The sequence below is a fragment of the Cheilinus undulatus genome, linkage group 7, assembly GCF_018320785.1.
Source record: "Cheilinus undulatus linkage group 7, ASM1832078v1, whole genome shotgun sequence".
Classification (NCBI taxonomy): Eukaryota; Metazoa; Chordata; class Actinopteri; order Labriformes; family Labridae; genus Cheilinus; species Cheilinus undulatus.
This window is the reverse complement of record NC_054871.1, coordinates 21,433,592-21,494,539: the sequence shown is the minus strand read 5'-3', so window position 1 is coordinate 21,494,539 and position 60,948 is coordinate 21,433,592. Positions and strand designations below refer to the sequence as shown.

At 39.3% G+C, this 60,948-nt stretch overlaps 3 protein-coding genes and 3 non-coding genes across 6 annotated transcripts; 1 reads left to right on the top strand and 5 right to left on the bottom strand.

Moving 5' to 3' along the window:
- Window positions 1-682: 682 nt before the first annotated feature.
- Window positions 683-6,661, top strand: b3gnt7 (UDP-GlcNAc:betaGal beta-1,3-N-acetylglucosaminyltransferase 7). Its single transcript, XM_041792205.1, has 2 exons — window positions 683-932; window positions 2,273-6,661. Coding segments are annotated over exons 1-2 (1,257 nt in total). The 5' UTR covers window positions 683-930; the 3' UTR covers window positions 3,528-6,661.
- A 7,076-nt stretch (window positions 6,662-13,737) lies between these two features.
- On the bottom strand, window positions 13,738-24,453 carry ncl (nucleolin). The gene is made up of 16 exons (XM_041791953.1): window positions 24,301-24,453; window positions 23,158-23,256; window positions 22,942-23,065; window positions 21,747-21,890; window positions 21,173-21,400; window positions 20,809-20,946; window positions 18,920-19,003; window positions 18,615-18,738; window positions 17,881-18,017; window positions 17,376-17,502; window positions 16,523-16,659; window positions 16,171-16,300; window positions 15,721-15,863; window positions 15,340-15,466; window positions 14,688-14,971; window positions 13,738-14,502 (listed from the first exon to the last, which is right to left on the bottom strand). The coding sequence occupies exons 1-16, from the start codon at window positions 24,316-24,318 to the stop codon at window positions 14,435-14,437; spliced, it is 2,112 nt and encodes a 703-aa protein (XP_041647887.1). The 5' UTR covers window positions 24,319-24,453; the 3' UTR covers window positions 13,738-14,434.
- On the bottom strand, window positions 17,612-17,752 carry LOC121512884. The gene has a single exon (XR_005992157.1). It is a non-coding gene; the product is annotated as a small nucleolar RNA SNORA57 (small nucleolar RNA).
- Window positions 21,020-21,090, bottom strand: LOC121512880. The gene has a single exon (XR_005992153.1). It is a non-coding gene; the product is annotated as a small nucleolar RNA SNORD82 (small nucleolar RNA).
- Window positions 21,507-21,646, bottom strand: LOC121512883. The gene has a single exon (XR_005992156.1). It is a non-coding gene; the product is annotated as a small nucleolar RNA SNORA57 (small nucleolar RNA).
- A 9,047-nt stretch (window positions 24,454-33,500) lies between the features above and the next one.
- On the bottom strand, window positions 33,501-37,551 carry nppc (natriuretic peptide C). The gene is made up of 3 exons (XM_041791817.1): window positions 37,335-37,551; window positions 36,088-36,381; window positions 33,501-34,753 (listed from the first exon to the last, which is right to left on the bottom strand). Exons 1-2 carry the CDS (start codon window positions 37,425-37,427, stop codon window positions 36,109-36,111), a joined length of 366 nt encoding a protein of 121 aa, XP_041647751.1. The 5' UTR covers window positions 37,428-37,551; the 3' UTR covers window positions 33,501-34,753; window positions 36,088-36,108.
- Between the last annotated feature and the right edge of the window lie 23,397 nt (window positions 37,552-60,948).

Genomic DNA, 60,948 nt, shown 5'->3' with positions numbered 1-60,948 from the left:
TGATGAACTTGTACATGAAAGCAAGACTTGTGCTCTCAGGATAATGTGGTAAGGCCCAGCCAGTAAGGTCTTTCATAATAAATCTCTAATCAAAGATAGAAAGATTACATGAAAGCAATCCAATTTATGACTTCTACGCTTTGAAGCAGTTCTTCACCTTCTATCTGATCCTGGAAACTTTTTTGTAGTCTGCGGCCTTGAGATATCACTTACAGTGATTCAGTCTTATCCAGCAATAAGAAAACACTTATTAACTTTTAAGTGATAAAACCTTCAACAGAGCCAAACAGCCGAGGGAAGATGTTTGACACTCAGGCTCAATAAATAGCTAGAGCCTAAAATGCCAGACCTGACCTATTGTTTCTAAAGCCTGTTTTTTTTTTTTTTTTTTTTTTTTGTAATAGCTTTCACTTTATCCCAGGATATCCTTCTTCTGTATAATAAAAAAAAAATGATTGTCTTGTTAGGCTATTTTATTTTATGACGTAGAGGAAACAAAATAAATCAAGCGTCGCCTTATCATAGTAAACCAGTGGATTAAGTCCAGTCCTGGGCGGACGCCTACACCCACCCTGTACCCATTCATCCTCGTCTCGTGCGTGTACGTGCTCTCTACGTAACTGCAGCCGCGCCTTTAAAAGCGGAGCTCAGCGTGAGCGAGAAAGGGAGAGCAGACCTTAAGGACAGCATATCACACACATCTGTAGTAACAAGCAAAAAAAAAAAAAAAAAAAAAAAAAAAGATCCACTTCTCCTTTTCTCAGAGCAAAGACGGAACTATTTCAATGGAAAGCATTATTTCACACGTTTGTCCAAAAACGAAGGAAACATAACGCAAGGCTTTCAACTTTTTTCTGGGCTCAAAATCCTTTTTTTTAAATTGGTTTAAACGTCTCCAGGCAACACAAGGAGTCTCACGCGCGAGAGAAAATGTAAGTGTCATTCTTTTAAAACAAGTATTTCAGCATTTTTGCTCGATTTATAATTGGTTAATGTTGCGACAGGATTATCTGGTTTGGGTAACCGTCTTTTGTTTCGATAGCCTGACCTTAAATCTCATTATTCACTCGTTTCAGCAACATTTCAAATAAAAACGAGTTTAATGCCTATCAAGAGTTTAATGGCGTAATGACGATAAAGAGTAGAGCACATGAGAGAACCCGCATTTTCATCATGGAGGTGATGCTGTAAAGATACTGAGTAGAGATAAAATAAGCTGCTAAATGATGATACACGCTTATAGTGTTAAATTTAAATGACGCAGTCCTTTTTTTGCTTTGGTTTTAGCCGCCTAGCTTGTTTGTTTTTTTTTTAAGTTATTTTTATTATCAACAGGGTAGGCAACAACGGTGCAAGACTAGATGCCGTCAAAAGGGTTGTTTCGGATTAGTTTGGTAGCGGAATTAACGCTTCTTGTGTTTTTTGGGGGAATTATTCACCTTCAAAGGTAGGGGGCCCACATGGGGAGTGTCTCAGGGGTCGTGAATGTAACGAGCCCTGGCACGACATGCTAGAAATATGAAGATTTGAAGTTCCAGAAGTTACTTCACTCTCCAAGCACATTCCACCTGTCACTCCTTCAATAAAATGTGTCAAGCCCTCCTTTATCATACTGTTATTATAGGGTTAAAAACGAAGGAAACAATAAAAGGGAAAATAATAAGAAAGCTACAGCAACTCATGCGAGGATATTTGCCTTTAAGATTGCCATCTGTTTTTATGTGATGACATGTAAAAATCGTGTTGCAGAAGAAGCAGGCAGGGACACAGGAGAATGACAACCTCCCTTAGGCAAATCTTTGCTGGCTATACATAAAACAGCAAATGTAAGATGTAGGCATGTTGAAGCCTGTTAGGATTGTCATCCTTTGATTTTCTTGCCAAATGTGGCTTAACGTATAGGGGATAATTTATGTTTGTGTGATTTACCCAATTTTTACACCATTATGAAAATTGTGCAGTTACAAGCCTAACAAGGCTGCTGCATTTCCTTCACTGACAGACTTACACAAAGGGGCTTCATTTGGTGCCCTAATCTTTCTTTTAACTTTTATACTCCTCTACACAATAGTTCCAGTCCATGTTTCATCCTGAGCAGGTGATTTTTACACTTATTGACTCACAGTGTCAACAATGACTATGCAGTATACCTTTATGGCAGTGATCTCATTCTAAGCACTCCAAAATGATATTTATTTTTTAGTGCTTTCTGGCAGTCTGAGTTGGATGTCTTTTTGCTCTAGAGCTCACTGTGTTCTTTGTCTTCACCCAGGATGAACAACAGAGATCGCTGGAGGGTGTACAAGAGGGTGAGCGTCATGTTTTTCCTGGCTGTGGTGGCACTTACTGTTGTCCAGAGAGGAACCATCAACATGGGGGCTCCTTTTGAACTTGAAAGGCAGGCTCGCATGGATGTGTCCAATGAAGCAGAATCTGGAGCTGCCCTTGAAGAGAAGACCGACTCCTACCTAGGGTTTAAAAGTTTCTGGAAGGCCAGCAAAAACAAGCTGGCATCCAAGTCTAGTGCCACTACAAAGGAGCCCCCAACTACTGACTTGAACAGCCTCAAAACGTGGGATGTAACCAGCACCAACTGTAGCGCCAACCCCAACATTTCAAGTCAGGACTGGTTCAAGAGCCTGGAGCCAAATTTCAAGCAGTTCCTGCTGTATCGACACTGCCGTTACTTCCCTATGCTTCTCAACCACCCAGAGAAGTGCAAAGGAGACATTTATTTGCTCATGGTGATAAAGTCTGTGGCAACGCAACATGATCGCAGAGAGGTGATCCGAAAAACCTGGGGCAAAGAGCAGGTCATCGACGGCAAGAGGATAAAGACCCTCTTCCTTATTGGCAAACCCTCCAATGAAGCAGAGAGAGTGAACCATCAGAAGTTAGTTGAGTTTGAGGACTACATCTACGGGGACATCCTCCAGTGGGACTTCCTGGATAGCTTCTTCAACCTCACGCTCAAGGAGACTCACTTCCTCAAGTGGTTCAACATCTACTGCCCTGGCGTGCGCTACATTTTCAAGGGTGATGATGATGTCTTTGTCAGCGTGGAGAACATCTTTGAGTTTCTAGAGAGCAGCAGCCACTCCAAGGACCTCTTTGTTGGAGATGTGATCTTCAAGGCCGTGCCAATACGTAGGAAGGAAAACAAATACTACATCCCCCAGGCTCTGTATAGTAAGCCAAACTACCCTCCGTATGCAGGAGGAGGGGGTTTCCTAATGGATGGAACCTTGGCAAGGAGGCTTCACTGGGTGGCTGATACCCTGGAGCTATACCCCATTGATGATGTCTTCCTGGGTATGTGTTTAGAGGTGCTTCAAGTCACTCCTATAAAACACAATGCCTTTAAGACGTTTGGCTTGGTCAAAAATAAGCAAAGTAAGTTGAATCAAGAACCTTGTTTCTTCAAGAGCATGATTGTGGTACACAAACTGCTCCCGTCGGACCTTATGCACATGTGGAATCTGGTCAACAGTGACCTGGTTTGCTCACAGAAAGTGGAGATCCTATAGCTTCGATGGGAACACAAGGTAAGGACAGCAAAAAGATGAGCTGCGCCTTGGTGAACTTCTCAGTCGAATCAATATGGATATGGAAATGGACCATGGACAATGAGTTTGCTGTTTGAGTGCAGTAATGAGTTTTCCTAAAAGCTAAGTAACTTATAGAGTTTTTAATGGTTGTTTTAGAAACGGGTATTTATACTGGTATTTGAAGGACTTGCTCTTTCAACTGGTAGATTGAAGAGCCAAAAACCAAAGTTTGGCTGCTGCATCAGTGGGTGCGATATGGGGAACAGGGGGCCGAACAAACTAGTCAGATTGATAGCCGAGGTCTTCACTGGATTCTACTTAAGTCAATCCCCTATCATCTCCGCCTAACAGCAGACACCCTTATTTGCTCTTCTGTTTGGTTTTTAAATGCATGGTGTTTTCCATTTTCCAGGAACCCACTCGACAAAGGACCCAGTAATGTGTTTGCCACTTGGAAAAGTTGCAGAGATATGACTGTGCAGTTTGCTTTAGCTGTTGCCCTTATTGGGAATCAGTGCTTAGTTTGATCTAGAAAATGTAAGGATAGATGATTATCCATTGACCTGGAAACCAATGCTTAACACAATTATAAGTCACTTTCAATAGAGGAGCAATTTATGTGTAAACAATTTAAAATGGTGAAGTAAAATGTGTTTTGAAAGTGGCAAACAGATCATGACAGATAAACTTGCTCAATTTGTTTGGCTTACTGGGAAATATTTAATCTGATGCCAAAAATAGAAGTGGGGGTTTTCCATGGGCTTGGAGCCCCATTTCAACAGAACTGAAAACCCCCTTTAATGTGGAAACATCAAATATTTTAGGGTAAACTGGCAAACAAGATGCTTTGTTTCCTGGGAACTAATGTTTAAATTGATCTGCAAATTTCAGGGCTGTTTGTTTATCTGGGTCCCATCTTTAAAAGCCATTGCACATGCTGACCAACCTGTAGCATCCTGGGTTTGTCCTTTTACACTGCCGTCACTTGGACCAGTATGCCATGTAACATGAAAGGGCTTCTAGAAATAAATGGCTTTCTCTACCTCAGCAATCTGGTCCAGAGCTGTCCCTTTTATCAACTTTTCTCCTGAACGTTTAATCATGACACCCTTTGTTATTAGTTTCAGTACATGTTCCCAAAGTCAGAGTTGAATCACTTTGCATATCATAGATGTCCTTGCACTCTTTTTTTTGGTAATATGACTGACTTGACCAGGATGTCTACCACTCCTTTACTACTGAAAAACTTGTATGCTGAATGTGCTGATATACTTGACGTGAACGGGGTAGAGGGTTTTCAATGACACTGTGAACTAAAACTATTGCTGGTACAAGTATATGACTAATTAATTTAAGTGCACCCAAATAAAAGGGGCCAAATGTGGGGGTCTTGTATTTAATTTAAAGCATCAGATAGGATATTAATGATGATTATAAAGCTGAATGTTGTAGTGGGTGATGGCTGTCTATATGGTGTATATATTTCTGTAAAAGATGAAATGTACATTTTGTAAATAAACATCTTGACAATACATTTGTCTTGGAGTATGTGTCCTAGATTGGCTGTTTTGTGTTTGTCCTTATCTGCGTTAAACATCTATGTGAAAATCCTCATAAGTCAGCCAACAATAGTGTTAAATGTTGACATGTGAGTATCAGTTACAGAACCACACAGTAGAGAAAACACGTGCTCAAACGTCCATGAAAGGTGCACTCATACCATAAGTAGTGTTTATTATTAAATGTTGAGCAACTTAACCCAGGAGCACCTTTATCTGCCCTCTCTACATCAGTGAGATAACATTTCAGATCTGTCACCTGCATAACGCACACGTTTTAAATTTAAAGGACCACAGCAGAAAATGTGTGCAGAATATCATGTCTCAAGTATCTGACTCAAAGTTCTTCAATAATCTTATTTGGTGTAGTACATACTGTATATCACCAAGAATTTTTTTCTCTGATTCAGAGAACAACTGTACATACTCCTCAGCTCTGACTGGGTATGACAGAGTGTCACTGTCACATACTGGGTGTCTTTACACCTACAAGAATTGCTAAGACTGCTACTGCCCGTTCACTGAGAAGGTATTTATCAGACTAAAACACAAACACTTCATCATGGAACGAAAAAAAAAATCTTGTTTTCAGTATCTTTCTGGACAAAGACAAATACTGTCATCAAACTGGATCTTCTCTATATTGTGTTTCATGAAGGGCACACTGCACCAACACAGAGGCAAAGCTTTAAAAAGTGTATCTCTTTAACTCTCCTCTTTGTGTGATCTAGAGCTTCCCTATCAACATAATCATCTGTAATTGCACATTCATTGGAGTGATTAATTCATTTTATACCATTGTGCACTATGTCTCTCACACTGCTAAGATTAAATTAGCAGCTGCTCAGCTGATCGTGTCCTAATTGTTGTTTGCAGTGATGGGAATTTCGCCTCTTTTAAGTGATCTGAATCATTTGGCTCAGCTCATCAAGAAAAGCCAGCTCTTTTGGCTCGCAAACAGCTCTTAGTTTCTTGTGCCACTTTGGCTTTATTGTATCAGCCAAATTTAGCAAAGCTATGATTAATATTTGCACTGGTATATGACTCCAACTGTGCTTGATATTTTATGAATTAATAAAATCTCAAGTATTTATTTTCTAAAATATTTAATGTCCTTAAAAACACCTAGAGGGTCAGATGAACCCTATGGCTAGGGTGTATGACCCCCTTGGTATAAAACTTGAGTTAATGCCACAGCATAAGCAAACAAAGGCTTGTTCACAAGGAGGAGAAGGGGAAAAATAAATTTTAGGGATTTTTTTATATGGAAATCTATATGAACCTCAAAGGAAAAATACCAAAACAAACACATGAAATGCCTATCAAATATGTCACTCTGTTTCATTCTAGATTATTTTTTGCTACACTGTTTTATCTTGTTTGCCTTTTTCCTGTCTTTCTTGCTATTATCTCTCTACTTATTTTTTTTTATTATCATAATAATTTTTGTTTGATTGTTTTTATTTTTTTCCCACCTCAACTTTTATTTTGCAATTTGTTGTCTCTTTTTAATGTTTATTAAATGTATATGATCTTGTAAATCAACACCACATCTTGCTACCCATTTAAATGTTTGTTTGCAAATGTTTGTTTGTATGCACTTATTTGGGAATACATTTTAAAAAATAAAATTAAGGGAAATAAAAAAATAAAACTTTGTTACACCATCAAGCATGAGTCCTTAGTGCAACCAACTGCATTCACTCAAATTACTGTCACTGAATAGGTTCTTTGGGTGCTAGTACTTTTTTGAGTACATTTTGAAATCAGTATTTTTACTTCTACTTAAGTACGTCTAACCAGAGTATCTGTACTTCTGCACAATACTCTCTTAACTTCCAAAGTTGTAATTTTAACTCCATTCTGAGGGAAATTATCTTCAGTGTTGGAGTAATTTGACAGTGTTGACCCATCAGTATTAGTTCAACTCTGATGTGATTTCAAGTTTCTATTCTTTCAATCAAAAAACAAACAGGGCAAAAAAAAAAAAAAAAAATTGGATGAGATCCAGATCCCATTGTTCTCATAGAAGATCCAGCTCTTTGAACCAGCTTGTTCATGGATGACACATCACTAGCTGTTTAGGGGGCTGGGGGTCAATAAACCATTTGAATGTGGATGAGAAGTGTTTTCATCTCCAGCGAGGTTAACAGAGTTATCACAGGTAGTCAGACTCACTTAGAGCCTATCTTTGTAATGAAGACAGGAATCACAAAAAGGTCTGCTTTGATTGACAGATTAAGTATTTTTCTTGCCCTTAGGCTAAATGTGGTTAGCTTAACCTAAACCTCAGATTACCTTAAAGAAGCTGTAAGTCAGCAGATCAAATTCCTTTGTTGTTTTGGGTCCTGGGGGTCCTATACTGTTTACATGGAGGTGTGAAGAGGGGGGGTTGACCAGGAAGTTATTGTTGGAGGTGAATCCGATTGGAAAGTCCCACAGTAAAAGAAACACAGAGGGTCATTGCATCGCGTTATGAAATATTCCACATAATTTCAATTCATCTCTTGTCCTGAAGACACAAATGACAGGGAATGGATGTGCTGAGATTAGAAAATAATATTCTTTTTCTATAATTTCATGGGTCTTGTTCTTACATTTTTGAATGCTAAATATGAATCTGGTTGTTAGCTTGCCTTGTCTTTGCTTTGCAAAAATAGAAGTAGGCAACGGACATTCAATATTCTTTACAGGAAGCTGTGATTAAATTTTCAACTAAGTATACTTTCAGTGTTTTTGGTTGTGGTGGTCTGCTGTGTACACCAGGGTATGAATGAGGGGTTGACGGATTGAATAAATCTAAAATATGCAACAAGCAAATTTAAAGAAAAGGTAGCTTGAATAACTAGAGTAAATATTCAAACTATCCTGATGTCAGCTTTTGTCCTTTAATGACACTAAACAAAATAATATTTGTAATAGTTTCATTTTACCTACTTTTGATATGCATGCTAAAAATAAAGCTGGAGCTTAGCCAAAAAAGCAGAATGGAGCCTATCCCAGCTATCATTGGGCGAGAGGCAGGGTACACCCTGGACTGTTTGCCAGTCAATCCCCGGGGTTGACATACAAAGACAGACAACCAGGCACGCTCACACTCACAGCCAATTTTAGAGTCACTAATGCATGTTTTTGGTGGTGGAGGAAGCTGGAGCACCCGCAGAGAAGTGCATGGGGAGAACATGCAAAATCCGCACAGAAAGGCCCTGACCAGGAAGCGAACCAGCGACCATATTGCTGTGAGGCAACAGCGCTAACCCCTGTGCTGCCGTGCAGCTCACGTGTTAACCCACAAATCCAAAATAGCTATTTCAGCTCCATTTCTCTGAGCTGATAGAACACATTTTTAGTTTGAAGTGAACACAAAATATTTTTGTCATTGTACTCAAAAAAATCATTCCCTAATCTGCATACATTTCCCAGAATGCCTTTAGGCATTAGACACTTTTGCACCATGAATGAAGTGGTAGGAATATTTCCTGCTCATTTATTTCCTTTATTATAGTCTTGCGGGGGGGTGCATTTCCTCTACTATCATTATGATTTAATATACTGTCTGACAGTTTACACAGGACAAAAAGGCCCCACAGTTGAGGATTCTGCTCTCATGGTGGGAGTTGTCTGGAGTTGTACGCAAATATCAAACATGCCAGAAATCCATCCGACATGTTGGCCGCATCTGGTCAGGCTGTAGTCATGTTGTGACCGGCCACAGTATTCCTTAGTACACAGCACAACAAATGATGCTCAATCCGACTGGGAAACTCTAAACACGTGTTACGTGCTGTAATCAATTAAACTGGCCTACCTTGAGTGGCATGATTGTTCAAAATTGAAATATGTGAAAGACATGAGGGAAAATTAATGGATGAGAAACATGCAAATTCTATATTTTAACTCAGTTCATATTCAAAATACTTTTTCCACTACTTAAAAATTTTTACCTTATAGTTACAATAGATATTTACAGTATTTTCAACTTGTTCGGTTTTACAGTGTAGCTTGTTATAAATCAAGCTGACATCGCTGCAACTAAGCTTTCAGAAAGTTCATATAACAGCCTCCTACTACAGGAATAGATTATTTAGAATAAAGATATACAAAGGAAATCAGACATGTAATCTCCAGGATGCTGCTCTGATTCAAATTTTATAACTTGTAGCACTTTCAGCTGTTTGTCAGGAAGTACATTGTAATGCTTGTGATATACATTATGACATTTTAATGGTCAGTGTGTAATGTACAGCTGCTGTTTGAGAGACACATTAACAATAAGAGATGATTCATGTCTGAACCACTTCCTCAAAGCTGAGACCAGAACAACTGTAAGAAGACAGAGGACTAAAACCCACATCCAACATGAGGACACTGCATGAAAAATTAAGGAAACACAACTGATGCTCTGCAGTCATGAAGTAAAATCTTATCTTTTTTCTATAGAAGAACCAGGTAAGAGGGGAAAACCACTGGATTTGTAAGCAGAATAACTGTCAGTACTTCATCAGTTTAAACTGGCTGCCATTTACTGTAAATCTCCCACTCAGGTGCTGATATTTGAATACACTCCCAGTTTCCCCAACCTGCCTGAAGACCTGCAGCACATTTGTTGACACTAATTGGAGAAAGTGTTTGATGTCAGCATGGTCAACAGGTCGGCTAGAAGGGGCTTTGAGCTTTCACACCAGCCCTCTATTTTTCTTCAAAGGCCTCTCCAGAGGACCGTTGTTGGCATGGCTGATGGTGGGAATGCTGTTGCTTGGGCTAAAATTAAAATGAACATTCCTACATTTACAGACAGTTGATCTTTTCCATCAGCATGCAGTTAAAGACATAAAAAGCATGCATACTTTCAGAAAAAAATTACCAGAAATGGCTTCATTTGGGATTATAAATTGTTTTTCTTTTGGCTTTAATATTCTTTTTTCCTCTGTGAAAATAGAGTCTGTTTAAATAGCCTGGATCCACGCAGAGGACAACATCTATATAAGGGCAGGTCTAAAGCTCCCTTAACATCTTAAAAGTTGGTAACAATGTGTTAAAAGAAATACTTCTTTTTTCATGTTCAATATTCTCAGGTAAAGAAAAATTAAGCATGACTTCCTCAAACTTATTTTATATGAGCCCAGGCAAAAAAAAAAAAATGACCAAACAGATATGGGTTTATAAAATATGCAAATAAATACATGAATGCCACTGTTAAAACCAAAACAAACTTGCAAATATGTCACAGTCCATAGACAGTTTTCTTCCTAATGTTGGACATCCAGGAAGAGAGAAAACAATGCATTCTTTTTTTATCCCCTCACAGTGTAAGAGGACAGTGTAATCCCTGACTGTCACTCTGGAAAACAGGCCAAGGCAATGCAACTTCACAGTACATCTGTGCTATAGGACACCATGGACTTGACAAAGATCCATTGTGAAGAGGACTCTGTGCACTATACTCGCATTTAAAGAGAGGCCTATTTAGAGCAGCCACTAAGCAAATGAGATAAAGAGTTAGTCTCAGTCTTCCCTCCTCATCACAATGCTGTATTGAGCCTGTTCCAAGTTTTAATAAGAAATCTAGACTTGTGTATTTATATGCTTCAGTCAAAAATAAAAGGTAAAAAAATGAATCTGTTTCTCTCTACTGGCTCCTACATTGTTAGAAGTGCACAAAAGCACTTCAAGGTTAGCGCATTAGACAAGAAAGCACACAGGTCATTCTAGACAGCTGACATAACGCCACAGAGAAAAGCTAGCATGACCTCCGTCACCATACAAGACGGGGGGCGACAAATCTCTAAATGGAGGTATTCAGTGGTGCCATCATCAGGGCCTCCCACCCAGGCACCTTCACAAACAAAGATCCCTGTTCAGCTTCCAAGGCCGCAGGATGACAGCAGACTGCTGTCTCCCGTCTGCTGGTGTCACTGACATGAGAGAGCTGCACACACAGCAGCTCAGGATCACTGTTATACAAGACACAATAATGCCTGAGAGGGCAGCGGCTCTGACCAGAATTTGAATAGCATATGTGTTTTTTTATACAACCTGTTAATAATAGCTTCTAACTTTAGGAGTTGCTATATCACAGCCCATCATCTGGATACCAGTTAAAAGTAGCCTGAGCTGGGCCATTTGAACATGTGGCTTTGCCTTGTAATAGCAGAATAACACTCAAGTCTCCTGTCTCCGAACTGTTGGGCTTTTTACATATTGTTTGTATGTTCTATCAAAATCCATGTAAATATCCCTGCTGTGAACCTAATCTGTATGTATGGTTATCAATGAAGCATTCACAAGACTCACACAGTGAGTGCTGAAAGGCTACCTGAAGAAGACTGCCACCTGGTGGAATATGGGAGGGTTGTCCTGAATCAGATACACAGGTGCATCTCAATAAATTAGAATATCATGAAAAAGCAATACACTCTAGATTTCACACCCACAAAGTAAAATATTCCTAGACTGTTTTAATGTTGATGATTACAGCTTTAAGCTCACAAAAATCCACTATCTCAAATATGAATATTACAAAAATAAAGTATTTGTTACAGAAATGTTGACCTGGAGAATTATGCTTATGTGGCATAGAACCAACCAATCTGTGGCACTGCTGGGGTATTATGAAGCCAAAGTTGCTCTGACAGCAGCCTTCAGCAGGTACTGAGTGTGGTATCTCTCATCTTCCTCTTTACAATAGTAAAGGGGTTCTCTATGGGGTTCAAACCAGGCCAGTTGCCTGGCCAATCAAACACAGTAATAACATGATCAGCAAACCAGTTTATAGTAGTTTTGGTGTCACTTTGGTTAGTTATCAAGTCCTGCTGGACAAGGAAAGCAGTATCTCTGAAAGCTTCTCAGCAGATGGGAGCATGGCATGACCTAAAATCTCCTTGTAGCTGGCTGAAAGCTTTGACTCTGGATTTAATAAAGAGCAGTGGTCAAAGAGCAGCAAATGACATGGTACCTCAACCCATCCCTGACTGTGGAAACTGAAAACCCTGGACTTCAAGCACTTTGGATTCTGTGCCTCTCTGATCTTCCTCCAGACTCAAGGACCTTAATGTCCAAATTAACTGGTAAATTCACTTTCATTGGAAAACGGGACTTTGAACCACTGAGCAACAGTCCGGTTCTTTTTCTCCTTAGCCCAGGTGAGACACTGTCTGTGGTCCAGGATGGGCTCAACACTGAGAACATGACATTTGTTGCCCATTTCCTGTACATGTCTGCATGTGATGGCTCTTGATCCGCTAACTCCAGCTTCAGTCCACTCCATGTAAAGCTCTTCTAGGGTTCTTGTATCTGCTTTGTTTGTCAGTCCTCTGAAGGCTGAGCTTGCTACTTTTCTTAACCACTATTTTCGTCTCCAGTCAACTTTCCATGAATATGCTTTAATACAACCTCTGAGAACATCCTACCCTTTCAGCAGTGACCTTCTGTGGCTTACCCTCCTTGTGGAGGGTCAATAATTATCCTTTGGACAACTGTCAAGTCAGCAGTCATCATCATGCTTGCAGTTGTGTATACTGAACCAGAGTGAGAAAATAAAGGCTCAGGAAACCTTTGCAAATTGACTTTTCCATATTCTAATATTTTGACATGGTGGATTTTTGTGAGCTGTAATCATCAAGAATAAAACTAAAAAGGTCTTGAAGCATTTCCCTTTATGTACAACAAATCTAGAACATGTGCATGTTTAACATTTTGGATTAAATGAACTGGTTAACATTTAAATTTTCTGAGATGCAGTTGTACTATGTAGCAAGGCTCACTGTGAAAGTTCATCGAAGGCAGGATGAGGTTCAGGAATGAAAGTGTCTGAAGACAAAAACACAGAAAAATATAGATTCTAATAGCTGCGCCTGTTTGGTAAATGGACCCATGGTGGATTTTGTAAAGTTTGAATAAAAGAATAAGTCACCCTGCACAGTTATTTGCTACATTTGTTTTGTGCAAAAATACTTTTGGTATCATTTTATTTAGCTTTGCTGCAGTTTTATTTTAGTTCCATAGCTAACCTTTATTTGTGAATCTGATGGCAATAAATAAAGCAGTGGTTTTCATCTGCTTTGGCATCAGGACCCAAAATGTCCAGAGGCATTAGGGTCTTGGGATTGAGGCATTTCTTTTAAAGTAAAAGTACTCACACTTCTTGTCACTTTTTTCCCAGGCATTCATCCATGACCCACTGAAAATGGCTATGAGAGGCACTTTTGGGTCCTAACCCTTCATAATATCTGAGGAACCACAGATATAAAGGACAAATTGAGAAAAGAAATTCACCGGAGAGCACTTCAGATTGTCTACTTCTTGCATTTACTAGCATTAACAGCCGAAATACATTCCACAATTACAAATTTCTCACATAGTTGAAGAAAATCTTTGACAGGTTGTAAGAGATCTTATATCATGTTGGTATTGAACACCAACATTATCCATGGGCTCCTTTCCAGCTATAACATCAGGCAGTACTCAAAGACCTCATAAAGATCGACTCATTTCCACTATCTTGGTGTCTCAGTAAATGTAGAGTATTTGATCCTTGTGTTCAACAGCTCTGTATCCATGAACATTTCAGCCCTGAGGGTCCTGCAGATACTTAATAATTCAGACTGACATGTGTGCAATGAGGACAGACATTTAAAAATCACCACCTACAAGATTTTATTTTATCACATGAAAATCTTCAGATTCTCAGATGGGAAAAATTAGTCAATGCACTACAAATATTTTATGTTACATAGACGAGAGGCATTTCCTCCGCTGTGACTCAGACACTGACTGTGCCCCATCAAACAACCATGACAGAACATCTTTGCCATTTTTCTTAACCAACTCTAGAACACCGACTCAAATCTTCTATCAAAATATGCTTTGCACATTACAGTAAAACTTGGCACCTAAAGCAAACTAAACGACAAACAAAATAAAAACAAAAACATATGGATACAAGGGTTTCTTTTTTTTTTTTACAAAAGGTAAAATGAAAATCATACAAACTGTTTAAATTTACACAATGTATCTGACAAAGACAAGCAGATTTTTCACAGCAAACCTTTTCCTTTTTACTCCTTCAGAAAAGCAAGAGAGCTAACAAGGATGAGAGGTGCAGGTTTGCATTAGGGACATTCAGTGCTAACGTGTAGCACTCGAGCTGAGAAGGTCTGACGTACCAGTCTGGCACAGGAGGGTAGGGGGAGGTTTGAAGGATCTAAATAAAGGGCTAAAATGCCCATTAACAGTTAAATATATATCAATTACGCTTTCTGGAATGTCCAAAAGCTCTGAAAAAAGATGAAACCAGAGTCCATTCAAAAAGTAAAACAGACTAAGGATTTAGTCGTCAAACTTGATTTTCTTCCCCTGGGGTTTAGCACCAAATCCACCACCACCTCCTCTTCCACCTGAAATGAGAACAAAGACAACTTAGTTTACAAGCCATCACTATCAAAGAGCAAAAACAGTCAGCTCTCCATGGAAGGTCATGTATCAAAATGTGGTCCACGGCATGAAATATCGTCAGACTGTTTGAGAAGAGAGAGAAAAAAAAAAAGATTCTTTTCTAATCACAACATCTTTAATTCCTTACCTCCAAAGCCACCACGGCCACCTCGTCCTCCGCGAGGGCCTCCCCTTCCTCCTCCTCTGCCTCCACCACGGCCGCCAAAGCCACCGAAACCACCACGTCCTCTGCCGCCGCCACGGCCACCAAATCCGCCGCCAAATCCACCGCCTCTGCCTCCTCGGAAGCCGCCTTCACCCTTGGGCTTGGCGTAGTCGAGGGTGACCTTGCAACCATCAATCTCGCCGTCATCCATGGCCTCCTTTGCTGCCTTGCAGTCCTCCTCGCTATCGAAGTCCACAAAGCCAAAACTACAAAAGGCAGAAGAAAGAGACAAGTTTACTTCAGTAAGACTAAATAACATTTAGCAGCTGATAGCAACTATACGCTACAAGTAAAAACCTATAGAGACAAAAAGTAGTTAAAATAAAGAACAAGTCACATAATACATACTGATATTTTAAGCTAGATTGCATTAAATAACTACAACTTTATATCAGCTTTTGTTTATTAATTTGTTTCACATCAGACATGGGCAAAGACCACCAAAGGAAGTTGCCTGTTTAACTGCGAGGTTTTTCTACTTCTCATGCGAATCCGTGCACTGTCACTACTGGACAGAGCGGTGCTCACGAGAAGAACACAGCCACAGGGAACATCTATAATCACACTAACTCACCCTTTAGATGACCCGGTGTCTCTGTCTGTGACTATCCTGGCTGCTGAAGCGCCCTCAAACGCTTCCTTCAGGGTTTGATCTGTTGTGTCTTCAGAGAGCCCTTTGACGAAGAGGGTTTTTGTTGGACCTGGAAGAGAATAATATTTAATACGAGAGCTTCTGTTTAGATTTCAGTCACCTCTATTCCTCATCTGGGTAATGAAATGATCAGTGACTAAAGAGCAAAGGCCAGATCAGGACTTGACTATCTTTGATTCCTCACAGAGATTCAGGAGGTCAGGTTTTCATCACATCTGGCTCTTCTAACAAACTAAACACTCGCGTCTGCTCTGCCACTTAAGTATCTATGAAGGCAGTTCAATTAATGTCCACACGACTGACCTGAGTTTCCCCTGCCTCCATCTCTGCCGCCGCTGTTCTGACTGTACTCCAGTCTGATTGATCGGCCTTCAATGTCTGTGTTGTTGAGGTTCTCCAGAGCGTCTTTAGCATCCTCTGTGCTCTCAAACTCTAGAAAAGCAAAACTAAAGAAAGAGGATTACTATTAGAGAAGGAGAAAAGGAGATATCTGGGGGAAAAGTTCAACCATGGAGGAGATTTAGAAGAGATTAAAAACACATTTCTATTTGTTGCACAGCAGACATAGGCAGCACCCACATGAGTGTTGGGCGAGCCGGTTCTAACTGAGCATTGGCTCTGCTTCTCGTGCGAATCCATGCAGAATCATGGGTAAGATTAAGAGGAGCTCATGAGAAGGTAAACACTTTGTGATTTAAGATCCTTGATTTTGAAGAACAAGAAACTACCATCGATACAATAATGGATATTTACCCTTTAGGTCTGCCGTCTCTCTGTGGGATTCTGATAGAAACAGCCTTCTCAAATGTGGACTGAAGGACTTCCTCAGTGGCACTGAAGGCCAGATTATTCACTACCAGTGTTTTACAAGCTGCTCCTGATGCTGCACAGAGAGGAGTTAAGAGAAGACATGAGAGAGGGATCCAAGAATGGAGCGACAATTTTACATCTCAACTATCTCCATAACCTACAAAGCAATGATTGAATGACAAAACTGGAAAGTCAACACTTAAATGGACTAAAATAAAAAAAATTCAATTAATAAATCATGTATGAATACTTAAATCCTGCTTCTAGTTAACATTAACAGAATTTGAGATCTTACCTGCCACCTTGGCTCCTTTCTGACTCTTCTCTCCAACATAGTCGATCATGATAGACCTCCCCTGTACGTCTGCTCCCTGAGCCTCCTCCAGCATTTTCTCTGCTTCAGCCTCGGTTTTGAACTCTATGTAGGCAATGCTGTCAAGAGAAAAAGAGTTACTTCTCCTGCAAAAAGATAAACTGCCAACAGTAGTTCTGGTGTATTTGCACTGGGGCTGAGCAAATAATCAAGATTTACAAATAGTTGCAAAATGGTCTGCTGCAATTTTCACATCACAGAAGGTGCAATATTTCTTTAACCTAAATGTGTGTAAAGAAACAAAATTCAAACTTCTATGCAGCAGGGAGCTATGCCCTACACATAATGCAGACATTCAAGTGTAGTTTGCTTTGAATAGTTGCCAAAAAAAAGCCTGTTTTCTTATGTTGTGTACATTTTTCTCTATCAAAACTAGAATGACAAAAAATTCCCTTCAACACAGCAACTCATACTAGTCATATTAATCACAACTACATATTTTTCAAAATCATTCAGCCCAGGTTATAATATACAACAATTTATTACTTATGTTTGTTGAAGAATACACAAAATGAGGAACTTAAACAACTGCAGAATAAATCGCAATGTTGAAGGGAAAAAAATCTCAATTACATTCTCCTGAATCAGTCAGTCCTAATTTGCAAAGTACATTTATAGTTACAAGGGAACAGTAATGATGCGGCTAACAGCTACAGCTTGCAGAATTGATAAGTTGTGACAACTGGCCTTCTTCAACGTAGGGCCAGGTCAAGTTTTCCTTGTGTAATCTCTCCATTTTGCATAAACAAAAGCACAACTGTGTGTTTGTTCTTACCCTCTGTTTGAACCGTTCTGGCCTGGAGGTAACCTGACATCAACTGCATCTTCAAAGAGTTCCTTCAGGTCGTCGGCAGTCGCAGAGAAGGGAAGATTTTTTACAAAAAGGGTCCTTGCATCTCTCTCTGTGGGGAAAAATGTCAATTTTAGTTAAAGTGAGTTGTCTAATATGCACTTTTTAAGAGACCCTTTAAGGGAAATAAACCTTTAAACCTTTAAGGATCTAAAAGGCGAGAATGTCGCAGCGATTGAGGATAGAACCGGCAGATGATACATCACACACCGGCACCGAAGACATAGCACTGCATTTTTATTTTCCTCCGTACATTACATACACGAGTACTAAACAACCTCAAGTATGCCAAGAAATGGAGGGTGTGTATGGTAATTATTTTTCACTGTTGATTTCATGACAACTGTCAATATCTTTTTTTTTTCTCCAGGACAGATATCAATGCAAATATGTAATGTAACAATCTCACTGGAATGGAAGCTATGTTTACCTTTCTTGCCCTCCTGTGAGCCATCTTTGCTTCTGGGCTTGTCCAACTTCACCTCCTGACCCATGACCTTTTTGCCGTTCAGCTCCAGAGCTTTCTGCATGTCCTCCTCAGATGCAAAGTCCACATAACCAAATCTCCTGTTAAGGCAAGTCACAGTTAGACATTTCTGCTCCGAGACAACCTCCCACAGAAAGTCACTTCAAGCAAAAGCCAAGTTGCATTCCAACACTGACTTCACTGTCAAAGGGTGATTCAATGTTAAGTCAATGGTAAGATTAATGACAGGAGACAGTCCACTCCCCAAGATTAATCAATCAATTGCTTAATGAAATGTTGTAAAAAGCATCCGTGAGAATTTAAACTACTCAAATTTACCTTGGATGTAAACTTAAATATCCTATGATGAAACTGGATCATCACTGCTAATAAAATAGCCTAATTTTTGAGAAACAGATGACAGTGCATTTAAAGTGGACAAATGATTAAAAATCCTGAGATTGTGATTAACTACAACATTTCTGATTGCTATCTCCTTTTATGTTGCATTTTGAAATTCTACTACCATGCCTTTTAAACTGTTTTTGTTGATCCTGGATTGGTATGCATGTTAGCACAACACCCAAGATTTCAGGTATTAGTAATAGATAAGAGAAAAGATGGCACCCCCTGATATTTCCACTAACAAAAAGAAAAGAAAGGGTCAGATATATATATGCATTTAATGGAATACTTACTTGGATCCACCTAACCTGACATCAACAACCTCGAGGTCGTTCTTGGAGAAGAATTTTCTTAAAGAGCCTTTGATTTCTTCAAAATCTTTGTTGGAGTTCAAGTTCCCAACAAATAGACAGAAACCTGGTAGATGGGACAGAACAATTCCATTGAGTGTCATTGCTAGCCTCTGAAAGTCAAACTCTTTCTATTACTGTTTGGATATTCAGACAAATAAAGGTGACATCACACATCAGTATTAAGTCCCTTGTTGATCATCATAAAACTGAGAAGTAAAATCGCTGGACAGATTAGAGATTCTTACCTTCACCATCTGACTTTGCCTTCTTAGCAGGAGGGGTGTCCTTCTTGCTCTCTGCCTTCCTCTTAGAGGGAGTCACTGGGGGTGCTGTTCAAGCAGATATGTTGATTTGTAAAAATCCCACAAATAGATTAAGACTACAGAACATGACTTAAGTTTTAACATGAATTTACATGTTTGCTATGGTTAATAAGTAGGGGTGTGAATCGCTCCTTCAAGACAATTCGATTCACTGATGATTCATTAAAATACAAAACAATTTGGTCCGATCCGATCAGGTGCAATCTGATTATAGAATCAACTTAACTTTTTGCTTTAACAAAAATGAGCAAAAAAGGGAAAACAAGATAGTTTCATAAAAATCTAAGTTTATTTGATCTTATTTATAAAACAGACTAAATGCCAGGCCTTCTCTGCTAACATTCTGAAATTATGTTTAAGAAAGTTTTCATCACACCCAGATGTCTTACTTTGACATTAAATTGGGAGATAATTATTAAAATGAGTTTTTACTGGTACTTGTCCGTCCTTCTGTACTTGTAACTTCCTTAGCATTATTAACCCCAATAACAGTACAAACTAAATATCAAATTTTCCCAAGAAGCACAAATTAAAACAAATTTTAAGTCACAAGGAGATTTGGATAGACAGAGCTGTGTGTCTGCTAGTACAGGAGAACAAGGGGTTACAATAATATTGAAAACAGCCAAATTAAAACAGCTTTCTACACATTTTTTTCCTTTCATAATTCCTCTTAATGTGAGTATTCAGTCTACACATGGCAAAAACATGGTTATTTCCTTTCTCCTTGTATCCGACTGTTCTTGATTGTTTCCATTCTTGAATTTCTACACTGGAGAACAGCTGACCTCCAGCTCAGTAAAGTCCTCTCTGTTTAATATCATATCAGTTGGCTCAGATATATTGATTATGTCACCAAATCAATCACTCCCAACAACACGTTATGGTTGTAAACCCCGTGAATATACGGGGCTGTTGTGATAGCTAAAGACTTCTCCGAGTTTTAACTCAGAAAAGTGTTTATGTCCAGGTCTGTTTGTGCTACGTTTAGCGTTAGTATCTTAGCTAAACTTTACTAAACTAAACTTCTCAACAGGTGAGATTTATGAGCTGCCGTAGTTCTTAATCGCTTTTCTCCAAAGCATACCAACATTTCTAAAGTTATTCTTCCTTCATATACAGTCCACATGAAACACATCCAGCTACCTAGCAAGCACCCATAGATAGGGATTTGTCTTGATATCTATGGCTAGCACCTATGTCGTTTAAAGGTAAAGGTCACAGCGAGATTACAGACGCTGAGCCAGAGCATGGTGGAACGGGCTATGAGAACAAGCAGCAGAGCCTCAATCAACCAATCTCTAACATTAAAACCGGTCCAAAGACCAGTTCATGCCGCATTTTTACCGATCCAGGGCTCCGCAGGCCAATGCACTCGGACCACTGACGTCAAGATAAGTTAACCAATCCATATTGGATTATCTTTACACCACTATTAATCAAGAAACCCATCTTCAGTGTCTAGAAAAATGCAACCTCACATATTCTACTGTGTATTCAATGGAAGCATTATTTTGGAGTCCGTCATGAACCAGTGTAAGAGCAGGGGGACAAAACAGGAGAAGATGGTTCAGCCGGTGGCTTTTTTAAAATTCTGCACATCTGTTTCAATTTGCCTTTTCTAGATCTTTTTCAATGGCATTTTCCCAACTTGTGCATTTTATAATGCATTTTAAAGCTTTAAAAATAAAATAAAAACGCAATAATCAAATAATGAGGTCTACTTAATAACACTGCCATATGTGAATTTCTAAAACTAAAAAAAAAAAAAAAAAAAAATCAAGATTGAGTTGCCATTCAAGTTAATTCACCTTCGTCCTCCTCATCGTCATCATCATCATCATCATCGTCGTCGTCATCGTCCTCCTCTGACTCTTCCTTGGCCTTCACCATGCCTGCTTTCTTTGCCTTTGCTGGGGCAGGAGTCGTGTCCATCTCCTCTTCAGAGTCTGCAGAGACAAACATCATTGTAAACATGAACAAAGTCATGTGCAAAATATATAACCATGATCTTTCATTCACCTATATCAGACAGTTTAAAAGGTGACATCATACAATCAGTATTAAGTCCCTTGTTGATCATCATATACAGCAAGTAGCTCACAATCCAGCCGCTTCATTGGACAACGCCAATGAAGAAGCGGTTTCTACGAAAAAGAGACAGAGGTTTCATACCATCTTCATCATCATCTTCATCGTCATCATCATCAGACTCCTCTTTGGCAGCCTTTGCAGCTGGTTTGGCTGGGGCAGCCTTTTTTGGAGGTGGGGCCTCTTCCTCTGAGTCATCATCGTCATCATCATCTTCATCAGAGGACTCCTCTGCAGGAGCAGCTTTCACTGGAGGCTTTGCAGCAGGCTTGGCTGCTTTCTTAGGAGGTGGGGCTTCTTCTTCAGAGTCATCTAAACAAAGCACACAAAAAATGTTTTCATACCTTAGAAGTAACACTAATTCAGAGAATAACATGCAAATTCTATTCAGTTTCCAACATGAGTCATTAAAAGGTGAGAATGTCGCAGCGATTGAGGATAGAACCGGCAGACGATTCATCACACACCGGCACCGAAGACATAGCACTGCATTTCCTTTTCCTCCGTACATTACACACATGAGTACTAAACAACCTCATATATGCCAAGAAATGGAGGGTGCGTATCGTATTTACCAAGGATTTGGAAGTATAAATCATTTGTACAGAAGACCTTAACATACCAAACCATCTACAGCCATTTGCAATGCAGATCTTACCATCATCATCATCGTCATCATCATCATCCTCATCATCATCTGACTCCTCAGCCTTTGCAGGGGCCGCCTTGGCTGCTGGTTTAGCCGGTGTTGCTTTGGCAGGGGTCTTTTTAGGTGGGGGGGCCTCCTCTTCAGACTCCTCCTCTGTAGGTAGATTAACAAAGAAAAGACCTTAAAACATGTCTAATTATTACTAAAGACGTATCCATGTCTGGGATTAATGTGTCAACATGTTTATCTGACATCTGACTTTGGTTAAAACAAGCATCATTTTCATTATAGTACTGAACGGCTAATTAACAAGCAATTATCAGTACAGGACAAAGTTTCAAGGTTTTAAGAAAGCACGCAAGAGGCTGCAGTGCTAGAAGCTTTTCTTCATCACAGAGCAGCATGGAGCTACTAACAGCTGCACCATTTCTCACAGTAGACAGGCAAGTCACTCCATTTCCAGTACTCTAATTTTAATAACTCAGCATGCTGACTGATTCTTTATATTCTTTAAAATACTCTTTTAGAGGCCAAAATCTCAGCATCTCCTTGTGCTGACCTAGTTCTTTATAAAATACCGTAGCATGAGATGGTTCCTTTGGCTACATGGTTAGTAAACAACGTTAATACAACACATCTGTCAGTTTCTCCAAGTTTTTCAAATTATGTATTGTACCATTATACAGGTGCATCTCAAAAAATTAGAATATCATGAAAAAGTTCAGTATATTGTGTCACTCATTTTAGAAAGTGAAACCCATATATTATATAGACTCAATACACAGTGAAATATTTCAAGCCTTTATTTCTTGAAATGTTGATGATTATGGCTTACAGATAATGAAAACCCAAAATTCAGTCTCTCAGAAAATTAGAATATTGTGAAAAAGTTCAATATTGGAAAGTCATGGTGTCACACCCTAACCAGCTAATTAACTCAAAACACATGCAAAGGTTTCCTGAGCCTTTTAATGGTCTCTCGATCTGGGTCAGTAAACTACACAATCATGGGGAAGACTTTAGACCTGACAGATGTCCAGAAGACAGTCATTGACACCCTCCAGAGGGAGGGTAAGCCACAAAAGGTCATTGCTAAAGAAGCTGCTTGTTCACAGAGTGCTCTATCCAGGCACATTCAAAGAAAGTTAAGCGGAAGGAAAAAGTGTGGTAGGAAGCTGTGGAAGAATAAAATGTAATTTCCTACCAGAATCATCGTCGTCATCATCGTCATCATCATCACTTTCTGCTTTTTTGGCAACAGCGCCATTTTTGACAACTGGGGCAGCTTTGGCTGGTATGGTTTTCTTCGCTGCTTTAGGGGGAGGCATCTGTAAAAATAATCATTGTAAACAAATTTAAAATCCCAATCTTTCATAATAATAGTAATCTTAGGACTACAACACACTTAAAGACATCGTACCTCTTCTTCCTCTTCACTACTGTCCTCTTCACTAGATTCCTCCACTTCTTTAGGGGGTGGAGGGGCTTTTTTCTTCTGAGTTACTGGCTTATTTGCTGCCTGTGGATAAAAGGAAACAAAGATTTAAAACTCTTTTAAAATCACGTTTTGCTACAGATAAATCCCAGAGTTAGAACTATCCAGACATACTACTAACGAGTTTAACGACGGGGGGTGGGGGTGGGGGTTTACAGTGTGAGGTATTTACCTACGAGTAAAGAACCCAAATACATGCTTTTACAATAATTTAATCATTCAAAAAATTCATTCCCGTTGATTTAAAACATTCCGCCACTAGTGATAGCTGTGACTGGGTGATAACACGATCTCTCTGCCTTAGGTTTCCACCTCGTGTGTCACTTTAGAGCAGGCGCACAACCCACGTGGAGCTCAGGAGGTAGTGCTGTTAGCATGTTGGCTAATTTGCAATCGGCAAACACGCATTTAACGCACGCCTAACAGCAAACAGCCTATTTCCTTTCCTACATAGGCTCTCATTTCCAACCTTCAGTTGCAAACTTTGTTATTAATTCTTACTGTGTCGAAGATTTGAGTGATTATATGCTTCACAGTTTAATATTGGCAAATAAACACCGCGTCAATGCTAATTTTGTGCCAGCGACGTTAGCCAACATGGTGAACACATTTCAGCTTTGCCTACAAATCACCATTAAACGTTGGCATTAGTAGGCTAGCTTGTACCGCATGCCATTTAATCCACTATCTCGTCCCTGTAACTCTAAAATCCATGCTAAAATCGAGTGCGCGCATGAATGCCATCTTGTGTGCAATGTAAGCGTTAGCAGGCCAAAAACCCACATCCAGTACAAACATGGCCGATCTCCTTTAATAAGAAATGAAAGATTAACGTCACGAGTGCGTTTATACCATGCCATTTCGACTAGGTACACTTTAGAGAATTAGGTCATTAACATGCTGGTAGCATTAGCTGTGGGACATGTGCATACATTAAGCACCAGCGTCAGTTCCGTTTTTCTCTAACAAACGCAGCAACTTCTCCGTAAAGGCCTCATGCGTAAACACAGCTTTCTGTCACAAACGCACACACTTTGACACTAAAAAAATTAATGGCGCTTTTCTTACCTTTGCTAACTTCACCATGGTGCTTTATTGTGTTCCTATGAAACACAAGAAATTGGACGTTTGAAGACAAGCGAAACGCTACTGCATACACGTGGCTCAGCCTACTCGGTGGGACATTGGACAGGAAAGACAGATAAGACGAAGCCGCGCTCGTTACTCTCCTGCTCTGCGCGTTCACGCCACCCCGCCCACATTACCGCTTCCACCAATCACGAGTAGAGACATTTGCCTCGTGCCCACGCCTCGCCTACACAGACAAGTCAAGTGAATTTATGACTTCACGAGACGTACGTTTTTTTTCTAGTTTTGAACTAATGTATGATAGCAAACATAAAGCGTTGTTGTCAAAGCTACTAAAAATAGTTTTGCCTTATAAATACTAAAATGTATCATATTTAAATTGTCAAATGGTGGTCTCTTACTAATGTTAGTCATTACAAACTAAGTGTTTTTTTAAATAACAATAATAATCATAATAAACAAACGAGAATAGTCGACTTCTCCCCCAACCTTACATTTCCATATGTTTACTAGCCACTTGGGACAAAGCTTCTTTATGTCCCATGCAGCTGTTTATAACAACCACGTGGTTTGAACCAGTTGTCGTCACCCATCTGCAACATGCAGCCAAAAACACAGTGGCGTAACCAGCTGTACAAAGCAGGGCTATTCTACGGAAACGTGCATTTTTCTGGTTGTAGCCTTTACTGAATTATTTCACTAGGAAAAAAAGAATAAGAATCTTTTATAATAAAGTAATAAATTATTTTATAGTTTTAAACTTAAACCAGTTACAGATGCCAACCACCACAAAGGTGCATGTCCCCATGGCCATGTATAGAGGGTGAGGGCAGAACTTTGTGGTCAAAATGTATTTTTTCTGCCATTTAAAAACAAAAATGTATGGCCATCAGATAATTAAAAAGACAAGAAACAACAAAATTTGGAATAGATATATTGAATTATATCATGACTGCAATTATTCCTGAGTCATGTCACTGGTGTTACCATATTAAAAAAAAGATTGTTAATTTTAAAATTAAAATCATGCTGATGGTATCACTTGACTTCCTGTGCCTCTTTCTTAATGATCTATGAGGAAATGCCCAGGATTAGCCCACTGACCCTTCAACATTTTAGAAACTGTTCAAAATGATCTCCTGATTTTACATGAAGCTTTTAGACAGCGTCACTGGTGTCCCCCCTTGTTTCAGGAAATTATACAAAATCGATTAAAAACAGATTATATATCATTTTGTTGGTGTATCCTGATTGTCAACATGTGGTTTGATATCATGCAGCAGCCTTTTTGTAAAATGTTTTTGTTTCTGAAAAAATTGTCACTGGTGTTACCTTCTTCATGTGTAACACCATTATTATTTTTTATTGCTTGTCATGGCACTGATAATAAAAAAAGTACTTGGATAAAATATTAAAGCTGTCTCCTTTTTGAAGACTTGAGTAGATGTTATGAATTTTTAGAAAATTTCACAAAACTTTCCAACAAAGACCCAGTGTCTATGATATAATGTAAATGAGAATGCTTTCAAAATTCAGAAAATCTTACCACATGACCTATTTTGTGGCAATTGTGACTCCTTTATTCATATTTTAGTCATCCCTGGAGTGTTTGTACTGAACAGCCTTGGCTCTTGTCAGCCAATGGAGTATAGCACATTTTGAGCAATTAAGCCTCAGCACCACACAGAGGCAGCATTGCTTTAGATTGCTTATTTATTTCAATGTGGGAAGTGAATTATCCAACCCATGAGCAGGCTGTATTGTTTTTAACCTCCCCACGTTATCTTATTCTTATATCCATTGCTTTTATCTCTTCTTTTTTCCTTTTCTTTAGTTTTCTTTTGTTACTTTACTTCTATGCAGCATTTATTATCTTTGACCATATTTTGTGTTGCTTTTATCCTTTTTTCTTTTTTTCCTCTGTATTGTGACCCAATATTTTTGAGTTGTTTGTTGTATGGTTCTTTCATAGTGACTCACTTTTCTGATTTATAGGGAGGTGCTATACATCATCAGTTGAGCCACAAAACAGAAACAAGCCATATGAGATATGTTTACTGACCATTCATTTTATTTAAGTCAATGCTGTTGATATTCATCAGCCTTTAGTGAAATAAAGTGCCCTTACATGAAATCTATCCTGGCCATGGAAGCCCATTGCTGCCAGTAAAAAAAGTAAATAAGTAGAAATATCAAAGGGAAAAAGTCCAAAGTCATGATTATGAGATTTATCATCAAACATGGCAGTGAACTGACATCAAATCCTGGTGTTGGGCTCACATCAAAACATGACATTGAACTGATGTCAAATTTCCACACTGGTTTGACATAAAACCTGACATGTCTGACATCAAACCCTAAAATTGGACTGATGTCAGATCCCCATACTGGGCTGACATCAAAACCTGACGTTGTGAGGTCAGACCCCAACAATTGGCCTACATTCAAACCTGATGTTGGAGTGTTCAATCCCGACATCTGCCTGAGGTCCTGCCATCGTATGATGTCTCAAACTGATGTTGGACTGACTTGCATCTAGTCCTGGGTTCATGCCTCAACACTGGCCAGTGCCGACTTTGGCCTGTCTGCTCCTACAGTTTTCCTTTTTGCTTGCTCACAGTACTCATGTCACAGTAATGCAAATATGACTTCTTTTTAGACATGTCAAATTAAGTTACAGAAAGGTTCTTGATAAAATCACTGGCCAGTGCCTTCACTAGGATGTGACAAAATCCCACCAAGAATCAGAAGCAGAATGACTCAGTAGGAAATGTGGCAAGCTTATTCTTAACAATTCACATTGTCAGACACATGTTTGAGGTTTTTTTCTTCAAGATTTCTCTTTTGCTTGCAGCATGATACATTTTTACTTTTTAAGGTGAATATTCAAAAAAAAAAAATCCTTAAAAAATCTTAGCCTCATGGAAGAAATTGTTCAAAAAGTCCTTGAAAAAAAATCCCTTAATTTTCTGTAAAAATTATCCTGAAAAATTCCACAAGTGTGTTAGAAGATTTCCAGAATATTCCCAGGAAAAAATTTCTTGAAAATTTATGGTACTACTTAAACATTCAAGTAAAGATTTTAAAGTATTTCAAAAGTAATTCAAAATTTTACTCAGACAGCTTCTACAAATCAGATTGTTTTTACTGTTGTAACAGATACTTGTACATAAGATTCCTTTTGATTTTATCTATATGAATAGCAGTATAGCTGCTTTGTAATCAGATTACTTCAACATTGGAACCAGGTTACTCTAATCAGATTGCCTAAATAGTTACTCTACTTTAATTTCCTGATGTCCTGACTTGACTTTAGATAGAAGTCCCAACTAATATGGAACTGATATTGCATCCCCTCACTGGGCTGACTTAAAGGGATATTTCAGTATTTGTGAAGCTGAGTCATATGAGGTAACCAGCAGTAGAACTGACATTAGCTGCCAGTGATTTCAGTGAGCGTTGCTCCTTTAAGAAGGGTTCACTGGTTGTACCAGCTAGGAAGCTAGGATATACAGCACAACAGATGGGTACAGTTTCTCTGTGGAATTTAGCAAGTTTTTGGTAAAAAATTGGTCACACAACAATGTTGGCTCATACGTACGCGCTACTGACAACTTTTTTATCACTATTTTGCAATGCAGGCTTTGGCTACTGGTTACGTTCTCTTGCGTTCCGAAATAGTGACAAAAAAAGAGTCTTTCTGGGTGTAAAGTAAAATGCTTCAAAAGTTTTTGATTGTGTGTACATTTGAGCCAACATTGTTTTATGGTGCATCTTTTATCAAAAAACCTCACTAAATTCTGAGGAGAGACTGTACCCATCTGTTACACTGTACATACCCTAGCTTCCTGACTGGTACAACCAGCGAGTCCTTCTTAATCAAACCACTGGAGGCTAATGCCACTTCTACCGCTAGTTACCTCATACAACTCAACTTCAGAAATACTGAAATACCCCTTTAGAAACCTTAAATTGCGTTGGCATCAAAAGCTGTCATTAGATTCATGTCAGATCTTGCATTGGACCTTGAATGGTAAAAGCTGACACCAGATTCTGATGTTGGGCTGAGATCAAAGCCTGAAGTTGGATTGATGTGAAATGTTGAAAGGATGTAAGATGTAGATGTCACATTTAATGTGGAACTGGCTTTGAATCCCAGCAACTGGTTGGCAAAACAAGAATTTTGACAAACATTAGTTCCCAACATTAAAATGTTTTAAAACCTGAAAATGGACTAATTTATGATCCTGACATTCAACTGACATCAGATCCAGAAAACAGCCTGATGCAAGTCCCCTGAAATAAAGGATACTTGTCAAAGCAAAAAGGGGCATCTCAAACATTTTGAATATCTTGATAAAGTTCCTTTCCCTTAATTCAACTCATAAAGTTAAACTGATATATTCTAGATTTGTGAAATCAAAAATCCACTTGTTTTGGAAATTTTTTTTCTTGTCAATTTCTTCAGTCCTCAAAAGAGCTTTAATCAGCTAATTAACTCAAACGCCGTCAAAGGTTTCCTGAGCTGAAACAGGGAAATGTGTTGTAAGAAAAAGTGCAAAAGTGGCAGTGATGAGAGTAGCCCTCAGAGGGCTGTCAAACGAATCAGATTCAAGAACTTAGGGGAGCTTCACAAAGATCTGACTGAGGCTGGAGTCAGTGGATCAAGAGCAAACAAACAGACGTGTCCAGGAAATGGGGTATAAGTGTCATGTTCCTAGTGTTGCAGACACTCCTGAACCACCTGGTGTTTGGACCAGCTCACTGGGTCTTGGGCACCCAGTATGCGGTGAGCTGGATCAGGCCAGGTGCCCATAAAAGCACAGCTGCAATTCCTGCATAAGGCAGCTGATCCTTCCATCCCCGTTCTCCTGAGAACATCAACATTAGACACAGTCTTGCCAATGATACTCAAAGATGCACCGAAGAGATGTTGTCAAAAAGGAGTCTCACCAGCGCCTCTGGCAATCAGTCAACATCCAGGCTTTACAAGAGTATTGTAAGACCAGGAGGACCAATGACTTAAAGACTCTTTACTTATGTCCACATGCTCAGATACTGGGAATGCCACGCCTTGCTCAGTGAAACCTGCCCCATGCACAAGACCAAGTCTGCGGCTGAGCTCAGCCTCACAGTCGATGGATTAAGCTGCCAAATTAGGTGAAATGCTCTCCAACTTCCATGCTCTCACTATTCACAGCAGTTCATTTGGACATCAAGGTCCTTGAGTCTGGAGGAAGATCAGAGAGGCACAGAATCCAAAGTGCTTGAAGTCCAGTGTTTTCAGTTTCCACAGTCAGTGATGGGTTGAGGTGTTATTTCATCTATTGTGTTTTATCAAGTCCAGAATCATTGCTGTCAGCCATCTACCAGAGGATTTTAGAGCACTTCATGCTTCCATCTGCTGAGACACTTTATGAAGATATCGATTTCCTTTTCCAGCAGGACTTAGCTTCTGCCCACAGTGAAGCCAAAACTACCAGAAACTGGTTTGCTGACTGCCAGCCAAAAGGCCTGACCTGAACCCAGTAGAGAATCTCTGGAGAAATTTCAAAAGGAAGATGGGAGACACCAGACTCAACAATACAGACGAGCTGAAGGCTGCTATCAGAGCAACCTGGGCTTCATAACAGCCCAGCAGTGCCACGGACTGATTGCCTCCATGCCGAGTAGCATTGATGCAGTAACATATTATGGTTGATCCCTCATTTTTAGGATGTTGTACAAAGTTAGTGTTATTTAGACCATGTAATGGGTCTGAAGAGTAACAGTGATGTAGATTTAGTAAATGCATGGGGTTGGCTTGGTTTGTCGGGCCCGCAAGTGATATCTTTTAAGGGGGCCAAGAATTCCTGGTGATACCCTGAGTCAAAAGATTCATCCATGGATTTTATGTCAGAAGGGATTCTCTATATCACAGAGAAATACACATTGGCTACTGCCCAAAAATGGACCACAGTAAGATTTAGTCTCCGCTGTTAAGTGTTGGTAAAAGCAAACTGTAGTTAATCTTAATGTTTCTTAAAGTGTCAGCAATTTTATGCCAAAGTCTGCATCATTCCTAATGGAAATAAATATTTGTCTGCTGTAATGACTTTATGACTGCAGTCGTTTTAGAAATTCTCAATGTCTTCATAAAGCTTTAGCTTGGACATAGATTGGATGAAACAAAAGACCCCTACAATATTTTCAAGAGTAGAGCTGGTATTGTCGAGCAGTTTTATGTGTATGGTAATTGCTGCAAGTTTTTTTCTTCTTCTTCTACAAAGTGTTAAAGATTATCCAGTGTAAACCAGGACATGAGGAAACAGCAATAACAGCAAGAAAATGGTTGGTGAAATGTTTTCATAAAGCTGAAATGATAAAGCATTACAAGAAAATGCTTAAGATACGATAAGAGCCTCAGTACAGATGTTCCAGGTGGTCAGGTTGATTCCAGTCATGTTTTATGTTATTTTATCTATCATGATGTAAGGGAACATTATAGGGGAAGTGTATAAAAGATCCTACAACATCATGTCCTATATGTCACCGCTGTCATCCAACCATTGAGAAACTGTCATCTTATTTATCTTCACACCCTGCTCTTTGATACAGCTTATTAAAAAGTCTCTTCAGGCACATCTTCCAGTTTTGAAAAAGCTCACACTGTTGACATTGCACACAGGTGTTGAATATTTTCTATTTACTGGTAGATGCTTTTAGCAGTTATCCTATTACTCTTTTCTAGTTTGTGAAAAGCTTTTCCCTATGTCTGACAGGTTTCATCATGCTTCTTTTCCTCTCTCAGGCTTTTGTGATCTCAGTAACTTCTGTTTCGACATGAACATTGTGAGACGTTTGATGCCTTTTTGTTTGTTCAGTGCTAATTGGAGCACTTCCTTGTTTGTGGTCTGTGCTAATTCACTGTTCACTTCATATATATATTATATAGTCCATTCATAAACTCTCAGACCCCCTTCACTTTTTCCATTTTGTTATGTTGCAGCCCGATGCTAAACTCCTTTAAATTCATTTGTTTCTCAGTAATCTACACTCAGTATCCCTTCATGACAAAAGGAAAACAGAACTTTTGCAATTTTTGCAAATTTATTTTAAAGAAAAACTCAGCATTCAGACTCTTTACTCAGTTGAAGCACCTCTGGCAGCAGTTTTTGAATATGATGCAACAAGCTTTGCACACCTGGACTGGGGGATTTTCTGCCACTCTTCTTTCCAGATCCTCTCAAGCTCATTCAGATTGGACAGAGACCATCAGTGGACAGCTGTTTTCAGGTCTCCAGAGATGTTCAACAGGGTTCAAGTCAATGCTACAGGTGGGCAACTCTAGGACATTCACAGAGTTGTTCCTAAGCCACGCCTGTGTTAGGTCTTCAGTCCCGTCTGAGGACCTAAGTGCTGCAGAACAGCACTTAGGTCCTCAGACAGAGCTTTACCTCAACGCTGACCAGTCTCCCAGTCCCTGCTGGTGAAAAATACCTCCACTGCATCATACTACCACCACCCAGCTTCAGTGTTAGGATGGTATTGGGATATCAATAAGCAGGGCCTGGTTTTCTGAAGACATAATGTTCAGAATTGAAACCAAACAGTTCAGTCTGACACTAAGTATGTCAATGATGATATTTCAGTTTTTCTTTTTGATAAACTTGCAAAAAAAACCTCAAAGATTCTGTTTCACTTTGTCATTATGGGGTACTGAGTGTAGATTAATGAGAGAAAAAAATGGATCTAAACAATTGTCAGGCTGCAACATGACAAAATGGCAAAAAATAAATAAATAAATAAATAAAAATAAATAAATAAAAATAAATTAAAAAAATGTGAATGTGGTCTGATTAAGGTGGTATTACCTTCTTATCAGTTGACATTTAACCAAGTTATAGCTTGCTTACACTAAGGAAGTATTTACCAAGTATAATATATATATATATATATATATATATATATATATATATATATATATATTATCAAGTAATTCCTCATAATATTGAGGTGATTGTCTGGTAAAAGTGGTATTTTATCCCAACCGTCTAACCCTAACCTTCATTATACTGGAGCAATTCCCTGGTGGTTAGGTAGTATTTTACAAGTAATTTCCAAAAAAAGGCCCCATTGGACTGTAAACCAGGATGGGGGTCTTACATGTTGCCCCACTCCTCCTGAAGAAGCTGTCCGCCAGCAGGGGGCGTGGTGGTTCTGTCCAACCATGCACATAAGATCAAGCTGATGAGAAACTGTACAGCAACATGATGTAACTCCTCTAAGGAAGACTGGCAGAGGTTTGTGGTGGAAACATGACGATGTAACAAACACTGGAAAAGAGCTCGTCTGTCGATAAGAGAATATGTTTTTGTGGAGTTGGTATAAATGTCTTTGGGATACAGAGAGATCTGTTAATCATGGAAAATTACATTTTCATGTGTAAAGCACTGCATATGAAAATAACATTACATCACTGTGTATCCATTAAGCTGTTAAAAGTGACATTTCTGTCAGTTTTTACATGAGGACCACTGTGAATGCAACAGGTGTCTTATTTTTAAGCTTCTATGCTGCCCTCTAGTGATGGAGGTTAGTAGTGCAATTCCGCCTTGAAAATCTTCAAATAAAAATGTACAACTTGTTTTGTATGCTTTGTATAACAGTTTTCTCTCTTTAGAAATTTGTAATTTCCTGTGATTGATATGTCAGCAAAGATTGTTTTTAATACTGCCCTTGAAAACCAAGGTGGTAAAAGTAAAGTTTTAATCTGGTTTCATTTTGTTCAGATAGAAACAGAAACCTAAAATCATTCTGAGAAAGCAAAAAGAAACTCAATATCTCCTGAGCTCCCAAGTATAACGCCATCTTCTTATTTTAAAAGTCTGGATGATTAGAACATCATGAAGGTGTCACCTCTGACTCTTACTCCCAATAACTCATGTTTACAGGGTTGGTGATTTGTGAAATAAACAGAATTCAAGTGCTTGTACTTTTTTGAGTACATTTTGAAATCAATACTTTTTTAGTATGTTTTAATCAGAGTTACTGTGCTTTTAATTGCATACAATACTTCTGTTCTTTTTCCACTTATGTTGACTACACAGAGAGAATGATTCCACATCACATCCTGAAACAGCTGTCATACAAAGCAAAACTGATGTTGATATCTCAGTGTCAAACATTTCTGAGCAGTTTTAAACTGCTGGGTTCTTTTGTTTTTGATTTGAGACACATTTTCACCATGGGTGAAGTTATCCACTGAGTTTCCACCTGTGACTTTAGGTGGTCCTTTTTTTTCTTGGCAATAAGGAAAGTTAATATTTTACTGTCAGACTCCTCAGTAGCCAATCAATACTTACATTAAACTTTGAATTTCATACTTTTTACTTTTGCTTGAGTAGATTCATAGACCAGTACTTTTACTGAGGCCAGTTTTCACCAGAGTAACTGCTTTTACTTGAGTACAATAGTCATGTACTTTTTCCACCTGTGATTCAAGGACATAGTCTTAGGTTTTTTGCATCAAATGAGCACCAAATCATTACATTTTAACTTAGACTTTGCCCAAATGATATCTTCTGTTAGCTAAATAAGCTTGAAACATTCTTCTGCACCACCTTCAGAAGTGGCACTGTCTTAATTTACCTCTATAATACCTAATCAAGCCTGACTATATATCTCCTTTACGCACTAAAGATGGCAGCCCTAGTGTTGGTGATGTGGCCCTGTGTGCTGTTACCCAAACCTTCTGAAAATCTCAACTCCTGTTTCATCTAAGAAATCCACAGCCCTATCTAGCGTCCTGATAAGCGACATAACACCACTTATTCTAAATATTTCAACCAGCATGCAGAAATAACTAGAATAAACCACGGTCAGTGAAACATAAAAACCTTAGAGTCTTCATGCAATTGCACATGGAATGTTCTTTTTATCATTTTTGAAAACATTTACAACTATTTGCGACAAAAGAAAAAAGTTACAAACAGAATTGACCTGCAGTTTGCATCCATTTTCCAAATGTTACATAAATAAAACTCATATTTATAAATATCTCTTTTTATAAACATATAAATAGTTTTTTTTAAACATAAATACATTTATGCAGGAAGAGATGAAGTACAAGAATGTACAGCAGCAGCAACAATATACAGCTTTGCGGTTTGTAGTTTTTACACCTTTGTCCGCCGTCTCGTGGTATGAATCTGTGATGTGTGTCTGTTGACCACTTGTATGGTATACACATATGTCGATATGCATATATGCCTGCATATTATTATACATACATATTTATATGAAGGGTTGTAGCATTGTCGTGTCAGTCTTTGTTTTTGCTGGTCGTGGTGACTCGTACCAAAAATCTGTCTCTTGGTGAGTTTTTCTTTCTTTTGTTGTTGCTCAGGTGAGAGCAAACGAACGTGGTTTTCCAAAACCATTGTCCAGAGATCTGGAGAAAGAAAAGAAACACAAAATTAGAGACAATTCTATTTATACCATTTGTTTATGAATTTAGCTGCAAAGGTTTGTGAATCTCCACATGTCCCCTCATCCTCTTTGGCTTTATGCTAAGCTAACGTTGCTCTGACTCCTCAGTTAAACATCTAATCTCTAACAACACATGTCGAACCCATCCTCCACATTTATTACACACTGCTGGCCCATGAGAGGAGAGACGGGTGTCAGCTGATGAAAACCACATCCACTTACACCCCCCCCCGTCAGGACTTCACAGTTTGCCACAACCACAATAAGGCCTCAAGCCTTAGGACTAATTGTGCGTCACCTTGCTTCCTCATTACTTCATTCACCACTGCAGCCCCTTTGTTGTTTTTGTTAAAATCACTCTGTAAAGGAGAATGGCTTTCCCAGAAAGATTCAGGCCACCGCAGGGTGTTGTGTGTTTATAATGTGTTTGTGTTTTTGCCTGCCTGAATCCCTTCCTCCCTCAACATCTCTCCCTCTTCTCTCTTTTTTGTCATAAACCTGATTTATGCTACTTGTTTTTGGATGAAGCAGACGGAATCGTACATGATTATGTGCACGAGTATGAGTGGACTTCCTAAACACCCGCTGGATGGTTTCCAAAACATCAGTGTGAGTGGGCTTTCCTGCTGGCAAGAGGGGGGTTCCTGTCTGAGGAGGGAGCACTGCAGACTAAAGGTCCAGCTTTGGTGATATTCAGGACATTTTTATTCATTATTATTTGAAATCAGCCCAAATTTCTATGAATGAAAACTCAGCAAGGTAGCTAAGATTAATCATAATGATTAAAGTCAATGTGCAGAACATAATCTGATGTTTTACATTGAGATGATCCATGTGAATTCACCTAACAGGATGCAATCATCTATTTCATTACTGTCTGATTGCTGAATTGTGCATTATCCAACGCTAACATCTGATTCTTTTTAAACATTTATGGTAAACCTCACTGGCTCACACTTTCACAAGTCTGTCTTCAAGATGAACAATAACCTGACTCTGACATCCTATTTTTTTATTGTTCTGTCCTTATTCTATCTGTTTTCCCTCCTAAACTCCCCCTCATTCTTCTGTTCCTTCCTCCCTTGTTTTTCAGTGGTTAACCTTATACAAGACTGACTTCAATCTTCAACATGGCAATTTACAAAACAAATGTAAATATTGGGTGTCTCTTCCTTTTTGCCCCCCCTCGTTGCCCCTTTGCTTCTTATTTTACCAATTTTAACTATTTGTCATCTAATGGCATGATACGCACAATATATCTTTATGCAGAGTGAGACCGTGACTGATGAAACTCACCGTCACAGCGCTGCTCCATCCCTAGCACCCCATCCCACTGATGGTTCCTATCCTGTCCATCTTATGTCCGAAGCAGCCACTCCGCGACGTGGTTCCCCCTTTCTTGTTTCCGGATTTGTGTTTCCTGGGTGCAGGTTGGTCATTAAGGAGACGAGCCCACATTCCTCTGGCCCGGGTGTCCATGCGTAAATCTCGCAGTAACCGTATCCGAGAGCGCACCGCGTCTAGCCTCCTCTCCCTCTCCTCCGACTCCAGAAACTCCGCCAGCTCCTCGCCCAGCAAACTTCTAAGAGACTGGAACAAAAATAAACAGTCGTTTTGAAAAAAATACATCATGCAAACATCAAAAAAATCAAAACGCATGCTTTCAGTGACTTGTTGAGCAGAGAGACAGTTTTCAAACACTGCTTGCGTCAGCCGTGAGATAAACTATTAACAGTGCTCTACTTCTACACACTATGGGGTCAAGTTTGATCAGTAAAAACACATGGTGTTGAAGGTCCTCGACTAAAACCTTGCATTTCAGCTCCAACTCAGAAGATCTCATTGGCGTCTTAAATCCTTAAAGCAGGTGCCTGGGGTCCGCTCCTGCAGTCTGAACGCAGACTGTGGCATCAACTTGAAGCCAGATTAATTCTTTATTTCTACCTTTTCAACCCAAACTCTATCAAAAACAAACACTTAACCTCATGATACAACGTTATGTGGACGATTCTACTGGCAAATTCTGTGCGTAATTGCGATTTTACGCACAAACTGTTTGGTTTCTTATTTCTTCCAATATTTGGAAAAGACGTACTAAAAAAATGAACATGTTTATCTTGTTAAATCTTTTCATGCATTGAAAGAACACCACTTTAATGTAGTATTTCAACAGTTTGGGCAAAAGGTTTTGACTTTTTTGGCACGCTTTAATCTAGGATCCTAAATATCTAGAGTGACTGATTCAAGCGAAATCAAAGAACTGAAGCAAAATGTTTTAGATGTTTTTTTCTGGCGTGATTAAATATAAAAAATGTGGTCTCTTTATGCCAAAAAGTAACAGAAACATTAGTTTGAATGTTTGAGATCCAGACTTCAGGGGAATATTAGTTGCTGAGTTGCTAAGCATGACTGAAATGACGAATTATGACGCGTAAAACGCTGGCCCCACAGAACAGCTGTTCACTCCACCATCATTCGGCTCACAGTTCAGTTTGATAACAAATACATTTAAATTACTAAGGATAAAAGTTGGTTACTCTCACCTTCTGCTGCGCTTGTGTTAAAGGTTTTGCGCTCGTCCTCACTGAAAGCAGGGTGACCATAAGTCCACACGCCACCAAGTACGACAAGTTCATTTTGAACAGTCTCGTATTCTTTAAGGGTTTCCTCCGCGCTGGAGTTCACAAAGAGGGACGGAAGCAGCAGCCAATCAGCTGTTCAACATAAGAGACTTCGGTCCGTCCTTTACTCCAAAGCTCCTCAAGTGCTCCTCTAACTCTGTGGATTACTCCTCACCGCTTTATAGCCAGCCCATGGTGATGTCATGAAAACCTGCGTAATGGTCCTTCCTTCCTCGCCAACTCCCTGTTTTCTCTACCTGCCTCTGAGCACGTCATGCCAGGGATTAATTCAATGATACAAGCTCCGGTCATCGGGGCTTCGGAGGAAATGAGATAGGCTATGAGCTATCAAAATGCCCCGTTTCTTATTTCTCAGACCTCTGGCTGAAGTGCAGCAGCTTGAAATTGAAGGTGGTTTCAAAAGGCTGCGCGTCAGGAGCTGAAGAGCGACTTTGGCAGAGAAATGACCTCAAAGATGCCAGCCGACTGCCCTGCGGAACATCTTAACAAGTCTGATTCAACTGGAAGAGTGGAGATGACGTTTTTCTATACAGAAGAGGAGAAAATTCAAATATGAAGAGAACAATTTTAGTTCCAAAAATGTTCAAGCAAGTGAAGTTGTACATGAATAACGCACCAAATAATGGATGTATTTGGCACACGGCAGCAACATCACCCACATAAATAAAAGAAAAAAGTTAAAACTAGTCACGAAGCTGAATTACTGGTGGCTGATAGGATCTGTCTTCCTATTTTTTGCGCTGAAAAACATCATGCCTCACATTAACGCAATTGTGCGCAAAGCGTTTAATGAAGGATTGTGGAGTGATGAGATCCTCCACTATCAAGTTAACGAATAGGATGGCTGACACGACAGAGAATGAAACTTCGTTTTAAGGACATTTTAAAATCCCACACGTCGTGAGATTACTTGTAATCAATGCTGTTGTTTTGTGGCTCTTGTGATATTTGATTCCATTCAGAGCTTTGGGAAATCAGGAGGCACCAGAACAGCCTCTCATGATAAATATGAAGACTGAGGTCTCCATGGATGCGTGTGTCTGCTCAGACAGCCACCTGCCCACACAATAAAGAGGATGACTGGGACTCCCACTGGTCATTCCTATTACATTAGGCAACAGAGTCACAGTTCTCCTAGTTCAAAAAACAGAAGACCCATGTAATATCCACTCAAATGTCCACCCAGAAATATGTTTTTGTATTGATTTTCAAACTACTATTAGAGGGTTGGTGATTGTGGTTTGTTCACTTTGTGGTTTATTCACTTTGTTGTATCTTCAGACTAAAGGTCCATGACTCAAGCTTTAAAACCTGGTCAAATAAAAATAAGTTTGTTGCAGTGCTGCAGGAACTCTAAAAAAAAGATTACATACTGCCAAAAATACCCAGTTTAAAGACTTATAAAGCATTAGAAAGACTGGAAAAAGACCTTTTAAATGAGCTGAAAGACACCTTTTATAAAAAAACAAAACAAAACAAAAAAAAAAACAAAAAAAAAAACAAAAAAACAAAAACAAAAACAAACAAACAAAAAAACAATATGCAATACTTTGCAGTGAAGAAATTATTTAATTTACCCCCCCCCAAAGTAAAGTTGCTATTTTCTTATACAAAAGTTCAAAAAGGTTAAAAAAAAGAGCTTTATTAGCACGAATGGTTAGGACCATTCTACCAAAGCAAAATAATAATAATATACAAATAATGAAAAAAGGAAAATAGAACAAGCTACAATAGAACAATTAAAACAGAAAATAAAATAAATAAAAAATTATAAAAAAAAAGAATAACAACTGTAGAATAAAATAAATAAAATAAAAAATAACAAAAATACAACCAGAAAATGAAATCAATACAAAATAAATAAAGAAAATAATAAATAAAACAATAATAATAATAGAAAATAATAATAATAATAATACATTAAATAAAAATAATAAAAAACAAGAAAATAAAACAAGCAAAAATAAAATAAATCAAAATATTATATAAATATATAATACTGAATAAGTTAAATAAGCTCAGCACTGTTGGGTTGGTCTACAATAACTCTAGGGACATGTAATATTATATTCCAATTCAACTCTTAACATAAAATCTATCATGAATTCAGTACAGTCCGATGGTTTACTTGCATTTGCCTTGTGTGAAATTTAACTAATTAATCCAGAAAATGGTAAAACTTCAAAAATAAGTTAGCACCTTACCTAGTCAATGTTTGGAGACAAGCTTCACATACTATGGTGTCATCCAGTTAAAAAATGTGTACGTAAGAGGAAAAAGTAGCTGAACTGTGATGTTTTTTACAGTGTGAAGAGAATCTGCAGCAGTGTACAGAGAAGAGATACAATCTCACAAGCAGCACCGTCTGTTTTGGAACACACAGTGGCAGTATTTGCTGTGCCGAAAAGAGAATACCTCTTATTGCTACGTGTTTACTGGATCAATACCGTCCTGTTCAGAGTAGTCATTAATCATGTTTCCTAAAGGCTGGAAAGAGATTAGGCAAAAGAAATATGAGACCCAATAAGCCCTTTATTTTCTGTGATGAACCGTTCTCATCCTGCTGTTTGATTTCTCCCAGACTTAAAGGTTGCATCTTGACAGTGTATGAGATTTGCTCTAAATTACCTGGCAGAGGTGATGACAGCAAAGGCATGGTTTTCATAGTAACATTTACTAGTTTGACCAACATACTGATATACTGAAGCCAGATTAACACCAAACAATGGACTCTCTGCTCTCTCCCTTTGCTACAGCAGGGCTTGACTGACATCGATAATCATTTACTATAAAGCAGGGGTGTCCAAGCTATGGCCTGTGGTTCAACGGCAGCTAGTGGTCCATTTTTTCTGTAAACAAACATCCTGAAAAGAAGAATTCACTGACATGTTTTTTTTTTTTTTTTGGACTAAATTGAGATGAAAATATAAATGGAAAAGATATTGATAACCAAAATAAGAATGTCTTCATCCATGCCAAACAGTTAATAGCAGCAAATAACAAAACAGAAAAAAAAACTAATCACAACAACTAATAACAGCATCCTTATATTTCTCAGTATTTGACCCTCAGTGGAAAAATTGCCCCCCCTTTGTTATGTTGCAGCCTCATGCTACAGTACAAAAATACATTTTATTCTTATTAATCTACACCCAGTATCCCATAATGATGAAATGAAAGCAGAATTTTAGACATTTTTGCAAATCAATTAAAAATAAAAAACTGAAATATCACATTGACCTAAGTGCAGGCCCTTCACAAAAACACATGGAATATAGCCCCAACTCCTCCTATTTCTCTTGATTGTTGCTGAGATGTTTCTACGTCTTGTTTGGAGTCCACCTGTATTAAATTAAACTGATTGTACATGATTTGGAAAAGCATTTATAGAAGGCCTAACAGCTGATGATACATTTCAGAGCAAAAACCAAGCCATGAGGTCAAAGGACCTGCGTGCAAAGCTCAGAGACGGGATTGTCAGGCACAGATCTGATGAAGGCTACAAAAAATCTGTCAAAAAGTCTGGCACAAGAGCTAGTCGCCTGGTCAAACTGAGCAATTGGGGAAGAAGGGCCTAGTAAGAGAGGTGACCAAGAACCTGATGGCTGCTCTGACTGAGCTCCAGAGATTCTGTGTGGAGACGGGACAAAATTCCAGAAGGACAACCATCACTGCAGCTCATCACCACTGTGGGCTTATGGCAGAGTTAGAAGCCTCTCCTTAGTGCAAAACACACGAAAGCCCCACTTGGAGTCTGCAATAAACTCGCTAAACACCACATGGGTTTTCGGCTGTTTTGCACTGAGGAGAGGCTTTCACTCTGGCCACTCTGCCTTAAGCTTAGATATTGGAGGGGTGCAGTGATGGTTGTCCCTCTGGAACATTATCCCATCGCCAGACAAGCTCACTCTTTCTGACTCTTTCCCCTGCCCTATCTTTCTCTAATAAAGGCAAAAAAAGGCCCCAAAATAAATCTAACAAATACATTTCAGAATAATGATTGGCATCTTATGTAACAAAGTTGTAGGTGTCAGTTCGGATGCTCTCGATCAAACTGGACAAATGGCCCCATCTTGTGACCGCAGATGTCATAAATCAACATCACATACTTTATGTGACACTTTAATCTTGTTAGATGCGAGGATGCAGAGCAATCTCTATCCTGAAGTCATTAGAAACACAATTACAGTCCGACGTTTCACCGCTATAATCCTCTCAAGTTTGGGTCACAGAGACACAGGTGTCTTTTACACACTTTCATCAAGGGTAACAAACATGTTATGTTTCAATCACGAAGTGCACAAAACAGAACGCAATAGTGTTAGATTGCATACTGCCATTGTTTTCTAATATACTGCCATTTAGAAACTGGGCTTATTTTCACCCAAACAGGGACGTGTTCTCTCTGGAGAACAGGAAGTGATGTTGCACTGTTCCAATCAATAGTCATGCATCTGAGCGAAGGATGGATGGATTCTTGGGAGGGAATCCTTGATGAATAGACAGTACCTGGCCTTGATTGTAATAACAAGTTATCATCACTCAGCAGCCTCGTTTTCATCTTATACACACTTAAAACAAACAACGCTTCCCATCTTTTAACACATCTATGTTGTAAGATCTGTTCCCAGAAGCATTATTCTGTCTCTCCAACCTTAATGTATCCATGAGTTGTCCTTCAGCATTGTTGTTTATTTTGCACTTTCTGTCTTTGTACAGCACTTCAAAGAATTAATTCCCTAACAAGTCAACTCACCATCTTTCCCATAATTCTCTGATTGGATGGTCTTTTAGTTGTTCACATTCTTTCACTCTGCTCTGTTCAGTCATGGTGATTATCGCTGCTCATACTAAATACCCAACTCCTTTTTTTCTTCACTTGACTGCCTGGTGTTGAATAAATTACCCTCTTGGAAGAATATTCACAGGCATGAAACACAACAACAGGTGTAAAGCTCTTGACCTGGAAAACAGTTATGTGCTGTGTCCCCCAGCAAAGTATGCAGCAAGCCACACATTCACTGATATGAAAATACTATGTTGACATGACTTTCATTGTGAAGGATTTTGCAAGAAGAATTAAACTTCTAACGGTGCATACATGTGTATGAACTAGGTCTGTATAACAAAAGGTAAGAATAGAGCTGATTTTATTAACTCAAAGAAAGTTTACTGAACATGCAAAATAATCTTTTCCACCAATATGTTGCTCCATTTAACACATGGGCATGTTTCTACATTTTCACCTGCTGAGAGAAGGCAGTGCTCTACCTTACAGCACAGGTGATGTCTCAGAGTGAAGGGACAAATTCAGCAAGGAGAAATGTACCTGCACATCTTATTTGATAATTTTTGCACAAAAAGTAAGAATGTTTGTGTTTGGTTTATTATTTATTTGTTGTAACAATAATTCTTCTTTTACCTGTTTATTTTCCTTTCAAATGGTGTCACATTCATAAGGAACAAGCATTTGTAGGATGAGCAGTGGAGCTGAGTGTGTGGTTGTGCTCATGATAAATGTGCTGAATCTTGTCTGCCAATGCCAAACAGCTTATTTTGCTGTTGTTGTTGACTCTTGTTTTGAGCTTCTGCTCAAAAGAAGAGTGCCAATCACCCACATTATTGAGTTACATACTTCTATGGATCACTTTTGAACTAATTTCATTGTATTTATTGTATTTTATATTCTTCTCTGAGTAAAATGGACTGACCTGAAACAGAAAAGTGTGATGTGGTGTGATAAGACAACATTTCAAGTTGTTTGGGGGAAAATGGCCATCGGGTCCTCCAGGGTAAAGAGGAAAAAGACCATCCAGATTGTTATTAATGCAAGATTGAAAAGCCAGCATGTGTGATGATGCAGTGGTGTATTAGTGCTCACTGCATGGGTAACTTGCACATCTGTGAAAGCACCAATAGTACTTAGAAATACAGACTTTGGAGGCACATATACTTCTAACCAGTTGAAATCTTTTTCATGGTCATCCCTGCTTATTTCAGCAAGGCAGTACTAAGTCATATTCTGCAACAGTTACAACAGCATGGCTCTGCAGTACAAATGACAGTACAACACCTGGAAAAAAATCAGGTGGAAAATTTCTGATTTGTTTATGTGCAAGTTTCAACACCTCACTAACCCTGTTGAAGGTCACATATTTTATCCCAATAAAACAAGTTTATATTGATCTCAGAGGTCCACAAAACATGCCTGTGAGGTTTGTTTCTTGAAAAAACACTCCAGTATTGGATTTTTGCATGCCTTAAACACCCCTCTGTTTCAGCCCTGCTTAGAACAAGCTGTTTCTGTGTCTGTAGCTTTAAATGTTGATGAGCTGTCTGACTCTGCTCCTGACCACACCCCTCTCAGGAAATGAATGTGGCTTAATTGATGTGGTTCTCTTGAGAGGAGAGGAGGGTGAGACTTTCTTCCAAGCAGAGAGGGCCAACCTAACCTGGGGGCAGTGCTAACTCCCCGCACGACATCATGAGGGGAAAATCTGAGAACGGCTTGTTTCAGCACACATTTTCTGAAAGGTGGAGAAAGAGCAGGGGAAGGATTTTTCTGATTCTTGGGGGGGATTGTGGACAGGCCATGGTCACATATCTTTGTTTGCAAAGCCTGAAAAAGTTTATTTTACACAATATGTGACTTTTAACTTACCTCGCAAAGCAGATGGATACGCCCATTTCCGTGTTTCTCACTGGCAAATCTATCTTGCAAAGCTCCCGTCTGAACTGTTTGGGCCGGTTAGAGAGTGACAGGACCAGTCAGCGACCAGGGGCAGTACTTTCGGGTGCGGTGGAGTCGTGATGTAAGCAAGCAGCAACCAAGAGGCCGGCGCAATTATGGCGGAAGACGTAAGCGAGGGTGCTGCTAAAGCGTAATTTTTATCAGAACTTAATGACATTTCTTCGTTAAAAGAGGAGCAAAGAACAGCAGGGAGTTGTTTTCTTTTCATAAACGACAAAAGTCTTGTATTGACATGTCTACAGTTGCCATAGTTCACGTTATGCATTTTCTGTGGATTTACTCCTACAATGTCACGTTTTGTTGCTATGATTGGTAAAGATGTGACGGACAGAATGCTCATCCAATCACCCTCCGAGTTTTTTTTCAAAGCCTCTGCCCTTTCCCAAATGCTTTGTGCAGCTTTTGAAGCCATGAGGTGAAGCAACACCAGTCATCAGGTGAGACGCAGTGGTGTCCCATGCATACCCATGCAAGACCAAAGGTAGTAATACAGAGATGTCTTTATAAACTGACCAGTGTTTTCCTTTTACATTGATACCTGTAGTTAAAATGAATCAAAGTTGTAACCACCACATTTCTTCTTCTATCTGCAATGAACTTTATCTTCACAACATTATCACTGTGAAACTGCTGAACTCTAGTGACCTTGGGTCTGTGGCGCCGTTTCTGCTCTTAACACAACATTTTTCTCCAGTTGCTAATTCTTTAATTTTAACTTTTAACAAGTGAGTGACACATTCTTCCTTAATTCCACATGTGTTGTGTCACAAGTTTGTCTTTTTCGGTGAAACTTAACAGTGTTACACGCTTTTCCAGATGACATCACACAGGTTATGGAGGGCACCATTTTTTGCTCTGTTCTTTCTCTCTCACACTTTATCTGCCAAATTTTTGATCAATCATTTCACTTTCATGTGGTCGAGGGATAAAACAGGCATTTTGACTGTTTTGCATCAGGAGCCCGTATGAATCAGTGGCGTGGTCGTGTGCTGCAGTAGCTGTGTATGTAAGGATTGAGTGTCTCTGTTCCTCCTCTGGGGTTTGTGTAAGACAAACTACAAGGCTGTTATGGTCCTATAAATAACAGTTTTATTGCATGGGGAGTTTTAATGCTTTTCACACAAGTGCTCTGAAGACTTTCAAATGAGCCAACAACAAGCCTGTCTTCAATGGTGAGGGATGGATACCTAAGAATTATGTACACACATATAACCGGGTCAATAATATATTTTTTTCTGAGAGGTTAATTGTTCTTCCTTATGTTATGTTTTTTTAGGTGTTGGTTCTACAGCCAATCAAAAAGCAGAGACAAAAATGACACTTATAGTTTCAGCATGCTATAAAATATTGTTACCAACCAAATTTTATTCAACCAAGATTAGTTGAATAATGGTAGTTTCTTTAAAGAACACGTGTAGGATGGTTTACCTACCTTGGCAGCGTAATTCAGCATGGCTGAGATCAACTGCAGACTTGGATTCATGCATGGGGCGATGGGTTCGCTCAGCAAGACAGTGTGACCAGTCTTTCAGTTCTTGGTCCTCCTGGTCTTACTTCACTCTTGTGAGTCCAGGACGTTGACTGGTGGCCAGAGGCACCAGCTTGACTCTTTCGTGCCAATGTCTCCTTGGTGTAATTTTGGGCATCGTTGGCAAAACCATGTGTCTAATGCTGATGTGCTCAGGAGAGCAGGGATGGGAAGAGTCAGCTGCTTGATACAGGAACAATAGCTGCGCTTTTACGGGCACCTGGTTTGCTTTCCCAGGCCGGATCCAGCTCACCAGGGGCCCAGGACCCAATGGGCTGGTCCGGACACCATGCGCGCCTACATGTGTTGCAGAGGGGGCGGCTGGGAGGATACCTGGACCTGGAGGATGGCCATCAGTTGGCCAGAGCAGTACAAGACTGGCATTTGCCTCCATACCTGATCTGACCTGATATGTATTTTTGGATGACTGTTGAGTCTCATTGCTTCTGCTAAGTCAGCATCCTCGTGGTCTCTCTCTCAGCTGCTGTCATTCAGAGTATTTCAATTTAACATTGATTTAAAAGTTGCAATAGCAGTGGCAGCTACACATGCACAAACACTTTAGACTTGTACGCAGCACTGCTCTGACCTGCTGCCTCCCACATATAACAAAGCCACTGCCTACCCCCGTTATGTCTTCATCACTGCCATTGATGGCAGTGCAGGAGAACAACTTCATATGACCATTCTACCCTCATGCATTATACACTGCAGACCAACAGCAAATATTTGGTGTGCCCAAATCAGTGGTGGAGTAGCAAAGGTCCCTCATCAGTTCAGCCTGGAAAAGGAGGCATAAAAGCTCCACTTTAAAAAGGCTGTGTATGGAGGCAACTGTTATGTAACATCAATGCCTCTAGGTTTATTTATTCACAAGAATGTGTCACAGAATCAAAGATGCAGGTGTAAGAGCTTAACAGATTACATTTTCCTTACAAGTATTGTTCAGCGTTGCTCATGCATGAAGTCAAATATAAAAGAAGAAGAAGCCACGAGTGGAATATATTCATCTGAACAATAGAGTTTTACTGCCTGTTCCAAACATGCACTACTGTTTTTATGTTTTATTGTAATTCCATATCCACAATATACTGAGGATTTTTGAGCAGATGTTTGGATGAGTACAAAAATCCTCACACTTGGTTAAATGGTTAAATTCCAGGCATGCTAAAATACGTTTTAAGAGTACATTGTTGACTGTTCCCTGTTTGCTCCAGCACAACTCATATTTTTCTAATGTTCGTGTGTCTTTTAATAATTGTCTCCTTAGTGTCATCTTTTGTGCTCATGGTGTATTGCCATGCCAGTTGCAAAATATTCCAATGTGGATTTACAACAAAAGGAACATATGAAGGATGTTCTTGAGTCAAAAGCTATTTTGGTCAGGGGTTTTTTTGTTTTGTTTTCTGGGTCACAAGCAATGCAGTCTGGCTTTTTTTTATTGGGTTTGTGCACAAATTGTTAACATCCGCAAACACTGGGCCAATAATATCTGCATGATGGCCTGTTTGTCCTCATTGCATAATATTAAAATTATCCAAATAAGAATGCTCACTTTTAAATCCCCCCCACTATTAATGCCATCACCAATGTTGCAGTAACATCTATAAATTGTATGAATGAATAAGATGAAGACTGTATGAAAAGATTTATTTCAGTGTTCACAGCCTTGCCTTGCATAGTTTGTGGCTAAATGTTTCTCTAAGCCTCTTGAACACTGCTGTGTCTCTTGTGCTTTTCAAACCATGTGGAAAGACGCGTGTTTGGGGTTTGGGTGACACATGCTGCGACAAAACCACATGGAAACATGGATATTTCATCGCAGATATATGATCTTGGATCCAAACAAATTGCTTGGCTTTAAATGAAGTGCGAGACAAACGCCACTGCTCTGAAACACTGTAACACACTGTTTCCCCAATTATATTTTTTATTTGAGAACAGTATTCCCACAATATCTAATTTATGAGTAATTTCTTTTATAACTCAATGTGAGTCACATGGATGTAAAATATGTTATTCATGGTTTTGCAACTGCTAACAGCTGTCTGTGCGCACACAACAGAGTGACATGTGTGCCTGCTGCTCACCTCCTCTGCAGCATCCGTGCCACTGAACAAATCACACACAATGTTATATAATTGGTGATAATTTGAACCATTGTTGGGACTGTTTTGGATGTTTGAGGGCCACACCCTTCCTGAAGGACACCTAATTTGGTGGCGCATTACAGAGTTTAATGACACCATTGATACATACATAGCAAACAACGCAATGTCATTAAAATAGAGCCAGCCAAGACAAAGAGGTGTGATGCAATTAGTTGACCTTGGACTAAAACTACTTCCTCCTGTGAGAGACAAATAGATATTAAGTCACTTTTGTCGTAACGTCTGAGGACAAACTCGTTTTGAAAGAAGTGATGTAATCCAACATCAGCTGAACTACAAATCCAGAGCTGCAGACGCTTCACGTGAGGTCACTATTTCACTCCAGAAGAAAAACAACAAAGAATGTGTGTCAGGACGACCACAAAGGAAATTCAAAGGCTTGAATAAGTGTTTGAGGGCATCTAACTGACGTTTTCTACCCAGGGGTTACTTCAAATGAGTCACCAAGCAAAGAGCTTTGACAGTAAAATTACCGGGCTCTTCAAAGATTAAATAAACCCCAGCAGAAGAGGGAGAAGCCACTGTGATGTGATATGAAGCTGGATGTAGAGACCAAAAACCACACTGTGTTGGTTTGTGATTTATGGCCAAAAAATTAACCCACAATGAACACATTTGCATGTAAAACACACATATTGTGTACTATATCACCAAAATGCATACATCCTGTGCAAGAACCAAGACTCCTGCCATGATTAACCTGAAACTTGGAAGAAAGCTTTCTGCTTTTGTGTTTTACAATCAGTTCTTAAATTAATATTGATCATTGCATATAAATGATTCAAATAAAATCCATTTAACATGATCGTTTGAGCTTTTTCTTCCGAACACTTACAATTTCCTGCTCTATTTTATTGCTTTACATAGCGTACCTGGCTCTGGCAAAATGGTGGCAAAGTTGACGTCCCACCAGCCAGCCAATCTGCCATAATATGTCTGTGCTCAGTGATATGTGAATTTTGATCATAAATCAAGTCATTCAAATTAATTTGGGGGGCAGAGTGAAGTGTCACTTGGCAGCAAAGGTCAAGCTTGGCAGCATTTATTTTGTCCAGGCCTTTAGGGGGCTTGAGGGCTCAAGCTTGCTTGGGTATGGTAGGGACTGTGTTGTTTGAGTGCTTTCTAATACCCCTTTTCCATCAAAAGAACCAGGTGCTCGTTTGGTGCTGGTGCTAGTGCCAGAGCTTAGTTGGTTCTAATCACATTCTTCATAAGAACTGGTTTGGTTTTCCATCGGCAAGGAGCCAAGTTGGAGCCACATCATTGCGTCACCTTAGAACGTCAGTACGTCACTGCATTTTACCCAAGGACGCTTGCGCCATGCGGAAGTAATCAAAGCTACAATGGAGGAGTTTATCGAATGCGTGCAAGTCATTAACCTGGCTTTGCAAGCCTGCATAAAGATCCAGAGCCAAAAATTAAACAACTGCTACAGGCTATCCGTCTTCGTCTGAGTCACAGGGAACGGCAACTATGTTTGAGAAGACAGGTAATTGTCAAAGACGTTTTGATTCATAACAATGAACGTGTTAGTGTTAGCCTTTGCTAGGCTACTAAGCTTTGACTATGCTTGCATCAAGTACATAGCAGTTAACAAACTTAATAAATTGACAATGATATCTTTGTTTATCGTTATAGATGGTCTTAAGGCTGACTGCGAGGAGGTGCCTCCTAAAAGAAATGACTGCAAGCTGGAGCTGAGCAAGAAAATGTCACTGACCTGCGGTGTACTCCATAATATTTAACCATGCAGATCGATGATTTTCTTTGTGTGTGGCTGAAGGCATGCTGTTCTATCCAAAGGAACTGTCATGAGATGTACAGATGTTTGTGTATAAACAGTGTTGTAAGTATTGGTCATCACTTCCTAATTTGGACAAATGTTCCTATGCATTCTCACCATGAAATGTCTTTTCAGGATCTTGTTAACTGTAAAGTAGTAAATGGTTACAAGTGCAAGACCCAAGGTAGATCTTAAAACCTAAATTATAGTAACTTAATACTTAAAATAAAAGCATGACATAAGCAGAAATGACCAATGTGGAGAATAGATTTCTCTTTTCATAAAATGTTCCCCCTGTCCTCAGTTTTTGAGAAAATATTCTAGTATCCCCATATATCAATCACTTTTGTCAATACTACCACTTATATCACTGAAATATATTTTTTTCTTCACATCACCCATAGCCAATGCTGATACCAGACTGTCTCTGTTGGAGAAGTACCAGTATGCTCTGGATGACTGGAAATGAGGTGCCATTATGGTTTTGCCTTTCTCTTAAACCGGCTTTTAGGAGTCTAGCTGCCACCTGAAGCCGTGAAAGTCACTTACAGACCAGAGCAATTTCAAACCAGATGAAACACTTGACAGGTGGCGTGGTGAAAAAACCAAGCAAATGTGGCGGTGGTGTTTTCAAAATAACCTTCATGTGCCTCCCATGTGCCTCCTATTTAGTGGGTGACTTCTGACGTCAAGTTTGGTAGACCTGCGCAAAGGCCACACAGGTCTATAATGAGTAAGTCAGTACAGAGCAGAATACAGACTCTTTTTATTTACAGTATGTGAGCGATTTGCATATTTCGTACATTTTGTGTTCTTTAGCGTAAAAGTGTTTGTGTTGATGAATGCATCATATTCAAATTGTTTTGGAGTCTGGATTGGTCTCATAAACTCTTTTAGCCTCAGGTTTCATTTAATATGCATTGATGTAATCTTGCAGGAGCCTGCAGATGTGACACTGTTTAATCTAGTTTTTTGTGTTTAATTGTATGATCAAGCAGAACCAAAGCCTCATTTATATCTGTATGACTGCACACAAAGGCAGAGGTCTGGGACCTGTACACATCAAGAGGAACCTGTTGGCCTAAGACCTGAGGAAAAGCTTGATGGCAGTTAACTTTACAGTCAGGAGCTAATTCAATAAAGATCTTTTTACAGCCACTACGCCTCTACAGCAGAGCCTAAAATGAGAGAGGATTGAAGAAAGAAACTCAAGCTCAGAGAAAGAGCGCCTCAGTTGCCACATTAAAGGCAAACTTGGGCCGCTGTCAAGCAGCATTAAGCACAGTTCACATAAACTTCTGTCACATGCTGCACTATAGACTTGCTGTGAATAAATTGCATCGTAATCTTACAATGACCTGTCATGCTGAACTGTTGTCCAGAGGTCAAAAACAGCCACAGACAGACTGCTGAGCAGTCTTTTTTAGACATTATGTTAAATATCTGACTGGTGTACTGAATCACAAATTTTCCCATCCTCAATAACTTACCATTTAATTGACTATTAACCACAAACAAGCCATTAAACAGCATGTGAAGTCATCAGGATAGGGTTTAAGATCATGACCGCTAAAGCCACCTAGGGTGGAGTTAGAACCGAGCAGCCCAATGGACAACAAGATGAAAGAGCTAAGAATTCTTCATCGGGATGCATTTTTCATTCAGACAACAGGGTAAGTAATGGCCACCTAACTGATTCATTAAATGGACTGTACTTAATGTATAATCCAGATTTTAGGTAACAGTCTGGTTTTGGGCCTCTCCCAGAACAAAAAATCGGTTCAACCAGTTTTCCTGTTCGATAATTTTTATTTCATTCAGCAAAGTCCACCGTGTGCAATTTGGGATTTTTCTTTCAGTAACAGATTACTTTTATGAAAATGTAACTAATAACAGGATTACTTGAGTTGTAAATGTTACCTCCAACACTGCTTATCAGTATACCCCTTTATTCTTTACGCCCGTTGTTACAACAGGGGTTGTCAGAATTAATACATTAATCACAGTAAGTCCATCCTTCCAATCTGTGTATCCCTAATTTGAGGCCCAGTCACAGTGGCAGCTGGTGAAGTGTCAACTCAAACATCCTTCTCCCCAGCATGTTTTCCAATTCCTCCTGAGGGATTTGGAGGTGTTCCCAGGCCATATGGGATAAAAATTCCTTCAGCAAGTTCTGGGTCTGCCCCAGGCCTCCTCCTCGTTGAACATGCCTGGAAGACATCCTGATCAGATGCTTTAAACCACCTCAACTGGCTCCTTTCGGTGTGAAGAGGCAGCGGCTCTACTTTGATGGATGTCCGAGCTCCTCACCCTATCTCCAAACCTGAGGCCTGCAACCCTACCGAGGAATCTCATTTTGAATGCTTGTATCTAGAATCTCATTCTTTTGGTCATCACATAGAGTTCATGACCCTATAGGTGAAGTTTGGAACACAATTGACTGGTAAATCGAAGGCTTTGCTCCTGATACTGCACCAATCTGCCTGTCAATCTCACTGTCCATTCCACCCTCACTTGTGAACAAGACCTGGAGATACTTGAACTCCTTTTATTGGGGCAAAGACCCCAACCCGCCGTTTTCTGACAGAGGACCATGGCCTCAGATATGGAGGCCGCCCCGTACTCAGCTGCAAACAGCTCCACTGCCCGCTGGAGGTCCCTAGCTGAGAGGGCCAACAGAGCCACGTCATCTGCAAACAGCAGAGATGAAATTCTGAGGTTCCCCGACCAGAAACCCTCCTCCCCGACTGTGCTTTGAGATCCTGTCCATTAAAATCACAAACAGGATTGGTGACAAGGGGCAGCCCTGGTGGAGACCAACATGCATCGGGAACGTGTCTGACTTTTACCTTGCAATTTATGCATTCTAGAATGTGCTTCCACTTCATTAAGCAAATTCACACTGTGCAACGTATACAAAAAGAAAAATGTTTTTAATTCTTATTCAGAATGATGAATCAAGAAACTACTGTAAGTAGTGTTAGGAAAAGGCATCACTTGGAGCACTGAAAGCTGGTTGAAATTGTGTTGGACAGAGTATATGATTCTGTTTTAGCCTCATGTTGGAGGTACAATATTTTGCCTGGGAGGGGCAGAAGACTTTCTCTTCTAAAGCCAGGCCTGACGCCTTCACCAGGCTTTTACAGTAGGAAGGAGTGAAGCACACAGAGGTTTACCACCACGCTGGGATCACCAGCCTAATGTAGGCTTGCCCTATCCCACATTCAAACCCTGCATCTCTTGGCTCCTGTCCTACAGCTTGGGTACACTGGGGAGCGTTCCCATGGAAAAGCTGTTAAACTGGCCACGGTAGTGAGGATGAGGGACAAGTTTCCATCATGTTCTAACTAGCTTCAGAGAGATTCACATATTGCACTGCCATGCTTCTCTACTGTAAGATAGCTCTCTTCATTGAAAAGAAGTGGTGGCAGAAGCTATCCCACACTCCTTTGCTTGTCAGTTGGAGGATTTGTCTTTGGTTTTTTCCCAGTTTTCATTCATTCTAGCAGCTACAAGTGTGCACATATTCAGGTCTGTTGGCGCCTCATGTTTCTGGCGGTGGTCTGCACTTGTTTCTGCGTCTTCTCCATGTTGCTATGCAGACTGACTTTTCCGTTGACTGGGTTTTACCAGTCACCCTTGAAGACAAGCCTGGTCCTGATTGTTCCAAAATCATACGGTGGAATCAAATTAGGGACTGGTAATGGCCACAAAGTCCACGAAAGAGGGATTATATCAAAGGGCGTGGGCCCAACTCACATTTCCCAATCTGCATTTCCTTTCACCCCTTTTCTGTACGCATTTGTCAGCTTTTCTTCATTAGTGTCTAATCTGGAGGATTTGTTACTAAAACAACAAACAGATAAAAGGCAAGAATCAACAGGAGAGAGTGATGTTCCGTGTATCAATGGTATGCAGTAATTGTCCAACTCATGCATCATGACTGTTCTTCCATGAGTCCATCTTGTGTTTTGCAATTGTTTATATAATCTAATTATGTCTAAAATCACATTCTGCAATGTTTGTGATTGGTGGATACAAAATGCAGTAGTTTTTACCAACTTCAAGGCACTACTGATGAAAATCCCTGCGTTCACATTGCTCTAGGACACTTTACAGATGATCTGCATCACAGTATAGTCATACACTGGGCCTCTTGAATGTGCACACAGTAGCTGCCATAAAAAAACAATTCACTACTTGAAGTGTGGCAGTTCTTTGGTTACCTTTATCCTCATTTAGCCTCTGCTGTGGGCATGTGAACACTGAATTAGTGTTTGCCTTGAAATGAATTATCGAAAAGAGCCAGATCATAATTTTGAATGGTTTCCAGCCTATTACTTGTGAAATGTTGAAAGCATTCTTGTAATCATTACTTTTAATATATTTCTCCCCGTCACTTCAATGCCCTTAGGCTTTAGAATTATATTGTGGCATTTTGCTGGCGCTGTGATAACAGGTAGATATTAATCTTGCCTTTCTAAAAATGTATTCCACACTCCTTTGCTTGGCTTTTGATGTGTAATGATTAACCTGTTGCTCAATGCCTGTCAATCTAGTTTAGGTTGACACATATTCTGACTTGCAGAAAACTTGTAGGAATCAAAGTACTTATCATCTCAGTTTATTTTGCTGTTGCTGAGTCAGTATCACCTCTGGCTGTCCAGGTTTACAATCCTCCCTGGAGACATTACAGCAGCAGTAACATACCAGCACCTTTGCTGAAATAAAAAAAATCCATTCAGATCTAACTAGAATAAAACTTTCTCAACATTATGGGAAACACTTATTCAAGAAACCATCAGTAGCCACAAGCAGGGGTGACCTGACCTGGGGAAGCATAACCCCCAAACCCCACCATTCATCAAAATCTGATTGGCCAACACCTGCTACTCCCTAAAATACATGATAATCCTAAACCTTGAATTACCACCTGCAATTTAACCCCTTAGGCCCTAGCGGGACCAAATTTCGTCCTGCTTGCCTTGATCCAAACAACCTTGCTCTATGCACTCTATTTTTGCACAAAAATAGTCATGTTACACATCAAATTAAACATAAGAAGCTTGGCTACAAGCCAAAAAATACCATTTTCACCTACACCACATCCAACTCAAAAAGGACTCAAATCAATGACCACATATTAAAGTGGCCATAGTGCTATGTAGTCAGACACTTCTGCCCCCTATGGGATGGTGCCTGGTACTACAGACACAAACATGGTCTTATTTAAAAGGCCAGCTTCTGCTGAAAATTCTGGTCATGTTTGTGCAGTTTCGATTTGTTTGAACAGTTTCTTTTAGTTTTCTGCACTTTATTTTGTGTTGTTTTTTGTGCCATTGGAAATAAATCTGCTTCTCTTCGTGTCAGACGTTAGTTCCTTTGTAAGACTTCCTTTGAAAGGGAACTATATGGAGATCTGGGTGGTTTGAGAGGGGAAAAAAAGAATTCCATGATGAAGTACCACCTATAATGGCATATGATAAAAAAAAAAAAAAGTGTGGTACCTGTGAATTCTCACATGGCAGAGATTGTGTCAAATTGGGCACAATTTGGCACAATCTCTGCCATGTGAAAAATCAAGAGAACTCAGAAGAGGTGATTTCGCCTAAATATTTTTAACTAAAATCCCTCTTATTTTGTCCTGATAAACCTCTAATGGCATAAAATATGAAAGAGGTAATGTAAAAATGTGGTGCTTTGGCCTAGTGGAGATATTTGGACTTCAACTGCATTATTTCTATGAGATATATATGCTAAAATTGCCAAAAAAAAAAATTAGGCATAAATGAAATTCTTCATTTGCCAACTTGATTCTCTCTGATCCAGTAACATAAATACACATATTTACACTTCTGAATAAATTTCACAAGTGTCCTCTTCATAATGGTACCTTGATCATTCAAATAGACCTTGTAGTTACAGAGTTATGCTCATTTAAAGATGGGCTGGAAATTTCAAGCAGTAGCCTAATAAAACAGGCTCAGGCTTAACAGGTTAAAGCCCAAATCACTCCGCTGGACTGTGGGCCGAAACCTCAGAAATGGCTTGTGCCAAAAATAATTTAGATTTATTAAACTGTGCCCATGCACATCTTCACACATTTCTTTTTATAAATCCAGATCAACTTGGATTTGTGCATATGCAAATCTACCTCCTTGCCCAACCTTTACAAGCTTACATTTCAGTGTTAATTTTGGCAGGTATTTATAATTTCAGTCATAGTCTTTAGATGAAATATCTTTTAGTTTCAGTTCGCGTTACGCTGTTCTCTATGGAGTTTATTCCTCGGTAGTGGTGTAGCGCACCTCAGTAGCGGCTACAAGGTCACATGTTTTGTTGCTCTGATTGGCCTGTAAAGATGTGATGGAAACAACGTTCATCCAATCACCCTCCAAGTTTTTTGCAAAGGCTCTGCCCTTTTCCAAACGCTGTGGTGTTCCAGATCTGGCTTGTCAGGTTATTAATAGACAAACTGGCCTCAATTCACTACCTCACCTTTTGTGTCACCAATTTCCCTCTTCCTCCAAAACATTCGTACGCATGCGTCAGAGTTTGCATACAGGTGTGCACATTTTACCATCATGTCTGTTTCTTATAGATGGCATCCTTTACACGCCAACTTCTGGCTCTGTTTTGTGCCAACGCAACATTTATAAATGAGACCCCAGGAGCTTGACACCAGACTGGAGAGCCTGCTCAAGCTGGCTGCTGCTGGTGTGGGTTTGTTGATAGAAAATAATAGGGGTGATTATGTGGACAGACAACTGATTTTACTGGTGGGTTTGGGGTTTATGAGGGGAGGCATAATTTCAAACCAAATCAATAGGATTGCAGGATATTAGTGGCATAATAGTTTAAAAGTTAATGGAAAAGTTTAAAAAGCGAATCAACAATTTCAAACAATATTTTCAGTCAATTAATCAGCAGTGTATACGGACAGAGAAGAGAAATATATGATAATGCTTTGCCTTGTAATCTGCAGAGAAGAGCTCCCAAAATGCCAAAGTGTTGTGCTGTTTAAGGCTGTGTCATCTGTTCAAATTTAAATTTACTTTTAAGTTTTAAAAACACGCTTTTATCTGGGCTCTTTGCACTTGTTTTAATAAAGAAATGTGGTCAAGTTCTGATGTATGACTGCCCCTATGCTGTAGCTCAGTGTTTCTCAAAGGCAAGTCTTGGTGTGCCGCGGGGAATTTACACAACCAACCGTGTGTGATTACTATGACTATACAATTATGGAAAAATTGAACAGCCTCTTTGAAAAAACAAAATCTGAAGTATATCTGATATTTTCTTACTGTGCTTTTGTTTCATGCATGTTTTTTGGGATAATTTGTTGTAAGAATGAAAAATAACAGGTACAAAAAGTTTTGGATTTGCTACAGTATATTGCTTTAATCAACATAAGGCTGATATAGCTGAAATGTATACTCCAAAATATTAATTTTAGTATGTTTTTGTGTAATTCAGTTGTTCCCAGATGGTGTAGCATTGTAAATTTGTGCAACCAGATCATATTACTACATCTATAGTGGTGGGAGGATCGATACTAAAGTATCAATATATCGATATTTACCAAGTACTCTTTTGGTATCGATCCCTTTAGCGAAGTATCGATACCAAATGAGTACTATAAAATACTTCTCGCCACCGCTTCTCCACCGAGTGCCTCCCTGCCTCTCTCTCTTCCAGACTGTTTTGGCTTTACTGCATCCGTGTCACGTGAATTTGGAGACCAATCAAACATGCCTCACCTGCTTGTTTGTGTCACATGGCTTTGAGGACCAATCGGACATGTCGATCCGGCCGTACCATGTGACTGTGAGGACCGATCATTAATGAGTAACAGATTTCAGCAACTCCACTCGCTCACATATGAAGACATTTTAGTCTGTGATGTGAACCTGGCTGTCTTTTCACTCAATGTGGTCCCTAAGTAAATTTCAAAATTGTAAGAATACTGAGATCACATGCCAATACCATAAAATATATAAAGACCAAATTGTAGAAACTTAAGGTAAATATTTCGTTAAAATCTTTGATGACTTGTATTTCTTACATTTTTGTTTCAAATTAGTGTGTATATGGCTAACCCATCTATCTGAATCTAAAAAAAGAAAAGGAATTGGTTCTTATGTAGATATTATAATTGTATATACAGGTTTGTGCTATGATTATAGTTTATTTATTTTTAATTTTTTTACCTGCTTAAACATTGTAATTTAATTGACTTTTCCCCCTAAATGAATTTCTGAATGACCTGCACACGCCTTTTTAACTGCCTGAAATGTGTAACTTTTGAAAGTTTGCAAGGCCAATATTTTATTCTTTTTTCAAAAGTATTGGTATCGGTATCAGTATTGATAAAATTACATCAAAAAGTATCGGTATGGTATTGAATTAAAAACATTGGTATCGCTCATCTGCTGTAGTTACACCTGTGGCAGCCATTGTGTACACTGGCCTACTGTACAGTTAAACTCTCCCATAACTATCCCAAAGTCATGCTGAGGCAGAGATGAATGATCATCCATCATCCATCATAAAACTTGCAGTATTGTACTTAGCTCTTTATTTAATAAAGAAATGTCCAGCTTTGATAAAACTGCCACTAAACTAAAGCCACATCTGAGCTTAATTTACACTCTGCCTGTAGCTACTGCCTCATACTTCTGATTTTCTTTTGATGTCCAGTGACTGTCATGGCAATGCATTGAGTCACTGGAAGCTGTGTAAGCTTAGAGTTACTAGTCATACTTGGTGCATATTTTCAGGAAAACAGCCATAACTAGTATCTAATTTGAGTCAAACTTTCCATTGGAGTATCTTTATTATGCGACTTGTTTGTTCTGTGAAAGGTTGTCATAATAACTGGAGTGTAAGTAGATAACTGCATCAGAGCAGTAGTGGGTCTAGTGGTTGGGGCTGCATCAGGTGAATATTGACAACAAACTGTGTCAATATAGGCTGAATAGACATGTATGCTCTTCACAAGTCTCTCATTTTCCCACATATATACAGTATCAGAGCCATTTGAAAGTATGTGTTGAGATTATGCCTGCTTTCATTATTTTTGTTCCTGAGTGACACTGAGCTCCGTACTCTAAAGACTTTATCTCCTTTAACCCAAACACTCATGCCTATATTGTTCTTATTCTTCTTAGCTGACAGTCAATTCTAATTCCACGACGTGTGTCTTTCTCATCAATGAGATGTGGTATTATTGTTAAGTGACCGCATGCTTTGCAAAAAAAAAAAATCTTTTTGCGTGTTTATCTGCTCCATGAGTCACAGTGTTTTTTCAGGGTCTGACGTTCCGAGTTTAATATGAAAATTTAAAAAACACTCCACTTAATTCAGAGCATGTTAACATGTGGTGAACAGTCATACACTGAGTGACTTTCGGTGACAGGGTGAGTGGTTTCAGCCTCTTGCTGTAGGGCATCTGGCCAGGACTTACGGCTGTTACTGCAATTGAACCCTTGTCCTTTACATGATGGGATGGTCACTGCAACCACAAGGCCACCCTACCGCCCTGAATGATCGTTATTAGGTTCTCCAAATAAGTAATATACTTGTGGAACGGAAGGGAAACCTTTGGTTGGACGTTGAGCTGGTGGTTGTAAAAGCAAGACCTTTAGCTGCACTCACATCTGGGAGGAGCTTTTCCTTAAATTACTGCCATCATTTGTCGCTGCTCTAGCAGCTGGCAGTGAGCACTGGACAGGGATGATTTTTTTTTTTGTCCTCAAACTGTGCAGCACTGGATAGTGTCCAACTTTAGAGAGGTTAGCCTCCTTTGCATGTAATTAGCCATGAATGAAGCAGTTTGGTGACAGCATTGCTCCTTTGTCCTTCTGGGATAATTTTAGCTTTCTTGACCTCACCGGCAAACTGGCCATGTCACCTTTAATAGAGTTTATGTTAGCAGCTAGCTGGAGAACAGAATCACATTATATAAAAACAATTCTTGACTTTTTGTGAACTTTTTAATACACACTGTGTCCCAAATTTGTATGCATAAACTGTTTTTATTCTTTTTTTTCCTGTATAGTCTGTAAAATTGGGTGCCGACAGGATTTTTAATTCCTCAGCAATGAAATTGTAACCTGGATTTAATTTGACAAAATTAACAATGATGAAAATGCCTTTTTGTTTGTCTTTGTCATGTTTTACCCATCTTTTTTTTTTACCTTAACCCATTTTAGCCACTTTTTGCCACTTTTGGCCCTTTTTTTGTTGGGTTTTGCCCATTTGGCCACCACTTCTTGCAACTTTAAATCCGTATTTTCTGCTTTTGCCCTTGTGTTCCACTTTTATGCCACTTTTAATTCATTTTTGCCACATTTACCCCATTTTTGCCCTTTTCCAGTTGTAGCCCATATTTGCCACTTCTTTTTGCCACTCATAACACATTTTTCTTGATTATTTTTCACCCTAAGCATTTTTGCTTCTTTTGGCTATTTTTGCCACATTTTTTATCACTTTTAACCCATTCTCGACACTTTTCTGCCACTTTTCACCCTTTTTGCCATTGTTTGACTTTATTGTTCCAACCCATTTTTGCCACTTATACCCATTTTTTCTTTCTTTTCTTTTTTCTTCTCTTTTAATTTCTTTTCTATCGTATTCTTGCAATTCTTCAATTCTTTTCTATCAAAGTTTTCTCAGTTTTTTGTTCTTTATTTTTAGCATCCTGATGAATGTGCACATTATGGCTTAGCAATTAAGTTGAAATTACTTTCCTAATCATGAAGTTCAGTATGCCCATCCATATTGTTAACATTACCAATAAAAAGATAAATCTGTTTTAAGTGGTTTACATTTTTAAGAAGGCTATATTGTACCGACGTGTGATAAATAAAACTATTTTAATAAGAGTGGTTATTATTCAGGTTAAAAATAAAGTACAGTTATCACAGCTCAACTGAACAACTAATAATGATTTTGCTAACCTCTGTGGGCCCCCAGTTTGGCTGGCCCCCAGAAAGCTCTCCCTTTTATCCCCTATTATGGATGGCCTTGGATGTCGGAAAAGTTACCACAGAGAAGATGCTGATCCAAAATGTCATGATCTGAGCTTTAATCAAAAACGTTTCTTGTTCAGAGTAAGCAACCCTATTTCCAAATACACTGCTGCAACACAGCCATAGCTTCTGCCTTGGAGCTATAATGTTGCAATCATTATCTGATAGAAGAATGCCAGGTAGTGAAAATATTATCTCTCTAGGGCCAGAAGAAACTTCTTCAGAGACATCGGATGTGATTTTAAACAGCTC

What these genes read in the sequence shown, in the direction of transcription:
- ncl (XM_041791953.1), bottom strand. An exon ending in CAGAACGGTTCAAACAGAGG is followed by an intron (nt 16,660 to 17,375) that starts GTAAGAACAAAC and finishes TTCTCTTGACAG; the next exon opens with CATTGCCTACATAGAGTTCA. An exon ending in GAAAGGAGCCAAGGTGGCAG is followed by an intron (nt 16,301 to 16,522) that starts GTAAGATCTCAA and finishes CTCTCTGTGCAG; the next exon opens with CATCAGGAGCAGCTTGTAAA.
- nppc (XM_041791817.1), bottom strand. Translation starts at nt 37,427, where the DNA reads ATGAACTTGTCGTACTTGGTGGCGTGTGGACTTATGGTCACCCTGCTT. An exon ending in TAACACAAGCGCAGCAGAAG is followed by an intron (nt 36,382 to 37,334) that starts GTGAGAGTAACC and finishes TTTTTGTTCCAG; the next exon opens with TCTCTTAGAAGTTTGCTGGG.